Source organism: Patagioenas fasciata, chromosome Z (assembly GCF_037038585.1).
Source record: "Patagioenas fasciata isolate bPatFas1 chromosome Z, bPatFas1.hap1, whole genome shotgun sequence".
In the NCBI taxonomy this organism is placed as follows: domain Eukaryota; kingdom Metazoa; phylum Chordata; class Aves; order Columbiformes; family Columbidae; genus Patagioenas; species Patagioenas fasciata.
Window position 1 is genome coordinate 69,290,802 of NC_092560.1, and position 72,089 is coordinate 69,362,890.

A 72,089-nucleotide genomic window follows, 5' to 3' on the forward strand; every position below is an offset into this window, starting at 1 on the left:
GCCTACTTCTCTTATAAATATAGAATTAAAATAGAAAGTAAATAATCTGCTTTTTTAGTACTTTTTGCATGCATGTGTATTTTAGCATGCACTAAGGACCCCAATTCAGGCTGAGTATACAACTCTCACTGAACTTAATGGGAATGTGTCTGTTTATGTTTTAATAGGGATGGAATTAAGTCCTTCATTTGAACTTTATGGCTTTTGTATTCCTTTTTATTAATATATTTCATCATTCTTGATTTGATACTGCTGTGTTCTTACAACATTCTAAGAACACTCCAGTGTCCTGAATAACATCTTTAAATGTTAGTATCAAAACATTGTGCCTCTGAGTCAGTAATGTATATGAACTTCAGCTCTCCTTCAGGTTGTGTTTTCATGTTAATTTCTTGGGACTTTCTTCTGTTAGTATCAAGGAGGTAATTTTCAACATTTTTATCACTCTGGAAGTTCCTTGTTTCATTCCTACACTGTTCACTTCACTCTTTCTTGCACATAGCCATTTAGGTTTTGAACCCTTGGTGGTTGGAGTTTTCTTTACTGTGTATAAATCTGCCATTAAAATTCCTTTTATTCACAAACCTGATTGTGCAGAGCCTGTTCCTGAGATGTTATTGGAATCATACAAATAGTAAGAAAGTGAGTGTTTGCATATTTCCCAGAATGGACTTCCCTGAGTACACCATCTGTTCCTGAATTTTTCTGTGACAGCAATACAGTTCATGTTTCTTTGCAAGTGAAATGCCCACTCCATGGGTTCTGGGACTTTCAAAAGAAGTACCAAAGACATGCCACAGATAAGACCCAGGATACTACTTCTCCTGAGTGAAATCCCCAGTCTATGGAGACAAACAGCAGACTCCAGCAGCAGGCCAGTAGGTCTATGTACAGCAAGGTCCATAATCCATTTCTGCCTCCTTAGCTGGCTGCAGCCTGGCTGTAGCTTCAGCTCACAGCATCCACATGTAGTTTATGAAGAGACAAGCTCTAGGTGCCTGTTGGTGGTCAGGCTGAGACACGCTTGACCAGACACTCCTTCTTGCCCCTACTGCAAGGACCAGAGCTTGGTCCTCCTAGGCTCAGGCAGACTCCAAAGCTTGGATTAAGTTTGCACTTGTCTGTTTGTTTGGCATTAGCAAAGCAGATGACAAAACATTCCTGGACCTGCAGACAGACTCAGTGCCATACTCACTAATTTCTCTGCCATCAGAACTTCTGACCTCATGGTAGGCAGGAGTAGGATGTCTTTGTCACTTGGACCGAAAGTTTTTTTTTTTCATTTATATTTGGCCAGCAGCGAAAATGCTGCTAGATCTGAAGAGATAAGAAATCAGAGCTAAAATTAGCTGTGCTTATGATGAACAAAGAATTTTTACTTCTGAATATCTATATAACCTATGTGTAGGTTAGAATATTAATTTTGGAAAGGCTGTGATTTGCAAGGCTGCAAGCCAAACTGGAGTACAGAACATGGTTACATTTTTTTGTTTTGGTTTGGTTTGGTTTTTGTCCAATCCTTATATACTAGCTTGGGTTTAATATTATTTTCTCAGTTTTTCAGGTCACTACAAGGATAAGCAGAAAATAAATAATTAAAGGTTGGCTTTGGAAGCTGAGACAAATACTAACAACAGTCACTGGCAGAGCACAGCTGGGTGAATAAGACACTGCCTGATGGAGATTTGTCATGTGATGAATACTCAAAAAAGCATTGCTTTTGTCACTGGCTAAGAAAGAACCATTCTTCAGAGAAGTGTCACTCAATAATTATAATAATAATAATAATAATAATAATAATAATAATAATAATAATAATAATAGTAACAATAGTAATAGATTTGCATTCCTGAACAATTCACTGACATTTTACATAAAATATAAAGATGATAAAGATGTGGGTTTATGCTGCACTTGAGGGGCCTGGTTCTGGGATATGCATCATATTTCCAGGCTCTTCCCCTGCTTGATGCTGTCTCAAAAGCTTTCAGGGGAAACGATGGTCTAATTCTGTCCCACACAGCCAGCATCTTCATGGACTTTTTGACCAAAAACAAGCACAAAAGTTTTGAGTCACTCCCAATCCCATTTCTTGAGCCCGGCCTGCAGAAACAAGGAGATGGCATGAAATGGTCAACTGGTCACTTGAGGGTGAGAGGTCTCAGTTCAAAGAGTTTTCAGCAGGCTTCAGATAGTCCTGATAGCCTTTGACTTTGCTGGGACTGCTAGCATGAGTAAAAGGCTGCAGGATCCTTCACTAATCATGTTGATATCTACAGGTTTCAGAGTGTACCAGTTAGGTAATTTGCTCTAGCTAATCTCTTACAGTGTAAGCTTTGTATGCAGTCAATGCCATAATATTTGAAGTACATGTCAGCTGATGCTATAAATTGCATCAGTTGATATGCACACTATCTTTTTGTCTTGCCTTGGAGTGATTAATTTGCTTGATAGACAATCAAATTTATTGTTAAACGTGTCTTTAACTGATAGTTTGATGGGACTCTTTCATGCTTTTACAAAGTAAATAAAAAGTACTGAACTACAAAAATAGTATAAAAACAACACAGAAAAACTTGTAACTACAAGTTAGTTGTAAACTACTAGCCAGAAAGCCAAAAAACATCACACAAAGTGAGCACTCACGAGGGGTATCACTTCCCTCTAGAAGTACCGCAAATCAGAGCACACCACGTCATGTTCGAAAGAAGAACTAAAGATACTGAAACACTCAACTCAAGGAGCCAGTGGAGCCAAATTAAGCAGCATTAAGCCATTTGTACCTAGAACATGGAACATACACCTGAGCACATATTTCAAGTGAGACTTTCTGTCCCTCAGGTATACTTAGGATACCTAAGAACAGGCCTTTTTGTGAGTGAAGTTCACATGAAGATGTTGTCTTGTTCTCTCCTCACTACAACACAAGGCTTCAGTGGTTCATACGGTCCTCTCCTGACTCTGCAATAAACTGTGCCACTAATAAAACTGAATGAAGGAGGCATTCTCTAATCGGAGAACAGTTTCAAGGAACCCAGTAATTCCTGACTTGTACTGCTGTACCTTCAAAAAATAAGGTATTACAGAGCAAACTCATATTAAAAGCAATGTGAAATAAAAACAGTCTCTACCTCAAGCAAAGTTCTCTACCCCTTTTACTGTCTCTCACAAACAAATGCTAACAGCATTAGGGACTTGCTGTTGAGTAGCCATTGACATAAATTTTGCTATAAAACATTATTAGGAGTATTCATCTTAGCCATCACAGGGAAATTCCTTTTCTGCTCATTTTGTCAAGCCATGTACTTACTAAAAGTATCTTCCCCCTCTTGGAAAGACAGGAGCATGACTTTCAAGAGCTACAATACTTCTCAGATCCCTGTTACTTGGCTAGGGCACAAAAAAATGAAGTGACATGAAGAATTTTGTACCTGTAAAGTCTCACGTTAAGACTTCAAACACACAAGAAAGAATTCCACTATTTTAGGGCACTCTACAGCAGGATTAGGTTGTAAGGAATCCTTTGTCAGAGATTACAATTATATCACAGATTGCATACTCATGCGACACCTGTGTGTGGATGAATAGGCACAGGGCCCATGCCAAGGCAGCTACGATGAATACAAACTTCATGCAAGTCATTAACATTTGTGCAAAAAATGTGGTTAACTGATGTTTACAAATGGATGTTTCTACACCTGCTAGAATACAAATATTTTAACATGTACATTTGAAACCTCTCCAGTGTCACAGCTCTAAGAAACCACTACCCCGGTCATCATATAGAAATAATCCAATTTTTTCATCTCCTTGCAATAATGCAATGAACCTGCACAAACACAATCACCCCTGAACAACTAAGGAGGGAGAGGCAGTAGAAGAATTATATGGATGAATTAGTGTAAGCATATACAAGAAAGAGTAACATTACATTACTCTAGGAATGACTAGAAGGATTTAATTTTAGAAAACCTTGTCATGAAGATCCACTAGACCCAGTAGTTGACAGAAAAAAACCCCTGCAACACTGAATCATTCAACTTTGTGTCACCATAAAATTGTATATCCTTTATTATAATACCTATGCTTGTCTCATGAATTTTGTAAAGTCAGCTGTAGTTATAGAAGGCTTGGAAAAAACAGTTTACAGAGTAGGAACAGAAAAGCAGCAACACTTAAAAAAAAAGAAAACATAATAGATCATACCAGTTCCTGAAGAGATATGGTGACAGAACTACCCATTTTTATCTGACCTGCACAGTCATGTCTGAAGCACAACAGCTGCAATCTGCTCATTTCTGCAAGCAATGAAGATGTCTTGTGTTGCCTTCCAAGAAGCATTCAAGAGTCTCTTCCCAGCTGTTGCAGTAGAGGTGTTAAAATTATATCTCACACACAGGACAAAGGAGAATATAAAAGGCTGCAGTAGGTTCAAGGCACAATGCTCGAAGTCCAGCAACAAAGAGGTGCAGTCACCCCACACACAGCACCTTGGTCCCATTGTCCTGAAGGCAGCCCAAAATTTATAAACCTGAGGAGTTCAGGTTGATGAACAGCTGCATACAAACAGGTTTACTCACAAAGTGACAACATGGTATCTACCAAGCCAAGGGCTCCCAGTCTGACTGCAGCCTGGAGCTCATCCAGCCTGCAGACTCCACAGGGGAGTGGATACATTGCTGGTGTGGTAGTAATCGGCTCCTACCCAGCTTGCTTCTTTCTTTGTCACTGTCCTGGGCTGCTGTATGTGTTCCATATGGCTGTATAGTAGAGGTATGTACCTGCTTCCTTCTTGGGGAGACAGCAGAACACGCTGGGCTCTGCCAGCTGCTGTGGTTACACAGTTGCTTGTCCTCCTTTAGAAGAGGCAGACTGAGTGGTCTGCTCACAGACCCCTTAGTCTGGAAAGGTTACATGCTAGTCTTACTGCATGGACTGTGAGATCTCCAAAGCAAAGCACTCCTGAGAGAAGTCGCAGACAAAGGCAAAGCCACAACTCCATAGAGTGGAGGCTTCCAATGTAAGGACAACAGGGCTCAGCATGGGCTTCAGTGAGGTTCCTGCTTATACAAGTAAATGTTTCATGCCTGTCGATTTTCCTGTGCGCAAGACCCCACCTACAAGTGTATCGGGTGCACCCCCAGTAAGTTTGCAGATGACACCAAGTTGGGTGGGAGTGTTGATCTGCTGAAGGGTAGGAAGGCCATACATAGGGATGTGGACTGTCTGGATCATTGTGCTGAGGCCAATTGTACAAGACTCAGCAAGGCCAAGTGCTGGGTCCTTCACTTCGGTCACAACAACCTACAGGCTCAGAGAAGAGTGGCTGGAAAGCTGCCTGGAAGAGAGGGATCTGGGGGTTTTGATTGACAGCCATCTGAACATGAGCCAGCAGTGTGCCCAGGTTGCCAAAACAGTCAACAGCATCCTGGCTTGTATCAGGAATACTGTGGCTGGCAGGACCAGGGCAGTGATTGTCCCCCTGTACTTGGCACTGAGGTTGTGCCTATGAAAAGCTACAACTCCTCCCCCACTCTATTCTGACAATAGAATGAGCACATGAAATCACAGGTCAGAGGGCAGTCCTACCAACTTCAGGAAAACACCTTCTAGAAAATGTAATGAACTCCAAATATGTAAAAACCAGCCTTCTTTTGTTCTCCATTGCAATCTAGAGTGCAAGACCATTTGCAACAACATACAGGCATTTGAAACTTGTTTGCTGACCCAGACAATTTTTACCCACAAGTCAGGTAGGTAAAATATTCTTTATTTGCAGTCAGAAATCACTGTGTGCAATGTTTCCAGGCTCACATCAATAAAGCAAGTTCAAATCCATTATAAAATCTGACCTTTAAAATGACATAATGGGTTTCTCCGTGCATTGTATGAGAGTGATTATTTTTCCATAGTGGGTAATTTCAGATAATAACAAATACCACAATTTCAGCTAAGGAAAGAAACGAACTCCAGGAAAAAAATCATGCTGCATTAGACTTTGGACAGAACCAGTTAATTTTCATTTAAAAAGAGACGTGCTTTTGCAGACTATCCTGCCTCAGTTTCCCTCCAAACTTCCAAATCCATCCCATTACTTCTCTGTCCCGTATAATTTTTTCCTGTTCTCCCTTTTAGCAATTTCTTTTAGTTTTAGACCTTTCCCCCCACCTGCTGACAGGGATACACCTTGATTTTCCATGCAAAAAAAAAACATTTTCCTCAACAATAACAGTTTTTCAAACTACTGCTTTCTCTCCCCATCCTCTCACTTCCAAGACTGTGGACTATGTTGTTTGCTTTCTCTACTTAGTTTTCTTGTAATTAAATGGTGACCTCTTAAATCAGGTCTCTGGCTTATGCTTCCTCACTATTCCATTAGATTGTTCTTTTTAAAACTGATGATACCTGAGTCCTCCATACTGCTGGAAGAGTAAACAGCAACAGTGACTACTCACTCACAGGGCAATCAGGATTGCTAGGTCACCTAAGCACAACCTGCAGTATGTTTCTACATACAAGGAAGGTCAATTGGAAACAAGGAATGATCAAATATTAATAGTTAATAAGACCACCATTATACAGATATGTTTGCTTCAGCAGAAGATCAACAAAACCTCCCAAAAGAAATGTGATACCCTATTCTACATAGAAGCAATGGACAAAAGGATCAGAGGTACAATCCAACATCAAATGGAGTGACTTCATTGAAACTCTAAGAAAATTCCTTGTCTTTCTCCCTGCAAGATTACATTCTTAGCCCACGTAAGTAGAAATTCTGCCTTACTCTGCAGCAATTTCATCCACAACATGCCTGCAGAGCTGTATGCAGCAAAGGCACTCAGTTCTGTATCCACAGAGTGGTCAGGAACTTTTTCTGACCTCTTCTTTATAGAAACTTATCTCCTTTTCCCCACCCATCTCTGAATGTTGTGAATAACCTACAGTCACACACACTTTTCTTCCTGTCTAGCTGGTGCTCTCCTTCCTTCCGATCTATTAATTTAAGGAATCCCCTAAAAGGTGGGCTTAGGATTTTTTTCAGCTATAATCTCTCAAGCCTATATTTAATTACATAACTGTTTTTTACAATGTCTCAACCTATCTTGTAGGCTGTATCAGAAACGGAAAAATGTAATGCTGTTTGGGTTTTGTTGGCACTGTGTAGGTATGTGGTGTTCCATAGATTACTTAATTACCACTAAAGCCTAGTTCAGCTATGAGACTGGTTGTTATTAATAGCTATTCAACTCTCTGATTATGGAAAATTTCCTTTCTTTGTGCCTGGAGAGTGTATAAACAGTCTGTATACAAGGTTGTAAGAGTCACCACAAAGGCTCCCACCTGGTGGAGGTTTTCTAACACAGGATGGTGATATTAATAATATATAGTGAAATTACTTACTGGAAGAGTTGTGACACTCATCATGCACGAGGCTTATGCTAATGCTGTGTAGTTGCTTAGGCTTCTTAATATGAGTGACAAAATGAGTAATTTTAGGACACGGAATGTCTCCTTGCAAGGGAAATGGAAGTTGTTAAGTCTGGAGAAGACATATGTGCTTAGTTTTGGGAGAGGATAAAGGAAGGAGTGAGCCAAGTACTACAGGTTTGCTTACCCTGAATGGTCCTGGATTCTGTGATTCTACCACATTTATTTTTAGCTGTTGGAAGTTGTTGTTTAATGCTGGCTTCACGTTTGCAGTGTAGTAAGTCATGTTTTGCCATAATGTGATGAGCGACACAGTGAGACTATTTGTGCTGTGCTGATGAATGCTATTAAAATAGCATCAAGATGATAAACTATTCAGCAAGAGTTTCTCAGCTTGCAGAAGCTCTAAATAAATAGGCAGAGGGAAAACAAACAAGCAAACAGACAAACCAGCCAGAGCAAGTAGGAAGATGAGAAGATGAAAATTAAAGCCACAACTAATGCCAAAAAATCCCAGAAACGACAATTTATAGATTCCCAGTAATACTGCTATCTGAGCACCCTCTAGTGGTACACGATTGAGAATAAACAGCTTCAGAGATGAAAATGTGATCCCACAGGGCAAAAATAAGCAGAAGACATAGAGTCTTGTTGACTTTATTCAGACAATTAATTGCCGTATGTGTGTTTCCATTTGGAAGACAGGGAAGTAAGTCAACATTCAAACACAATTTTGTTATCTCCTGGCATTGTGTTCCCAGCATTTCCTTGATTTTCATGTCATCCAACTAGTTAAAGGCTTCTGTTCATTTAAAAGTATTCTATTCATTTGTTTTAAACTAAATTTCTTTGGAATGAGAGATGAGAGTCAAGCAAAATAATAATAAATAATAAACCAGTATAACAATAGAGAGGCAAGATATGGAGGGAAGAGAAGTCAATCCAACTGATTTCCAATCCCTGTGGCACCAAGATATAATTTAACTCAACTGCAGATACATACTGAACTTGTTTGGTTTGAAGACAAGGCTATTCACTAGTTTGCACTTGTATTTAACTGGGTAGAGGAGTAGAGACTGGCCTAATAATGCAGTGATCACACATCACAGCTTTATATCTCAACATTTTTCAGGAAAATTTTAGACTTAATTTTATATATACACAGAATATGCTTCATGTTTGCTCTTTTTTGACAGTTTTTTGACTTACATCCTGTTATTTTTGGGTTCAACGTACAAAATATATATGCTGCTGTGACCATGGTGCTACAATTATGAATTATTTTTGCTGTAAAAAATAAATCTTTCATCCCAGACAACATGAGATCTATTTCCTATGGAAATCTCTTATGCTTACAAGATTTCTAGATCCACCAAACACTACTCCCAGAGACTGCCATAGTGAAGGCACTTGTTATCAGGAGGAGTCGAACTGGTGGTGCCAGACAGAACTTCAGCTCTTATGTTCTCCTACCTGAGGAACTGTGGGCAACCTCCTCCACGGCAGCACTAGTTTATGCAGAGAGAATAGCTTCAAGGAAGAAAGATGTCTGTAACTATGGGGAGACTTAACACATTCGAGCATCAAATCAACCCTACAGCAGGGCCTAGGCTCCTTGAAGAACAGCAAGAGCATAGGTAAGGCTCCCTGAAGCTGAGGTATCTGTCTTTGGTACCTGTCTTGCTAAGTGAATGGATTTGGCCAGTGATAACAAAAAATGGTGGCTTCAGAAGGGGAAAGGCAGTTCTGCCAGATCACATCACCGAGTGCTCCTGGCCTGTGTGAGGACATATGAATGGAGGCACATCTCTATTAAATCACGGAGCTGAAGACATCCCTACCCTCAACAGGCCCTGTCCTCAGTGCCAGGACTCTTGTCTCCACCCCCTCTTTTTTTTTTTTTCTTCCCATGAGGGGCATGGTAAACACTTCTATCTCACCTTACCCACACCAGGGAAAAATTGTTGATGAGTATATTGCTGTTGATTCTTATGGAAAATAAATGTGTTCTCAAGGTTATGACTAGAGAAAATAAAATGGAAAAGATATTATGTCCTGGATGAAAGGCATGGAAGACAATTAATTTCTTAAGTAATCAAAAAATTCAGGGTGAAATATCACTCCAAAACTGTCTTCAACTTGGAAGATGGGGATCTAAATTCTGCAATATTTCAGACACTTCATGAAATATTGTGACTTGACTGCTGCTCAGTGTGCTGAATACAGCCATGACACACTAAAAATGCATATTTCATCTTAACCAGTCACCTACAGAGCAAAAAATCAAAGTGTGGGCCCCGGCAAATATGTCCAGTTTCCAATTATCTCTTACTGTTTCATCTTCTCCTCCTATACGTGAGAGAAATTTCTACCTTGATCATAAGATATGCAGCCAGAGGGGTAATTTAAAATCTTTGGTGGAGCATGTATTTGAGTTAATTACAGCTAAAATGGATTTGGAAGAGAAACTACTCATATTTTAAAGGCAGCCATGAAAAAATGTAATGAGAGTTATATTCTGATATGCACTTATGCTAGTTTGCATTGGTGTAACCCTGCTCCCTTTGGAAGAGTTTTTCTCTCTTTATACTCCTCCAAATGAGATGAGAATCAGGCACACAGTCTACCTGCCCACCCTTGCCATGGTGATGATGATAACGATAATGAAAAAATTAATGGACCTGGAGTCAGTATTAAAAATTGCTTGTACCTAATACTAATTTTCCTCGTGGCTGTGAAGCCCTCTTTTTGACAAGAAAGAAAACAGAACAGTTACCAGCTGTTCACATAATGACGAACACTAATAAGGGAAGACATGCATGCTAATGATCTGGGGGAAGGGAATCAGAGGGGGCATTCATCACTGTGCAGCTCTAAGTGCAAATACTTCCTCCAAGTATTTTGGAAATCTGATGGCACGTCATGCTGGCAAATAGGATTGAGAATGAAATCAGTCTCAGTTAAAGAAAACAGCACTTCCAGAATCTGCTTCCAGCCCTGGCCAGGAGAAGATCAGCCTACCTTTCACCATGCTGTTAACAGTATTAGGACAGGTATTTTCATCACATGCGACATCTTCTAAAAAATTATTATTGCAGTCACAAATGAACAGTCAAACTGAGATGACCTCATGGGTCCAACAGAAAATAACAAGTGAAGAAAGAAAGAGATGTGTGGATTAGAGCTGAAGGGAGAACAACTATGTCCTTTGTACTCTCTGGCCTGTAAATCACTCAAACAAATTGAAGCTTAAAGGCTTGACTGCATGCAGAGTTGTATGGTCTTCTTTCAAAGTGTGATTTAAAACCTGTTGTAACTGACTTAGTGCAAAAGCCAGCAAAAATCAGTCTTCTCTTAGTTTAAACCCAGCCTATTTACTTTAGGTTTAGGTCAGATGAGCACAGGCTTACGCTGAAATATGCCATTCAGTCCAAAGTAAGGTCTGCTAATCCACCTCAATTACATGCAGACAGGACCTGCTCCCAGATCTTGTGGAGGTGATGGACTTCAGGCTACTGTAGGTGCAAAACCCCTGCTTGCAATTCACTTCCTCCCAGTTTTCTGTAAACAGTCTGAAGGGGTGTTAGGTCCTTGGAGGACCTCAGCAACATGAGACCCGGCAGCTTTATTAGAAGATAAATTTGTTCAATTTATTTACCTTGAGCAATCTTGGGAGACTAATCATCAAAAGTGAGCAATGTTCAAGGGCAGGTCTAAAAAAGAGACCTGCTTTAAAAGAAAATCTTGCTCCAGAGCTTTTGGCTTGCTAAAGATTGCTTGATCATGTCCACAGGTTCCAATCCACAGATCCATGGATTATAGTTCTACATAAGATCATCAAAATGAAGAAGAGTGTTTGGTGTAAAACAGAATAGATGGTGTAAAATTGCATAGCTGGGCTTATGCTGATTTACATCAGCTAAAAATGCCTTTGGGTTTTCTAATGTGTAAGTAGGTCTTTACAAAAAGGGCTAGTATTTCATGGAGAGATGCTCACTTACTAGGTTTTCATTTGTCAGTAGCAGGTGTGGCACTTAAATCAGTACTGCAAGTTGTTATGTCAATGTCCATGTCAGCCTTGGATTGAAGAAAGGCTGCTGGGGACACGTTCTCTCCTCATTAATATGAAGACAGAGCTTGATTTTTTTTTTCCTTAATGCAAAGAGGAGACTGAAGAGAAATGTTTACCATCCTACCTCTGTTTCTACAGAAAAAAGTAGGCTGCACAGCAGTCCGCACTTCACAGCAGGAAAAACAGAGACCAAGAACATGGAGAGACGTGAAATCAGAGAAGAAATGGAAAACATGATAAAGGGAAACAAACCAGAAAAATAATTTAGAAAAACTCAGTTTCCTAGTAAGTTCTAGTTAGTCTCACAGAATGCACTGAAATGAAATGCAAAACAGGGAGTCTGACTCCATCAAGATGCAAAGGTTGCACGGTATGGAAGCCAGTGAAATCATACGAATTCATTTAACTCTGAAAAAGTCTTCAGAAAAGTAAAAGCTTCTGTTGCTTTTGTAAATGGCTGTAATGGCTGAGAGAACAACAGGATCAAGTACAGAATTAACCCCTGTCCCCCCCAACACAAGTGTTTTAAAAGTTACAGTTGAGGGCAAGCTTCAAGAAGTGAAGTGGTCCAATACCTACCTGATCCACAAGCTGATCCCTTCATGAGTAATCAAACAACATGGCTAGGTTGCTCCTGTACATGTTCCCTGCAGCAAGCACCAGCAGGGAGAATAGAGCTGGAAGAAGCTCCAGGTGTACCCTGGCTGCCTTCTTGAAAGCAGGACCTGGTGCAAGATGAAGACACATTGGGGACAGCTGTCCAACATGTTGTTACAAACCTGCACTCTGTTTTCATTACATGGAATTCATGACATGGATTTCACTACACTGGACTGCGGAAGGGGAAAGTTTCCCAAACCCAGTCATCTTTTGCTGCATGTTAGGCTTATTTATACTTGTTTTTTTCCCTCAAAGATTTGGCAAATAACTGGTTACCATCCTTTTAAACACTTTGCCTCCAAAGTCTTTGTCCATGTCTACTCACTTTTTTTTTTTTTTTAATAAACAAACAAACCAAATTCTTCAGCTCGACTCCCCAACCATATTTTTTTGAATCCTAATGATGAAAAGAAGGGACGGTCCAAGACAGAACATGGGACTTCTGATGCAGGCCAGAAGATGTGAAGAGGTGTTGTAAGTGGGGAAAGGGAAAGTGAAGAGAAAAAATCGGCTCTGTTTTTCTTGCTAGCTAAGCACATTTCCCTCCTGTGCAATAAGAGCTGTAGAGGGACTTTGGAAATAAAGAGGGCATGAAAATATAATTGTACACTAAATCATGAAGCAAGAAAACTGCATTGAAACAACGCCGTTAGCATCATGCAATTAAGCATTCAACAGCTGGAAATTCTGGTAGATGTTCAGACAACTGTAGTTTTTGCATTTCTGCAACACTTGAGGGCTTGACTACAACATTAACAATATACTCTTCACGTTGATTTCATGTGTGATATAGCAGCGTGCTCAGTCATGTTACAGTTACTACATCACATTCTGAGGATCTAGGGCTAGAGATCTACCTCTTTTTTTATTAATACTAGTGTAAACTCCAAGTAATTGCATGGACCTCAAAGAGGCGCTGCTATAAAACTGGACAAAGCAACCAACCAACCAAAAAACAAAACCAAAAACAAACACCAACCAACCAACCAACCAACCAACCAAAAACAACCCCCACCACCACCACCAAAAAAAAGCCCCAGATGCAAGCATCAATTAAATGATATCTTGTTCTTACATAACCAACAGAAACTTAAAGTGGTGAGTAGCTGGCAAAAAGTACTACTGTGAAAGTCTAAAGTGAATACTGCTATCTTCACTTTGCAGAAGATTATTTTTTACTCTAAATGAGCCTTGTAGATTCCAAAATATGCTTTGTAAAATCATCATTAATTGTCAGGTGATTGAGTCACTCCAACTGAAGCCAGTAAAAAATTGTGCCACTGCAGCTGTCAAGATATGGATATTCAGGCTCTGAACTATTTTTAACGGCATGTAAAGGAATACAAAACACGTAATTATTCAAATGAGAAATGTGCAATCTGAAATGTGTGGTGTTTTGAGAATAGGCAAGCATCCTGACACCTGTAACATTGCTGCAATTTGGCTGGCACTAGGATTACACCAACTATGAGTGCAGCTGCCACGCAAAATGCTGAATACAAGCAGGAGGTAAATGCTTCATTTAGGTAAGAAAACATTCCAGGGCTTCTAAATGAATGAAAATGGGAATAACTTACTTGGCTAATTGCTGTGTTGCCACACACCTGGTTTGGCAGGAGGATGGTGCTGTGAAAGTGGAACACGCATGCAGTTTGGGCTTATGTTGTTCTTCCAAAGTCTGACATAAACATTTTAAGTTCTCCTTCAGCTTGCAGAGTTAGGGCATGTGTATAGGTGTGTAGACTTATGTACCAACACCCACACTATTATCTATCTACTAACACTGACCTATGAACATCTGGGCCAGGTCATTTGGTGATGGAGATTAGCATGCCCTCAATGAAGACATGGTGATATCCCAGAAGAGACTCCTGCCCTTACACTCCAGAATTTGCAGGCTGCTCTTTTGAGCTCTCAAACCCAGGCACAATGTCTATATCCATGTCTGCATTATGAAACTTCTTCCTTTCAAAGCAAAACAAATAAGAACTAAGGTGAGCAAAATGGCACGACTCATTAGTTAAAATCTCCCAAGAAAACATATTTTTTACCTGAATCAGTTGTGGCAGCTATTAATAATCCTGCCAGCTGTTACAGGAGGCCCTTTCAAGTGTACTGAGACCTCAGCTTAAAGGTCTCCTGACAATGCCTCCACTACAGCATCTTAAAAATGGGCCTTACACTCAGTTAAGCCTTCTTAATCTTTATTTGTAATGACTAAGGGATTTATCTGGGCTTCAATGGTTCATTAGTTTTAACGGTGAATACTGGGAATTTGAGTATTACCATGTCGAAGTGTCAGTGGTGTCTAGGGGAAAGGAAATAGTTTCCTGAATGCACGTCACAGGACAGTAGGGAACAGGTGAGGCTCACATCACATTTGTAGACAGTTGTTTAAACATTTCTGCAATGTCCCACCATCTCTTGAATAACTCCAAATATATAGCCTTGGAAGAAACAGCTAACCTTGGGTTTTGCAGGTCTGAGGAAGAATGAGCACTGGCTAACCAAAATCAGGATGATTACATGCTTACAACCACATTCAGTTTGCACTCAGCTACGGCAGTGGCAAAATTCAACATAAATGGGCATATGAGCAAGCAAGAGTTCAACCATTAGCCCACTCTGCAGAGTGCCACAGGTACAGAGATGTGGGAAAGTAGATACAGCTGAAACTCATTGTCATCTTTCCCATGTATTTCTCCATCAAGACAAAAGATACACAAAATATCTCAATCCATAATAAACTTCAAATATTGCAAATCCTCCAGAAGAGCTATCTTTCTTTAAATACCTTCAAAATTTGACACTGAAGACATATAGTGGATAAAGCTGTGTTAAAGAACTTGTGATTTTCCTCTTGGTGTGTACTACGAGCAATTTCCAAGTTGAGTCTTTATTGTGTAGAGACACATGTCTAAAACAAGGTATTTATGTGATAAAATGAAAAATCACAGAATCACAGAATGTTAGGGATGGGAACAGACCTCCTAAGATCATCTAGTCCAATTCCCCCACTGGAGCAGGAACACTTAGATGAGGTTACATAGGAAAATGGATCTAGTGCCTCAAAAAAATCACAGTTTTCAAGAACATCCCAACTATACTCTCCTTCTGGCAAAGTGCTTTAAATAAGCTCTCAAAAAGCTGGATGGGGGCCTTGTCCACCAAATTATCTTGTGCTCAACCAGGACAAACACAAGAAGCCCATCTCTAGTGCTTCCTGGTTGTCATTTCTACATCACACTGACCTCCTTGGCAGAAAACTTAACAACTGCTCATGGACAAATAACCTACTCAGCCAGAAGCTTTGCTCTACTACAGCAATCACAATCAAAAAAAACCCAGCCTCTTGGTTGACATGGGCCAGAAATTTTTTCCAAAAAATTTCCAAACAAAAAGCATACCTCAGAAACACTTCAGTGGTGTCTTCCCTGTCACTGCCTTTGTGGAGGATCAGTGCACCTATATCACATTGAGAAATCGTCTACAAATAGCCCTATCTGGACCTGACTCTGAGCAAAAGTTCACGAACACCATAACTTTGCACAATGCCATGCAGCGGAGAATTGCTCTTTATAGAGTGCGTGACAATGTTTCAAAAAGCTGAAATGGTTCAGTACCGTGCCACTTAGTTGTGCATTGTATCACTTTGTTGTTGTTTTAAACCTATTTTTTCTTTGTTACGCTGCATAGAGGAATATCGCACTTGCCAAGCTGGAGGAGCATATTGGCCTACAGTATGTGCCACCATGGTGGCACCAACTGATTCAGGAAAGGTCTGATGGAGTTTTGTTGTAAGGCTGCCATTTATACTAAATAGTAGCCACTTGTGTACTTTCAACAAATCCTGTTTAATATTTACCATTCAAACTCATCACATGCTTGCTGTTCTTGCAGCTTAACCTCTTCTGGGTCATGAATCCTGACCTCAAGGATAGTTGGTGAAAGACAGGCTGGACAGTAGATTGTTTCTTGCTGTTAAATCTTAAACAGCTCACTCTCCTTGGGCTTTTTGTTGGTTTTCTGGATTAGTTTAAGACTTCTTGCTGCCTGCCTATATGTATCTATGCCCTCCACCCCTGCAGTATTCAACTGCCAGTCAGTTCTTCACCGCATCTTCTGTCGTAATCACAGAACTGCAGAGCAGTTGAGGTTGGAAGGGAACTCTGGAGGTCCTTTGCACAAGCAGGGCCACCTGGAGCCAGTTGCCCAGGACCATGTCCAGACAGTTTCTGAGTATCTCTAAAGAGGGAGTGAAAACAAGTAGCATTATTCCCATTGTGCAGATAAAAAATCAAACAGAAGTATTAGGGGTTTGCCAAGGAAGTTAAGCAATTGCAACCTGATTTTGGTTCACACTAAGCCTTACTCAACTATTCCTGCCCAGTGGTGGTACAGGCTGAATAAAGAGCATAAAAGTCTGAAAAAACAAATCCAGTGAGCAGTGTGATGGTGGTAACTCAAGTAAATGTCACAATTTTATTTAATTAGCACTTCCATGTTTTTTGATGGGTAAAAATTAGCTAAATGAAAAAACAAACAAACAACAACAACAACAAAAAACAAAACACAACAAAAAACTGATGATCTAAAAGAAAAGTTGCCAGGGGAAACAAAAAAAAAAAGTGAAGGACTAAAGAGGGAAAAGGATGAACAGATGTTATTGCAAGACCCAACGTACTACAAAATCTATCCTGACCAGCCATGTGGACTCTTCAGTCTCACAAAGCCCAACAGCTGAGGTGTGGCCCAAGTACACTGTCTGCAATAGCAACCAGGCTTGACCTGAGACTGCTATGACAAGGCCAGTCTGTCATCATAATCCTTGGTTAGAGAAGGGAGAGAAGATGAAGGGGGAGCAGAGGGAGGCTGAGGAGCTGCGGCTGTGAGGCATTTACAGCAGAAGGGCAGCGATGGCATATTAAGAGCCAGCTCTTCACGGACAAGGTGCTCTCCTGGCTCAGGTGAATGCTGTGCTGACTCCTCCTGACATCGCTTTCTCAGGATCACTCCTGAGATTCTACTCCTTCATTCTCAGGATAATTTCTAATCTTAAATGTTAAACAAAGTCGTGTAAAGATATTTTTAAACGACTATCTATGGATATGCTTTCTTTTGTGGCTGTTTGGCCTCTGGCCACGTTGTCCTGCTGTGATGGATTCCCTACGCCTTCTGCTCCAAGGTACCACAGCGGATGCCACCTCCGGCGAACACCCCAACTCTCTGCCTTCCCCTGAGCCCACGGGAAGGCCGGGCTGCTGGGGGAGGGGACAAGGGAGGAGGGTCGGGAGGAGGAGGAGGAGTTTTAAGCTCAAACACAAGCCGTGGATACCGGCCCGCGCTCCTCCCTCGGCCACACCCGTGCGGTGCCGCCGCTGGCCAGGCGGGACGAGGCAAGATGGCGGCGGCCCGTTCCGCGGGTCAAAGCCGCCCGTGGAGGGCAGGCTTGGCGCCGGGGCTGGTTGGCTCCCGGGCTCCCAAGCGGGGGCTGAAGCGGGCGGATGGCTGGGTGCGGGGTGGAGGGAGTAAGCGGCGGGAGGCGCTGACGGGCCCGGCCTCCCCGGCACGGAGCTGCGTGTGCGCGCAGGAAGGGCCCTTCCGGCGGGACGGCCGGGCCAAAACCTCGTTTCTCCCGCTGCCTTAACCAAGAAGCTTGAGGAGCAGCAGGAGAGGCGGCGTGTGTCTGCAGCGCTGAAGTCGCACCGATACACTTGGGCAGAGACGGATGAGAGGCTGTGCCAAGATCAGCACTGGCTGGGCCATCAAAACTGCTGCACAGGTATGTTCATCAACTATTGCCAGATTAAAATAAGATGCAGATGAAAAACATTTGTAAGCCAGCAACTGGATGAGAAAAAATTAGCACTCTCTGTAGTCACAAAGGTAAGCAGCACTTATAAAAGGTCCATATAGAAAAACGTGTCGGCATGCACATTTAAAAACATCTTGTTCATAACAGGATGCTATTTTTGATGTCTTCCTGCTGTTATGTATTTGTCAGGTACACTTCATACAACCAGTTGCAGCAGCAAAGGGCCTGCTCTCCCTAGATCAGAAACTCCGTTTTCATCTATGGTATGTTTTGCAAAAATATTTCACAAGTATAGAATAGTTCAGAGGTGTTTAGGCCAGTGTCTTTCACGTGATGAATGTGCACTCCGGTTTTACTTGCCAGGTGGGTTGTTCAGCACTGAAAATGTGAACATACCTACTCTTCTTAGTTTATTTCAAATTTCAGAAACTCATTTGTTAAGTTGGTGCTTTGCAAAACTCATTGTTAGAACTACAGAAAACAGTCTGTTTATATGAGCTGATAAATGTAACGTTAGTCTAACAGCTTAAAGATTATATATATTTACTAGCACTATTTATGTATACACAATAAACTGCTAAAGTGAGACCCTGGATGTATAGAAATGCAACTTCAACTAAGTGATGAATATTAACTATTATAAGTTGGGAAAGACAACAGGATGGTTGGAGGACTGAGAAGGTAGGACAGTTAAACTTTATGCTGTATCTTACTGGTTATAGCCTCCAAAATTATAATAGTGCAACAGCAACTCATGTTCCCCTCCTTCTATGAGGGAAAGCAGTACTGCATTTGCACATAAGGCTTGCACACTGTTGGTGGCTTTCACCTAACTCATACTTAAAACTCTGTAAGAGGTCATTAAGGTAGGATGTGAAAAAGCCCTGTTTAACTCAATACAAGTCTTCCTACTCAATAAAGGCTCACAACCTGCTTGATACGGGTTAGTCAGACATTATTTTCAGTTGTTTTGTTACAATGCTATATATTAATGGCACCCCTTTCCATGTTCCTAGGCAGCATCCAGAGAGAATGGAATTTGTCACATCAACACTGAACTGCAGCTAAGCTTCAGTGCTTTATATGGGACGGTTCGGTGGAAGAGGAAACTGCAGTACTGAAAGCAGTCGGTGCTTGAATGCATGAGACCATGGCCTCTCACAGAAAGCAAAGAATGTCTTCAGAAACTTTAAGAATTACAAACTCAGTTAAATCCTTTCAAGGTTCTTCTTCACAAGACAACAATAAACCAGTGATTCACTTTGCTTAGAGCTGTTACTTGCATAATTGGGGAAAAGGAAAGCTAATGTTCTGACTAAGGTGTGTACAAGACCTATTGCTCTCCCTTCAGATTGAGATTTGTAGTTTGACATACTATTAAAACCACAGAGATCAACTTAAAAAAAAAAAGGCAAAAACTTCAAGCATACAGATTTTTTTTTTTTTCCCCTCCTAATAGCAGAAGTGCCTTTTTAGATATGTGGTGAGTTAAAACTTAAGATGTAGCTCTTTCATAAAGAACATTTTTTTTTCACAGCTGGAAATGGGTAGCCTCTGGTAATGTGAAGTTGTCAATATAAAGGAATGCAACAGCAAAGTAAGCCAGTAATTCATAACTATGACTAAACAAACTGTTTAAAAGGCAAAATGTAATATTGCTGCAGGCAGATTGCTTGTAACTGCATCTTCAACTTTATACTACTGAAGTATGGTGTGCTTCAGGATGTTAAACTTCAGTGCTTTAATGTTTCAACACAGATTGAGTATTTTGCTTCGTATTGTGTGTCTGAAGCTATATTAAGGTAAATAGCTAGCAACTTGTCCTAATTTCACAGGCAGCTGTCAAGCACTGTCAAGTATGATCCAATAGGATGGTGAGACTACAAACTTTCCCTTGCTTGTGCAAGTATGAGAATTTTAACTTGAATAAAACAGGATTAAGCTTTTCTTACTTTAGAAGAGCACTCCTATCCAGTATCCACACAAGATAGTATCAAGAAGAACACTGCTTAAATTGACAATGATTTATTGTGTTCAGGAACATTTCAATAAATACCATGCTTTTAGCTTCAGTTTGGCAGTCTTTCCCTGCTAAAATAGGTTGGTTGAGGTTTTTTTCTTGCATGAACTCCACTGCCAGCAATGGATGTAGCTGAACAAGAAGTTAACAAATAATGCACACAAACAGCAGTTTTCTAAACATACCTCCTCTTTTAAAGGCATGATACAGATTTACTAAACAAATCTCAGGCAAGTTCTTCACAGAAGAAAATTTTGGTATAAGCAGTCTGAACATTGTTTTCTTCACCAATGCCGGTGATTTATTTCATGGAGTACAGTATTTATTTTTTAACAGTACTGATGAATAATTTAAAAAGTTTTTTTCCCCTCTTAAGTTGAGGTATGTGACTAATACTGAACTGTATGAATTGTAGAGTGGTGTACCTCTTGCAAAGCATTTCATGGCAATCATGGATAAATATACAGGAAAGGAACAGGCAATATGATACGCTGTTCATAGCAGTCTGGAGGATTTGAGTTTTCTTGTTTGTTTTACCTTGCTTTTAAACCACTGTTCAGGTCATAACGTATCATTTTAAACTTAAACAGATATTTGATTTCCATGAAGAATTGTGTTAAAAACACAGTTAAAGAAACTTCCTGCTCATGATGAGAATCACTTTCAAGTAGTTAAATTTGAATATCCCCATAAATTCCATTCACTTATTAAAAATGTGTTTTTATAAAAGCATCAGGACTACAGAAAACCAATTAACACAGAGTTAGTCTTGTATAATTTTTTCCACAACTGTATTTTACATATCACCAAACTTCTGCTTTAGCAAAAGAAAAGAATAAAAATAAATTCTCTTTCAACTATTTACACGCAGGAATTACCCTGCCGTGGGACAAAATACTTTATTCTACAGTCCCTTTAACCCAAGACGTAATCTTAGGCATCTCCTTTTGTGATTTAGGTTCTTGGAAGTTTTCAGCAAACCTTTCTCTTGCTTTATCCCAGTTCTTTTTATTCTTGCTCTGAATGATCTGAACATCTTCTATTGATGATGGTCTACTGGTACCCAAACCCGCATGCATCTTATGTAACTGAAGCTGGATCTGTCAAACACATTAATATGGTTGTAACTGCAAGTTAGTTATTCTAAACACTTTAAATCATACTTTATCATAGTAATTCCCCCCCCCGCTTTGCAAGTGCTTCTCTTTAAGGCTCTACTGTATGTAGATGCCACATGGACATCTAAAGTACTGTTAAAATGATGCGTCAAATCACCAGCTCTGGAACTATGATCTAGAGTGCTGAATAATGTCACCTGCCACTAACATTACTGAGAAATACTTCTCACCAAGTGAATAGCTCATGAGCCCTGTGCTAGGCAGTCTGACAACAAAAGGCAGAGTGGCTCTGAGCAACACTACTGCCAAAAGACAACACATCTCTGGTGACAAAAATTGGGCTAACATGGCTGCCAGAGGCCCAGAACTTGTTGGCTAGTGACTTCAGGCAGATTTTCCTCTGTCATGGTCCATCATCTAGCTTGATTTTTGTGCTTACGTCGGCCTCAGAGAAAGTGAAGGATTCCACCATAAGCCCATCTTGAATGCACATAATTGAAAATTACTTTAGTCTTCCTCCAGGCTTTGTAGTAAAATGTGAGATTATTAATTCCATGCCCCAAAGCTGCCTGTCCTCCCTTGCTTAATTTCCTAACAAATACAGACATTATGGAGATTTTCCATTCAAAGGACAAAATAACTGAAAAAATTCAAAATACTTCATTAATCAAGTAAAAAAATATTTTAGATTAGTTCTACTGAGATTATCCTTCCTAACCTGGTTTTTGAAATGTTTCAAATGAATAGCAGGTTAGAATTTGACATTTTTTACTGCAAATACATTTCTATTCCTTTTTTTTTTTTTCCAAGTAAAAATGAGGGAGACCTACCGGATTCTTCATACCACTGCCATCCTTGCCTAGGCCTTCTCCTTTCTTCCATCCCATCTTCTCCAACATTTTATGTCCTTTGTTGCTGTTGCTGATTTCACTTTGAAGAAAGTTTCAGATAACTGATAAGTAAGAGTTAATACCAAGTGTACACTCTCTACTCAAACAGCAAAAGACACAAAGGTGCATGCATATGCTGCTCTAGAAACCAGAACTACTATGCTGTTCCTACTCCATTAAGAACTACCCAGAAGACCCCAGTACAACCTTTTGCCTGTTCTTCCATTAGTATCTTCAGTTACCAAAGCCTTGCCTTGTCAATACCAGCTTTCTTAAAACTCCTTTTGAACTACTTGCTTACTTTTGGAGTTAAAAGATACAGCATGGGTGGGAATTGACTGCACTATGTAAAAGACAGTATCACTACATTACCCAAACACTAATATTGCATTGTTTCACACTTCCTTTTACTAACTTACAAGCACCTACAAGTTCATGTTTCTTAAACAAACAAACAACAAAACAACCAAAAAGCAACTACAGAAGCAAAGAATTAAAGAAAAATATTAAAGTGTAATTTAAGAGTATGTAAATGGACGTCCTGTGATATGCTGGATACTGACCATGAAAGAAACTACAGGTGAAAGATTTGCATGTGTACATTACTGTGAGTGGATAGGAAAAATAGAAATTGCGACACCTGAAAAACAGACACTATTGAAGGAGTCAGTAGTGCAGGTGGTGAGTTCCTTGATTTTTTGAGTTGGTAAGAATGTGATCTAAGCATCCTTACTGCCAAGTTGGATTTTGTATGGAAGGTGAGAAGTTAATAGAGCATATGAACTGGCAAGTGAGAACAGATAACCATTTTCTACCTCTCCTAACACATTATATACAGGTAATTCATAACCTAACAAACTGTATGCTAGTAATTAATTCTCAATTTATCATCCTTTAAGATTCAGTAGGGAAGGACACAGAGGATTTTCCCCCATCCCCAAAACAAACTTACGTATGAACAGAAGCTGGACTATCATCTCTCTCGAAGATTCCTGCACTTCCAACAGTCTCTCTGCGTTTTCCTGCTCTGTCTTTGTACTTGGGATTCTTCAGTGCTTTGTTGTCTTCATACTCTATGTTCTTTATAAGCAGTTTTTATTACATCAAGACAGAGAAAGTGGGCTTTAAATTCTTTATTTTTGATCACTGCTTCTGCTTATTTCATTAATTCTAAATTTTATAGTTTTTTGTTACAGTTCTCATTTAGTAGTTTCTTACCTTACAGTCGTACCTTGTAAGATATTATTATTGCCATCATCACATAATAATGTAATATTGCCTAATTCATTAATTTCACAGAGGCTGTAAGTAAATTAACAGATTCTCTTGCATCTTTCCTTGGTATGAAGAATCAATCTCACCACATTAAGCAGAAACCATATGGACATGCCACTGACTTTTTGTTTAAACATTTAGCCTCTTCTTCAGCAACTATTTATTCAGAATAGATTACAGAACTAAACCTGTATATACATCCCATATCAATATTATTTTGGTAGTTGAAGAATTTTAGAGAAATGCTGGCATTTTGCTGTCCACGCAAATACTTATTAGAAGTGCTAGATGTAATCCCACAGTTCAAATACATTCTAAACTGGAAGTGACTTAAATATTTACATACTATATTGCTTGTACATTCATGCTGGCATTCATCTATTGTAAAGCGGAATTAAAATAAAAACTTAAATTTCCCTCCTCCTTCCATCATTTTTTCAATTTTCATTATTTTTTCTTTCCAAATAAAAGATAGCACTGCAATTTACTACAAACTTAATTTGCAGAAATAAAAATAGAACTGTCTTAAGAGATCTTAACCTCAAAAGGATGAGGAATCTTGTACACCTTGGAATGGATCTTATTTTCCTAAAATTTTTACACAACCTGTTACCACCATCTGTCTCTGTAGACAGATTTGTAAATAATTATTACTTAGCGTACAAAGTAAAAGAGTTAAACTACCAGGCTCAAGTTTGAGTGCACATGAGAACTTTTCTTATTCACTGTAGTCTATGGCTTAAAACAGGAATCACTAAGTAGATGAAGACTTGAAACCATCAACTTTTACCATAAACTCACCTGTAAACCATATTTTACCCGTATCTGTTTCAATGCTTTTCTTCTGACTAACTCCCTCTCTTCTTTGCTAAGCGCTGGGCAAACTAAAAGGAAGAATATAGGATTGAATTTCTAATTAATAATGTAACATTGTTTCGAAACATAAGAGAAACGTGAGAAATTTTGTTCTAACATTATCCATAGACACAAGCACCAAGAAGAAAATACATCATCACCTATTGTAGAACGAATCCCAGTTGACAAGAAAATTGCAAGAAAACAGAATTAATTATTATGTTCATAAAGTAAAGAGTTATAATAAAAAAACATATCTTGTGATAACATGACTAACCAGAAGATTCCTTTTTCCTGTCCAGGCGAAGATGTGCTCTGACTTGGCCTGGTTCACAGCCATCACAAGTATCACTGCCAGGATGTATATGAAAAGAAAGCACAGTTTCACCAATCTTCACTTCATCTCCATGCTCCAAGATGTAGGGATCGCATTTTGTTTTAGGCTACAGCAAAAGAAAGTTTTGGCAGCCACATTACTTAATTACTAATGAAGAGTACAAAGTCTGTTTCATGACTACTGCTCATAATTTAGTAATTCAGTTTGGTCTCACAATGCAGACTATTTAACTACAGTGAGTATTTCACTCCAGCAACTGCAACCATAGTGGATTTTTTCCTAATATAAACCAAACATGAAGTATTTTAAGTGGCCCTAAATATAGAAAGGAACCAAGGAAGACATTAATTATCAAAGAAGCCTTCCAATGACCTTGTTGGTGATTTGCCATAATGTATGTAAAATTGCCATATGGCTACAGATTTCTGCAATGTAGACAGCATTATTAACAACAGGTACTCACCTGGAGAATCTGATTTCCATTAACAACTGTTCCATTCTGACTGCCTTGATCCACAAGAACATAACTTTGCAAATCGTGGTCAAAATACACTTCTGCATGGAACTGATAAATAAAAGCCTAAGTGAAATGTTCTTAATAAGCAAATACTTCACAATTTACATGCTATTTGAACGTAAGATTTCAGAATATATTTTGAGGCCTTTTTAAATGAGTGGCTCTGGTACTCTAAGTTAATAGTTTTCCACACCTTCTGATTTCATCCATGTAAAATGAGAATTAGTGGGCCACAACAGCGTGAGCTGAAGTATACTATTAATAATATAACTATTTTGACTGTTAACTAATTCAGTACTGAAAAAGTATATACTTTCAATATGGCAAGTATGCTTTACTTAAAGGATAGCAAGATTCAATAATATAGCATTTTTAACTCTTCTCATAAATAGAAGTGTTTTGTTTTCCATGCAAGTTATGTTACAGCACCCTGTTTTTTTTCTCTTTCAATTAAAAAAAAGATTCTCATTCTACAGCCTCAGCTTACTTGGTCTTTCCTATCTAAAATAGCTCCCTAAATGCCATGCTCCTGTAAATTTCACATAATTGACTTTCACCTGCATCTTAATGCCCAAGACACAACTAGCAGTCATTTGCTGTCCTTTTTTTATCCTTTCTGATATTGAGACTAGCAATCTAATTTTTTTGTTTTGTTGTTGCAATTATATATAGGTATTCCTCCCAATGCCACAGAGAAAAACACAGCTCCTGGCCAAACTCAAAGATATACACTACCATCAAAAAATGGCCACTGAGCAAACCAAGACATCAACTTCTCTGGCTTACCAAGACTCCCAGTAACAACAGAAGTCTAAAAAAGTGACAGTTTCAAATTTGACAAAGATCCCTTTAGATATAGTAGAAAAAAAAAAACAGAGTCAATCTGGGAAGAACCTCTTCATTTAAAACAAGTCTCTTCTCATCTTTGAGCAATAGCAGTTGCTACATTCAGTAATGTTGTTCTGAGCTCAACTGCAAGGATTACTTTATGACAAAGTTCTAACTAGCTGGCATCAATATTTTATATACCATTAATACTTAGACTAATAAGTTTTCCTCAAGTTCAGTAACTACGAAATTCAAGATTCATATTATGGTGTTGGGTTTTTTTTTTTTTCCTGTGCATGACGCTGTGGATTAGTAAAATTCCAATTAAAAAAAGTTTAGCTTTTCTAGACTTTGAAATCACACTGTTGGTTGTGTTAAATTCCCATTCAGTAAAATACGTTTTCTTAATTTCAAAGGTGGCTAAACTCAAATTCCATTCTAAAAGTTACTTTAAAAAATTAACATATCATTTTGCAGAATTTAAAGCCATGAAATCTAAAGCTTCATTCATATGCTGATCTACCTTCCAACAGACAGAAATAAGAGTTACCTTACTGACTCCAACTTCAGGAATCTGAAGTGTGTGTCCAGCATCCTTTTCTCTGGAAGGGAAGTTGATACAGAAATCATGACTCGTAGAAATAGGTCTAATAAGTGGCTTACAAAAGGTGTGCTTCAGTTGCACCTTATCATGTTTCTTTTCTGAGCTATCAGGGAGTTTTACAGATGTAACATACTGTGCTGCAATATATACAGTGAAAAGACTTGCTTTAAGGTCCTTTCTTCCATTTACTAACTATACACAGTAGGTAATGAATATATGATAAAGCTGTACCATTACATTTTATCTATAAACCTGATTCTTCTATCTGAACTTTTATACTTATACAAAGCCTTTACATGATAGTCTGCACTCTGCATCCTTCAGGCTCTTCAGTGCATTTTGGCATCAGTCTTCAATGCTTAAGTTGAATTCTTGGTAGTGTTAGGCAGGTAATACAAGCAATGAAAGAATCTGTATAGATTTTTTTTTTGGTCAAAACCACTGCAGTAAGAGGAATGGATTTGTGCATTATTTTCTTATACTAGGGGATGAAGAAGCAATGCAACTAGCAAAGGACCTATATGCAAATTGCAAGCAGAATTGTCATCTGTTAATCTTCACACAAATGCATCTAGAAAACTCCAGCTATAAGAGCAAGTCAAACCACATCTATCAGCATTAGATAAAAGCAGCTGAAAAGGGTTGAGGTTTTCAGTAACTAAGCGAGAAAGCATTAATTCATCATTACAATTCATCATCCACAATGAACAAACCAGTTTTTTTTTTCTTTTTTAATATTAGAAATGGAAGAATGCATACAGATTAGCACAAACCTCAACCTATTATTTAAAAACAAAGAACCAACTCTACTGGAATTCAAATGTGTGAGGAAGTCCAGCATATATTTCCTTGTGATACTGAATTTCTGAAATGTGTTCTTCCATTTAAAAAATAAGTTAATTTAGTGATCCAGGAAAAAGTTTACTTACCTTCTAGAAAAAAACCTCCAGTTTTCAGAGAGTGACTAGCCACTATGCTGCCACTAGGACTCAGACACAAGATCCAGCTATCACCAACAAATTTGCATGAGTGCTGAGCTACATTAATTGCAGATGCTATTATCACAGCAAGCATGACATTATGTGACATGACCTAAATTTCTTATTGTGCGCTAACCTAACTCAAGAGTACCTCACACCTGCTGCATGCTAGGAGTGGGGACGAGCAACCCACACCTTTTGAAGTGAGGTACAGTTTCAGAAATAATCAATTCCATTCACTTTTACCTTCCAATTGTAGCAGGTCTCACTGCTGTGATAATATAAAGTGATCCAGTCTGTAGAACTGGTGATCTTATTACAATTACTCTGATACAAGGAGGCCAGATCTTTTCTTCATCTATAATTATTAAAAAACAAAACAAACCCATTAGTACCAACAAATTACAGTTTTACCCATAAAGTCCACAACTTTCAAAGAAATGATACATGGTCAGCCATTATCTGGCTGACTCCTATGCAGCTTTCAGAAAAAATAAAGTATAAGCACATCTGAGAGAAAACTTTGATGAGACTGCTGTTTCAAAGGTGGACTGCACACTAAAGTATTAAAAATATTTTCCTAATTCTTGGTATTTACATGTGCACAACTGTTTAGTTACAGCAATGAGCTATAAATACACTCACAGAATTTAGTAGCATATTATGACTTCATGGACCATTATTCCTAACAGTTTAGAACACAATTTTACTTTGAGAAAAGGCAGCACCTTTTGGTTCACCACGCCACAAACCTACCACTGAGGTTTCTACACAGGCACAGGAGGCTATACCCCTAAACAGCTTTCAGAAAAACACCACTACTTATTCCTGGCTACTGTGCAAGTATTGAGAAAGAAACAAACACTGGTAAACGTATTACACTTTTTAATTCAAAGTATTTCAAGTCACAGGCACTTTTTTTTTAAATTATCCAAACTGCTTTCTTGTAGTTTGGTCTTAATGGGATCCTGGAAAAATACACTAATATCATACAAAAAAGCCACAATAATTCACCTTCATCTTCTGAGTCTTCTGAATCAGCAGTTTCTTCACTTGTTACTTCATCCTCACTGCTGTAGGCTTCGCACTCAGTATCTGTAATTTCACCTTCTTCTGGCTCACTCTCTGTGTCTGCTGTTCTACTGTCATCTGTATATGCTCCAGTATCTGGTGTACTTTTGCGTGAATGTGAATTTATACTGTCTGTAGAAACTGATTCTTTAGTTGTTAAACTGTTTCGGGCTTTTGTGTCCATTTTAGTCTTCTTTCTTACATTTGGAGACTCTTCTTCTTCAGCAGAACTTACTTGCTCAGTAGTGGAAAAGCAATTCAGACTGTTAGATGATTTCTGCTCTTCTGTGTCCAAATCCTGGAGGGGAGTTATAAAATGTTACATTCTTTACAGATTGAGTTATTCTAAAGTCTGCCATCAGTCTGTAAGTACATTATGTACTAGGAAGAATTATTTTTGCAACTATTAAGAAATGGTTAAATTTCCAGAAAGTTTAATGCATGCAATCAACAGAATATTTCGGTAGAAATATTTTCACATTCTACTAGACATGACTGAAATAATCTTCTATTTGAGAAAGTGACCGCATTCCTCTTCTAAACTTCACATTCCTTCCTCTTTCCACATACAAAATTAAGATCCTTGTCCACACTTTAAAACTTGTGCAACAGTTTCTTGAATATTTTCCAGTTTTGCTTTTGTGACACTTCTGCCCCTCTCTTACTCAATTCTTGCAACTTTTTCAAAAGTTCTTTAATTGATCTTCATCATATCTTCCTCCTGATTTTGTCTTCTCATTTTTTCCACCCATGCTCACCTAATGACCTGCTCTTCCTCCTTTCAAGACTGCCAGTTTAACAAAGCCTTTCATCAAAATACTGTAGAGAACTTAATTTATACTATGTGCAACCTTTCTACTAGTAATCCATTTTCTACTGTAACAAATTTCTCAATTGAATACCAGACAGATTAAATCATTGCAGGTTCTTTCATTGCCACTTGATTTTATTAACACAAAAACCACCATCAACATTTTTTTTAACTGAGAAATCTAAAGTTTCAGAATAATTTTGCCAGAGTACCTTGAAAATGTAATACCCAATCTAATATGACCACCAAGAGTGGGAGAGAGAAACAGCTTTAAGACATTAAAAAAAAAAAAAAAATCTCAGATTAGAAGTTATTTGCCTTCTTGGATTCAGAATGAATGCATTCAGTTGCCCTGAATTGTACCAAACATAGCAACACAGCAGCTAAAATAAAAAACATCCTTGGCTTTTCTCAATAAGGTTTTGTACAAAGCAGTTTACATTTCAAGATACATGAATTAACATGATTGTTAACATCATGGAAATTAACACTCTTTCATTTTTCAGAATTGTAAAAACTCAGTGGCACAGCTGTAAGACAAACATAAGTATTCCTCTCAGCCCAGCAGGGAAGATGTTGGATGGACTTCACAGTATAATTCTGAAATACTTTCAATAAGACAGCAAATTCTTAGAAACAATCAGCAAATTTTAAAATACCTCATACTATAGCAGCTAAAACTGAAGGACTATCAGTTTGTTTAGGGTTTCTCTATAGTGCACTAGCCCCGCCTCCCTGAATCCTCTAAGTATTGGAACCAAGAAAGAACAGGATCATAAAGTCACTGTCTAAAGAGAGACACAGCAATCCTGCTGAAAGTAAGACTACACAGTTCATACATGTTAGACAAACGAATTCCATTAGAAATCTTTTTGGCAAATCTGATTATCGCTTTTAAGATTATTTTTCAGTGTATTTATCTTTGTCTATATTTATGTTTGGTATGGATATTAGATTGATACCCAACATACCAAGCTGCTCTGGAATCCTATATGTATTTCTTACGATAATATTGTGAGCTACCAAAACTTTAGTAATCTAATCTGAAAACAGAGAAACTAAACAGTCTGCTCAAATCACAACTCAGGCAAAGCAACAGATGACTGATGCACGATGCCCAAGTACAATGCTCCAACCACTCAGCTCTTTCTCCACAATGAATCCAGTGACACTTGTTTTTGGTATCACTTCAGATATTCTATATTAGAAAATAAAAATATGCAGTTTCAAAGCCTAGCGACCAAAGAGCAAATACTGTTCTGGGTTGGAAACAGGAATTTAAAAAAACCCACTCTTACAGACAGGCCAAGAATTCTGTACAAACATTCTGCCAATATGACCATTACGCCTGTTTTCAGCAGTTTCTGTATTTTCCCACTATCACTACAATCAGCTACTAAGAAAACAAATAAATGAGATAGTTCTGTTAAGTACTAATAAGAACGTAATCTGTGCCTTTAGAAATCCTCATACAAAATTGAGGATTTAAAAATTGTATTTCTAAAGAATATGTATTTTGAGCCATTTATGATTTCAGATTTGTATTAAAATGCTCATCTTAACAATATCTAAAAATTAACCCTATGAATGCTGAATGTATTCTTAAAGCATTTGAGGGGGTCTTTACTTGTGCTGAAGAAATCCTTCTCCATTATATATGGCTAGTGTACTTAGACAAAACATATGCAGCATGCATCAAAATGTAACTATTCAAAAAGCACCCAACACCTTGCCTCCATACAACAGAATACTCAGTAAATATCATCCTGATTGACCTAACAAGTACTAGAAATGCACTTCGTTTCTTAAGGTCAGGATATTTAACTCTTCATTCCAATCTCATGATTACAACCATATCTGTTATACCATTGTACAAGGCACATATAATCCTTTGTATGTCACTTTGCCTAATACATCTAAATAGTGAGTATACCTACCTCAGTAGTCATATGTTGGATATGGATTGCCTCTATCTGATTCAGCCATGAAAAACCTCGTATCTACTGGGTATGATAATACAATCACTGGCTTTTCTCTCACTAGGCATGAGTAAAGTTGAGAAGCAGGATAAATCTGATCCATAATAAACTATTGCTTAACTACAGGGCTGAGTGGGTTTGTATTTCCGCATCCCTGACAAAGACAGCCACAGTTGCAAGTGAAATAAGGATTTTTATAATATGTAATTCTTAAAAGATCACTCCTCATGGGATGCAAGTCATGTTCATGTGAATTGATGGCTTTGCTTTATGAAGAATAGACCACAAACTGCTGGTAACAACCTTCTGAAGTGCAGGTTGGCTTACTTACAAAATATACATGAATGACCATAGTCACTGAAGATGTTTTAATGAAAAACTCAATATTTCAAGCATTTAACTATACTTTCTGCTTTACTGTGACAGAGCAAGACATTTTGTCTTTCAAGACTTCACATTTTTCTGCATAATGCCTGATCAACATGCGTGTTCAGCAATTCTTCAGCATGCCTACAAATTAGAACTTGAAAAATTATTGCGAGCATAATTAGCTTAATTCTAAGAAATGTACTGTTTAAACTGTATTGTTTTCTAAATTAATGTATTTTATACAAAACGTGTAAATATAAAAAATACAACTTTTCAGAAATGCAGTCTTCTTGCTTCTTAGTTTGCTAGAAGTTCAGTAGGCGACTTAACGGAACCCTGGGTACTCAATGCCCTCATCTAAAGGGCTTAATATTAGACCTTTAGCACTGACTCTTTCAATTTGAAATATTAATCTGAAATTCAGTATTTTGCTAAAGAAACATTTTCAAACAGCTTAAAATAGCTTTTTCACTCAGATGACTAAGCTTTCACTTGCTAGCACCATTTCACAAGTACTTCAGTTACTGTCTTCCACCCTACACAATACTTGAATTCCCAATGCAAAAAAAAAAAAAAAAAAATCTAACTAAAAGGCAGAGAAAGAATAAAGCTCTTCCTATGTCATAAAGAACCCATTTTATACACTGCTGGACAGCTCTGAAATACAGGAAACACAAATATAAATTAGCCTTACCTAAAGAACACATAGTTTCTTTAGCCAGAACACCCTACGTTAATGCAGCGATGCTAAATATGTCTCTTGCTAAATATTCTAGAATGCCATCAAAGTTTTCTTCAGATGTTTTACTTACACATTGTTTCAAATAAATTTCAAAGTTACTTTGTGAATGAACTGATTTTGATCAAATAACTTTAAAAAAATCCCTTAGGAAAATAGGTACCTAAATATCAACTACTAGATATTATTTTTCCTCTAATAAAAATATCAAGGTTAAAGGTAAACATCCACAGACTGGTGTGTTTGGTGTCTGAACTCTACCTTCACCAGAAGCTGCCAATCCAAAAGAAGAAATCTTCAGATTAGCCATGGTTTCTGTCAACTGACGTACCTAAAGATGGGACGAATATCAGCAAAAAGTAAACTACATGTGATTTAAAAAAAAAAAAAAAAAAAAAAAAAATCACTTCTTGAAGAGTTCTGTGGGAAATACTACTACAAAAGCCTCATATTTCCTATCAAAATAGCTAGAGTGCTTCGTGGTGGAAAAGAATATGGCAGAAGTTAATTTTGAGCACCACACTGAGATAAAATTTATTAGATGGTAGTTTAAGAATAACTGTAAAAATAATTTCTGAGAAAAAAAAAAGCCTATGACAGACCCTGCATCTAAATGTTGCTATGTATTTCTAACAGCCCAAATCCGGCAAGCAGAACTACATGATCACTCCTGCACACAGTCTATTCTCCGACCTGTATGGAAGCACTGGATCTAGATATTGTGCCACAGATCACATTGTCATTGATGTTACCTTGTGATTTTTTTTTAAACAGTTATAAATTTACATACTTTAAGGTTTTTCTTGTACAGGAGACAATCACGATATTTCTTGCCCCACTGTTTGTTGTTATTTGGGTTTGCTTTTTTTTTTTTGCCTACCACAACCATTAGAACTGAACTACATGCCTGGAAGTTTCAAAGTATTCCACCCACCCTCTTTATGTAAGCAGCACGGAGGCTTATTATGGCAAATAAAATCCCTGATTGCCTATCAAAAATCTAGCATGTAGGCAGCATACTTAGTCTCACAAGTCAAAACAAAACTATTTGCAATACAGAAGTTTTGTGACTGAGAAGAAAGAATCTCTTTAAAGAAAGTTCTTGTATAAATTAGGAATATTCCTCAGGAAATATTAAGCGTGAGTTCCCCTGCATTCTTCGCACCCTCCTCTATCCCTTCCCCCCCCGTAGTTAGAAGTAAATTCATTTTAGTTTTTTGTTTGTTTGTTTGCTCATTAAGGTAATTAAAAATACAATAATATTTTAACAGATAAATTTTATTCTTCAGATTCTCAGATTTATATTCCCATTTTGAAAATGCTGCAATATTTGTAGAGAATACATTGTAGTGTTAAGCATCCCGACTTACTACTTAGAAAGAGATACTATATGTAAGATAGGTGAGCACATCAAGTTCTTCACAATAGCTACAAACTAAACTGCAACTAAAAAAAACTGTCCTGTGACCAGAAACAGAGAGTTAACAGATTGGTCTAGTTATGGTCTTTTTGAGATTAAAGAGACAAACTTTGGTTTAAATAGATAAAGCCATTCAAAACTCATGTGCAATTTTTATAAAAACTATACAATTACCAGTATCATCTATGTAGAAGTATCTGCTGTGATAATCTACACATGCAGCTGCTAAATTCTCTTAGTTCTTGTATTTGACAACTTCTAAGTAATGCTAACTGTCAATACTTGTTTGCATTTACTCCTTTAACTTAAAAAGAAAACAAGTTTAACAAGTGTTTTGTGTACTTGAGATTCTGTAACTACTGCTGTCTACCCCTCTTCACATGCATATTCTTATGAACCAAGAATAATAATCTTCAGGGGGTGTATGACATATTCCCCGAATTAAACCCTGCTTTATTGGTTTATTTTCCACTATTAGTGGTCTGCAGACCAGGCAATAAAACCATTATCCTACTTGTACTGGCTGTAGAAAAATAAAGTTGGGTAAAACCTACTTGGGTCAAGAAATTAGGTAATGTTTGGAGGCCTTTTTCAGGTTAGTAGCGCAATTTAATAACCAACATGGAAAAGCAATAATGAAGTACTAATCTTCAAAATAATTATTGCAACTTTAATAATTTCATCAGTATTCAGGGAAGGTGTTACTTTAACTTCAGATTTTTTTTGTCGAGAGTGGAAGAGGGAATAGGGAAGGTTGGGCCTAAGAATGTAGAAAAGCATATCAACAGACAACACCTAAAGTAAAGTTCTGCTTAAACCCAGACATGTTTGGGTTTGCTTTAGGATGTAAATAATACAATAACTAGCATAACTAATTAGTGCTTTTATCAACACCAGACCAAACTGGATTACAATATTGCTCAGAAATATGAGGCATCTATGAACTGGATGGTGCAACTTACAAACTATTTTTTTCAGTTTTATAACAAAAAAATATAATATTTTATTCTAATAATTTTATTGTAATGTAACCTTTTATTTACACTAATGAATGAATCTCTTATATGAGCAAGAACCACACAACAAGAACAAAGTATTTTAACTCAGCTACATAAAATATGACAGTGAGGTGCTTTGTTTTTTCTAAACCTAAAAATGCATTTACATAAAAGTGTACTGACAAAAAGGCATTCCTTTATTTTTGAAGTTTAAATTGTAGAGTACTTACTTTACTTTGTATTCTCTCTTTTCTGGTTTTAAAAAATGGAAAAAGCCTTGACTCTTACTGTAGCACTAACTTTCACTTACTGTTCACAGATGCAAAGATCTGTGCACTACAAAATCTGTTTGAAATGTTTTTCCTATTATCTTGTTGGTCAAACAAGCTAATTCACAAATGCACTCAGTTCACTAATAAAACACATGATAAAAAGTGGATATTTACCTCCTACCTTGTTACTGTACAAGCTTCACACAAAAGATTTGTTAACAAGACCATCTATATAAAAAAAATCATCAATATAAAACAAGCTAAAGGCAAGTAGCTATCTGTAGTATAATCAAATGACAGAAGTGGATTGTATGGGATTCCAAAAAAGTAGCCAAAATTCTTTGTTAGGTCAGAGCTATTTATGCCACTGCACATCACTTAATTTAGGTCAATATGTAAGAATTCATCACAGAATTAAGTTTGAGATTTATTAATTTCACTATATGATAAGGGTTCATTCCTGCAAACTTGTCATGATGCTTGCCTGACACATGATGAATAAAGATCCATATCAACAATTCCTTTTGAGATTAGCAGAATGTTAATTCAGTGGTTGCACACAGCATGCCCAGAACTTGGACAGGAGTAAAACTCTTATCTTCAGCTGCATTAGCTCCCCTCTCTTAAGCCTAAAGGGATCATTACACTTAGTGTTGCTAAGTATCCTCTTCAAGCTTTCAAAGTGAAATGATGTACATTAAGTTTACTGAAAAAGTAGAAACTCCCACACTAGTCACAATCTATTTATAAAATCTGTAATCCATGAAGTACCACTATGTATTTAACCTGGCTTCACTGGTTCTTAATGTAAACAGTTTCCATTTTCAAGTCTTTCAGAAGACTTTACTCCTGATGCATAGTATCAATGCAGAGTTTAAACATTTTGTAAGTGTTATGTCAGAGTATTTGTATACTAACGTAACAATTTCAGATTTCAACCAATCAGCTTGACTGAGGCCTACATAATGAAATTACAAAATGGTTAAAGCAATAGCTTTAAATAATGCAAGCTAAGGAGCACTGCAAACTGAATAAATAAAAACATTCACTTAAATCTTAAGTAATATACTAAATTCACAGATAGGACTATACAAACTAGATTCAACATCAATAACAGTGTTCATTGAGAAAATGCTTCTTGAGGTTCAATAGCTGTTAACAATAAAACTTTTGGTGTTTAGGAGTGAGCAATGTTTTTAAAGGTGGCCACTAAGTACTACTTAGTATGCTTTATTAGCAGTCAGAAAAACAACAGAAAAGAAGTTACATTTTCTGTAACTTAAGATACAGCTTAGTTACAATGGGCATTTGTTACAATGTACAGCTTATCCACACACTATGTGCAACAATAATCTATTGACCAAATAAAATATCAACAGCAGAGGATAATATGCAAAGAATTAGAACTTCACAGACATTTCATCCATCCTAAATGATGGTAGAGTAAAACGTCAACAGAAAAACTTCGGAATACAGAGCCAAAGAGAAAGGGTTGTGTGTGTGTGTATTTTCAAAACCTTCAGCCATTTTTTGATTCATCAGGTGAATAAAAAACCTCAAACAAAACCAAAACAAAAAACCCCAACAAAACAAAAACACTCGAACAACTGAAAACAAAAAACCAGCCAAAACCTTAAAACCAAGACACTGAAGTAGCACTCAATTTCTGACATAAATCCAGTCCAGAGTGTACTCCAAATTCATTCTAATGTGAAAAAGTGATGGAATCCAAGTTTAAAGTTTCATCCTTCAACACTCACTGGGAAAACTATTTGAACACTAGCTACATGTTACCAACCTGCTGTATATGGTTTAAAGATGTTTGAATCCTTCAGAAAATATGTATCCATTCCATAAATTGCAACATGAAAAAAAGGTTTTGCATTTCTATCCATCAGTTCTAAAGTTACCTTATACTCATTTGCAGCAATTCGCTCCGGTTCTTTTCTCTTCTTTTTCCCTTTTTTATCCTTGGTGTGCTGAGTACCAGAGGCCTGATAAGACTGCAGATCCACTCGTGAATGAAACTGATATCGGCCACTTTCCACATCACAATAGTAATAAATTCCAGTTGCTGGATCATAATACAGTTGATTTTCCTTTATAAGAAACAAAAAACAATGTTACACAATGTATTTATTTAAGTATTGATAAAGAAACAGTTAATAAAGAACCACATGCTAAGTTAAAAAAAAAAAACAAACAACTTAAATGTACTAAAGAACCATTGTGGCTTGACCCTGGCTGGCTACCAGGTGCCCATCCAGCTGGTCTCTCAAACCCTGTACTCAACAGGAATGGGAATAAGATGAAAAGCTCATACGTCAAGAGAAAAACAGGTAGATCACCATCACGTGCCAGATTCAATTTGGTGAAAATAAAACGTAATTTATTGTCAGTTAAAAGAGTGCTGGAAGACAAGAAACTAAGACAAAACACCTCTTCCCAACCCTTTTTTCCCCAAGTTCTACTTCACTCCTTCATTCCCAATTCCTCTGCCTCCCTTCCCATGGCCTAAGCAGTGCAGAGAGATGAGAAGTGGAGAGTTGCAGTCAGTTCATAACAGTTTGTCTCTGCTGCTTCTTCCCTTTCACACTTTTCACCTGGCTTCTGCCAAGGCAACCCACTCTGGCATGGCCTCCCCACAAGCCACAGCTCCTTAAAGAGCTCTCTTAATGAAAAACATATAGCATTATGAAATTTTGATCCACCATCTGACATATTTTCTTGAAGAAATATTTTCTTTCCCATAACAAACGAGTTGGTAACAGTACTGAAGTAAAAGCACAAGATTTTGTGTATTTTTTCTCAACACACTCTTCACAGATTTAGTTCAGCAATCTGTCTTTTTCTAAACAGGTCCTCTTTTACCTCAAGCTTTTTAAAGAGTTACAGAGCAAATTTATAGTATAAAATTTGTAGAATGCCAAGGAAGTTAAAGATCTAGGAGACATCAAAAAGAACTGGATGAAATCTGAATTAGCACCTTGCATGATATATTTGACAGTAATAATTCAACAACTAATTAACAAGTTTCCATTACTATTAGTCTTCAGTAATATGTTTTTCAAATCAAAGCCAGCTTGGATCTTGCTTCTTTGCTACCATCACCTTCTACTGCTAAAACTTTTGCAATAGAGAAAAAATGCCAAGTGTTCTGAAAATGATCCTTACCGAATTATAGTAGAATCCAGTGCTATGGTCATAATACAACCCTGTATTTTCATCGTAAATAAATCCAGTTTGCGAAACAGCAGCTTCTGCCGCAGCTCTCAAGCTCTCTGCCAAAGAACCCTCTGGTACTGAAGTATCTTCTGCTTCCTGATATCACAAAGCAAGAAATTAAGTAGTCTTCTAAAAAGAACCTCCTTGAATCTTTAACATTTTACAAAGTCCTATTTTAAATAAAGCAAATTAGTGCTCTACAGACTTCGATCATTTCAAGAACTATTAAACAAGAAGACAAAAATTTATTTGTAGTTTACTGATTTCAGTGGGACCAGGACTTTAACCTGTGCCTTTCATTTTCCCCTCACCTTCATTCAAGTGGTCTGCATCAAGAATACACACAGTGAATATCCTTCAGTACATTCCTAATACAGATTTCTGCTCTCCATTCCATTTCAGTTGCTATATGCTAAGGCACAAAATCAGTTAAGTGAGATGGAGCAACCTAAAAGAAGGCTGAATAGGAGGCAAAAAAATACCCACACCAAAACAAACCAATAAAACTCCCCAATAACTTTCTCCTCCTCACATGTTGCCTCCTTATATCAAGAGAAGAAGAAATAAAGTACACTTTAAGGAAGTCAGCATGGCCATATTGAATATATTCTGCTGATAACAGAATGCCACACCTCCAGGCAATGTAGAACATATGGTTTAGAATGTCGTGTTTGTTTTGTCCTATTATTTAAAACAAATCTAGGAGTATGCTATGCTTAGAACATACTACACATTCACTAGTTTCAAAGCACAAGGATGTTTGTCTGTTAGCAGCAGCACCACACCATCATAAAAAAATCATTTCATACGATGACATCAAGACCAAAAGCACATCTTTTAAAGGAGATAAAATATTACTAGAGTGCTGACTCCAGAATTGGTAAAACCCCAAACAGTTCTACAACCTGTGAATTCTGGATGAAATTTTCCTCTTCTCCACCTTCAGGAATGTCAGTGGTGTCGACCCTTAAAGGAATACTAGCACCTGTCTCTGAGTCCTCTGTGGAATTACGCTCAGTGCCTTCAGTTTCATGATTGTGCTGCACTGGCAGTTCAGATCCACAATCCTGACTATCAGTGTGATTGTAATAATTTTCATAGTAGTAATAATCTGCAGGGGAAAAAATAAAAGTTGAAGTTGCATAAATTAGCAAAGCAATAGTTTACACAATGCAGTTTCAGGATCTTAAATGTTAAGCTCAAAATTTATTTATATGTAAGCTAATGAAAATCAACTATTAGGTAGATCCTTTGAATCTATTCTACTCTTACTGACCAAATTATGTCTTGTTTTACTGTACTTTAAAAGTTGGTAAAACATGCATGTGTGTAAAGTGTGCGATTACTATGTAACTATGTTACTATCTAACAGGTTACAATGGCATGAATTCTGCTACAGACTAGGCTAAATTTTATCCTGTTCTGAAAGGAATGTCTTGAATAAATACGAAATGGTCTGAGAGATAATGTTAGGTTACTGGGTTTAATGCAGCTAAGGATATACACTTGAAATGTATTTTATATTTTAAAAAATTCAAAATAAGACACTGTTCTAGAAGCCTGTTTAAGCAATCACCAGCCTCTCTACCTGCTTGTGACCACACAGCATAGTCCTCTGTCTGTACTTCTACGCTAGATGTATCTTTCTCCTTCCTCTTACGGAGTTTCTTAGTGAGCTCTTCCACCTGAAAGAAAAACAGCATGTTACAGAATACAATGCTGCCTTGTAGGAGTCTATGCCAGAAAAGAACATCAGCCTATTTTACACTCTATAATTCAAACAAAACTAGAATGCATCATAGGTGCTTCAACTGATCTTTGACAGGAGACAATTTCCTAATTGAACTGTTGGTATAATGAAAAATGCAATTTCTGGTCATGAAAGGTATAAGAATAAAGGGGAGCATATTGGAGGAAAAAAACCACTGAAACAAGGTTATTTTTAAGGTGCCAGACCTCAAGATTTGGATTTGAAGCAGTAAGCACTGTCCTGTGGTGACAAACTGTGACATTTAAAAAACTCCTCTAGTTTGCCATAAGCATCCACTGGGCAGTTCTTCCACACTTTCTTTACCTCACCTCGTTTAAGCTTTTTTCCTTCTGCTAAATGTAGTTTTTACTTCTGACTGCAAAACCAACTTTCTGGCAGTGAAGACGTTACACTTCTCCCCTCCACCACCACCACCTGTCGAGCCAAACGCTGAACGTTTACTAGGGACAACGAACTCGAGCCAGCAGCGCTTTCTCTACTCGCCGGGGTCTCGCAGCCCGGGAGAGCCGGGCGGGCTCCGGGGGACCCGGGCCCCGCCTGCCCGTGCGCTCAGCCCGGTGGATGCGGGGCTGGAGCGCTCGGCAGGATACGGGGGTCTGAGGGGTGCCCGGTCGGTGGGTGACAGCGGCGGGGATAGCTTCAAGGGCTGGGGAGGGGGACAGACCGTGCCGGTGGAGCCGGTTCCCCGGAGGGGCCCTACCTGTCTCCTCAGCGCCTCGCTGTCCTCCCGCGCCTCGCGGTAGAGCCGCTCGGTGCGACGCACCCGGCGCTGCGCCCGCTCCAGCTGCTCGCGGTAGGCACCCAGGTCCGCCTCCAGCGCTGCCACCCGCTCCCGCAGAGCCCGCTGCTCGCCGCCGGGCGGGGAGGCCATGCCCGCCCGCTCCTCAGCGTCCGCCCGTCGGCCGCGGCCCAGCGCCCGGGACAAAGCGGCGGCGGCGGCCCCGCCCGCCGGCCCCGGCCATGGCGCCCGCCCGGGCGCGAAGGGCAGCGATACCGGGGTCGCGCGTCCGTTCCCCCGCAGCGCACGAGAAACCGCTCTCAGCGGGAAAACGGCGTGACCTGGAAGAGACCTGGAGAATCCGGAAGTGTCGGGGGGGTGGTTGTGCGCATGCGCCTAACACCAGCTTGTGGTTGCCAGGCGACGGACGGGGCGGTAAGGGCCTGGTCCGGCGAACCGACCGCGGGCGGGAGGTCAGTGAGGGGCGTCGTAAATCCTTCACAGGATCACAGAACGTTAGGGACTGGAATGGACCTCGAAAGATCACCTAGTCCAATCGCCCTGCCAGAGCATGAACACCTAGATGAGGTTACACAGGAATGTGTCCAGGCGGGTTTTGAATGTCTCCAGAGAAGGAGACTCCACAACTCCATTGGTCAGTCTGTTCCAGTGTCTGTCACCCTCACTTTGAAGAAGTTTCTTCTCAAATTTATGTGGAACCTCTTGTGTTCCAGTTTGAACCCTTGTTTTACCATTGGTCACCGAGAAGACCCTGGCTCCATTCTCCTTACACTCATGCTATATATATTTGTAAACATTAGTGAGGTCACCCCTGAGGCTAGCACAGCTCGAGGCAGGGAGAGCATTGGAGATAATCTGAGGAATGACCAGAAAAGCCCAAAGAGAACTGGAGTGTTAATTTCGGGACCTGTGTGGGATGCTCTCCCTGCTGGAAGTGCTAGAAGTCTGCTAATGGCCTGAAATCTGTCAATGGTCTCAATCATCAACTTTACCTGGTCATGCCAGGGAGAGTTTGTTGCTGTTAGTGTGCTCCCGGGTTTCACATCACAGAGTGAAAAGTAATTCTGACACATACATCGTTCTACAAAAGTGCAGCATGGTTTTGCTTGGGATTTTTTTTTTTTCCTTGAGATTTCTCAGTCCCTATTGCGGCAAACCACTTCATAACCTGGATAGAAATTGCAGTGTCTGGAGGGTGTTGCCACTGTAGCCATCTGAGCAGCATTCAATGCTACTATGTTAAATCTGTGCAGAATGTTGCGGAGTTATAGTCCTGTATAAATTTCTGTTGCTGGGATTTCTAGAGGCAGCTGCAGAGGATTCTTGGGTTTTACCCCACAGCTCCATCTCATTATGCTAATTTTCAAACTGTCACCTCACAGGCCTCTTTCATGTGTTTTCATACATATTTTTCATGAATATGTTTCATATAACCTTTTTTTAGGCCTTTCTGTGACTGCTGGTTCTTGCTGTGCTCAAAGAGTCTCAGCATCAAATTAGTGATTATTTTTGCCACTGTAATCTAGGCATTTCTGAAATGTTTTTAGTTTGGCCTCATGCCATTGCTTACTAAAGCTTGGTAGCAACATGGGACTACAACAGGCTTCAGGTTACACCTCAACACAAACGAGCTTGAACATTATGTAGCTCTTGTGGAGAGCAGATAATACAACACTTTCAATCTATGTGTTAGAAGTTAGTGCTACCTGTATTTGCTTGCTTCTTGCAGCCTCTGAATTGGTAACCCATTTCCAATAAATAAGCGCCAAGACAGGTGAGCTCAAAAATCACAGTATGTTGCAGTGTTATTTTAACATGAACACTGATTTTTTTATGGCAAAGGCAATCAGGTAATGCACTCGTGTGCAGGTCATTAAGTACTGCACTGATCAGAAACTTACAGAACCAAGTACCAGAACTCCAGAGCTTGGCCTACGTGAACAGGCAAGAGGCAAACTTGCAACTATTCATAACCTAACAGAAAGGAAAAGGACAAAAAACATATGTAGCTTGTGTTCTCTATGGCATTTTGTTAAAGGGAGTAAAGGTGTAGTGTGGACTGTAGGTCATAAGAGATGTTAAAAGAAAAATATGGTTTCAGACCTCAGTTTTGCTCCTCCATAGCTTCTCCTTGGAAAGGCATGTCGTATTGGCTAAGAATTAGTGTGTTGTCTGTATCAAAATGTATTTCATTTCACGTAATGCTTTTGTTTGTATCAAGATGGTTACACTTAGTGTGTACAAGTAAACAAGGACCTGAGCTGGAGGAAGATACTTTTTGAAAGTGCAGAGATTTCATCCGCGGTCTTTAATGAAATTGTATTAAGTTCAGGGAGTTGCACTATCTTCTTATTTAAAGATTAGCCTCATCTCAAGTCTTTGATCTGTAAGGCATATATTTCAATGTAAAAATAATGGATTATAAAGTTTAATCAGTGAAAAAAGGATGAAAAATGATGCCAACACTTCAAATCTAAAGGTTTGCAGCAGATGAAAATGTAGAGGGTGGAGGAGATGTACTTCCCTGCCAGATGGGGAAAAGATGTTGGGATGCCCTTGCTGTCACCACAGGCTGTTGTTCCACCATGCCTTGCTGTCAGGAAGCAGTGGGCATGAATAGCAGCAGGCCACCTGGAGGAACGGGGAATGCAGTATGTTGAGTGTGATTTGCACCCATGTGCACGGGCATTAAGTTTCAAGAAGGAAATGGCAGCTGTCACCATAGCCAGCCAACTTCCAGACAGACCTCTTGGTTGATGAATGGTTCAGCCACATGTCTGAAGTCTCAGTTTTGCTCTTCTTTGATGTCATGATAAAGCAAATCAGTTGGTGCCTCTGAGTGTACCCCTTTGCTGCCCATGTTCTTTGTGAGCCCTTGACAGGGACTGATAAGCTGCTGTTGCAGCCACCCCTGTCCCTTCTGCTTGCTCCTCTGGGATCGGGTAGTTACACCTGCAAATATAAGTGGCATCCCAGCCCAGCTAAACGAAAAACAGACACTTGGTTCTTGCACCAGGGGAGGATTTAAGTCACAGGCGCATTTGCAACCAAAGGGCAGGAGATAGTGGAAGGGTGATGAAATGTCTTGTAGGAGACGAATACAGCAAGGCTGCTGAAACACAGACTGTTTGGCTAAGGGCAAGATCTCTAGGATAGCTCTCCTCCCGATATAGCTATCATGAGACTACACCTGCATGAAAGAAAATGCCACTGTGCATACTGCATGGGCGAAATACCAGAGCCCAAAGATTGCAGGGTGGGCCTGGAGGTGTAGGAAGGGTGAGGACACAGAGCTGTCATTGCTTGTTCTTTCCCCAGGCTGATGCCATATAGAAACAACCAAGACTTGGAGGAAGATGTACCAGCCCAGCATGCATGGCCACAGGGTTGGTGTCCCTGCTCCATCCCCCTACCTCTGTCGACAATATGATCTTCATCCGTGGCTGTTGCCAGGTTCCTTCTTTACCTGAGGGGCAGTGCAAAGAGATGAAGGGGGTGGAGAACTGCTTGAAGCCATCTTTGCCATCACAGTCTTCATGGCCTGTTCAAACCACAGTCCTTCTACAGCAGCAAATCATTAAGGCTTTTCCATCTTCTTCTACACTGAGTTCTGAAAATGGACCTGCTTGGCCCTTTCTTGCTGTCTGCCACTGCACATCTCTGAAAATCTGCCTTTGCCAGTGACCCATGGATCTCCCTCTGCTCCTCATGACTGGGCTGCTGTGCTCCAGCTTCTGTCCCTCCATGTTCTGTTCACTCACACAGATATAGCCTGCTTGCCTGCAGTAGCTGTCACTTTATGTGTAACACCAAGTTAGCTGCCCTGAGTGTGCCCTATGCTGCTTTGAGATGAAGAAAATGAGAGAATCTCTGAAGAGAAATGGGTCTTTATGGTTTTGTTTGGTGTTTCAGTAAAGGTTCATATGCCTGATCAAAAGTGCTTTTTTTGACAGAGGCAATTGCTTTGCCCACCTCTGAGATGTTAAAGGCTTCTGTGAGTGTGGTTTCACATGTGTGGCAATGCAAATCTTGTCTGTTGTAAAAATGAACTTAAGCATAGCAATTCCCAATTCCATGTGATTTGTAGGCTTGATACTCATTACCTTGTATTCTTGCACATCTCCTTCTCCATGTGGGTTGCTGGAACCAGTCCCACTGCATTGCAGGTTTGGGGGTAGATCTCTGGCTGCTCTTTTCTGGTTTTTGCTTTCTTAGGAAGTGGTGATGATGGACCTGACTAATACTTGTTTCTAGCTTTGCAACAACATAGAGATTATCCAGGAAGTTGTTCAAGTGGTGATAACATTCCATGATCTGTGCATTTTCACAGGGAAATCCTTGGAAGTCTTCCTGGAACTTAATGATTCTTCCATCAACATATCGCACTTGATCAGGCAACGAAATGTGCCAAGTTCAGTGCTTCAATAACCTATTTTACTAATAGTGACACTACTGCAGACACCGCCACCTATGCACACATGTTAAAGAGAACTCAGCTACACGGAAATGAAAGAGAAAACCAGGTGCAGCAGCTCAAGATTTTCAGCAGGGAATCCAGACACTGGCTTGTTTTCCCTTCCCATCACCCTCCTTTTCATATGGATGTACATTGCTAGAACAACAGACACCTCCAAAGCTGATCTAGGCTCTCTGATGTTGTCCTAAGCTTTCTTAAGAGTGGTGGCATTGGCTAGAGTGGCACTGCTCAGAGAACAAGTGCTTGACCTTAGCATATTTACTGGGATCACATTGTATACCTCTTGGCATGATGCTGCTTTGGGGGAGGCAAATTGCCTGGGGATGGATTAAATGCCCCTCTGATATAATGGGAGGTTGAAAGTACAGGACAGCAGTATGTCTGTGTCGTCCCAGAGGAGTCCATACAGTCCCTTAAAGTTTAGGCAGATCACTGCCTCAGCCTTGGTTTGGTCTTGGGCTGGCCAGACATCCCAGCAACATCCTCTCAGAGGCACAAGGAAAAATGCAGCCCCAAGATGCTGTATATCCAAACAGGAGGAAGCCAGTCAGTGACATCTCTTCTGATAGGTCCTGAGGACTTTGGGGCACAGGCTTTTTGTTAAGCAGGACCAGGAAGTGTCTGCATAAGGCTGCGAGGTACCACCAAGAGGTCAATAATTTTAGTTTGTGTTTTGTGCTATGCCGACCATTTAAACCAGTGTTGGCAGACTGTTTTGAGCCAGCAAAGCAATTTTAAATAGAATTCATTAATTACATCTTGGTGCTTTGCTTGGTACTGCTTGCTGCAATCTTGCTGCAACTTTTGAACCATCTCTAACATACCATAAAGCATATATCTTGGCTGTAAAGTTTCTGCCTGTGAGATTGCTTTTGTCTCTGCATGATGTGTCTCCTCTCCCAGTATCCTGAGGCTTCTGGGTTCACACAGAGACCTAGTGCATGTAGTGCATGTGCTGTTGCACTACAGCAAGGACAGACTCCTCATTCACAACTAGAGATTCTGCTCCCCTGTTGAGTCACGCAAAAGTAAGACACCACAGTACACAGCACTGCAGAGCTTAAGTCCTGTGAACATATTTCCAATATTGCTAGTGCTTCTGACCTTATGACATTCGAGTCATAAGTCATACACAGTGCTCCTTTTCCAGTTGCATTTCTCTGTAAAGCAGAAAGGTAAAAACAAAGTAACTTTTGCCACTAGATGGCATTTAAGGATTGTGGTAATTTTTTTTCTATTATTATTATTTTTTTAAACATCCTGAAACAGTCCTGAAAACTGCCTAACTAGTTAAACAGTGGATTTCTAACCTAATATTCTTTCTCTCGCTATGTAATTTGGGTTTGGGCACGCAGCAAGTTATCTATATAGAAGCACACAAGCAGGCCTACAAAGTTGGCTTGAATGATCTGTAGGAGTTTGCCTTAATCTCAGTCTCCTCAATCTCACCAAAGTTTTCTTAAAGAGCTGGGCAAAAGCAATACATGCAAAAAAATAGCAAATCTTAGCTTTGTTGAATCAACTGGTGCTGGAGAGAACCACCAAAAATATCTTGTTGCTGTCTCTTGAGAAGATCTGATCTAAGGGTAACCAGAACAGTAATAGAGGAAGGCTTGCCTGTTTTCTCTGTAGTAATTGCTGCCCTAGAGAGAGTGACTCACCTGTGTCTAAGAGACAATCAGTGTCTTTGTACTCTTCTCCTTAGGAATCACTCCTGCTGGGAAATATCTGTATCTCTAGTGCTGTTAAGTGGAGAGATGCCTTAACACAGATGCCTTAGTCGCTCCAAAGCTGGAATTCACTTCTCTGAACTTGTTACTGATGTTAGCTGCAGAGGAATAAATATGGATGCCTCTTTCTGTTGTAAAAGCGATAGAGTTGCCTGCATTTTCTCATTACCCCCTTAGCACCTCATCTCTAACAGCACATGTAAATACAGAGTTGTTGCTGTGAGTCACCATCCACATGCCAGCAGGGGCAGGTCGCAGAGGCAGCACCAACCTAAACTCCTTGGCTTAGGTGCTAACTCTGGTTCCATGCTTTGTAAAGGCTATTCAGTCTTTTAAAAAATTTTTATTTATTCTTTTTTTCTAGCGGCATAAAGCTGCCAAACATCTGGCATCTTCACTTAGTGATTAAAAATTTGCCTTTGCTCACTTGCAAAGGCAAAAATAGATGAATTCAGGCAAGAGTCAGAGTAGTGAATGTAGGCTGTTCTCTGAAGGCAGCAGAGCTCAATACCAGGAGTTTAGACTGGAGGTCCCAGAAAGAAGAACATCTGCCACTAACAATGCCAAAGAGATTGCAGCTAACAGTCTCTGGGATGGTACAGCCTCCTTTCAAGAGGATGCCTCTCGCATGATCATCATGGTGGATTTGTTAGATTGTGTCATGCATGCCCCTTGTCAGTTCAGCAGTGGGACACATTGTTCTTCCCTTTCTTGGGGTATGCTGTTACGGTGTCCAATGCCTGTAGTGTGCCTGCACCCAAGGAACATGCCTCCCCACTCTGCTCTTCCCAGGTAGCCGTGTGCAGTCTTACTTCCATCTGCCCCACCTGCACTTCTGCACCAGCTTGCCTGATGCTCATACTGCTCCTTATCCCGGCCTCCGTCAAACCTGAAACTAGCAAGTGCTGGGCAACTACATAGACCAGTGTGGTTTGCCTGTGAGTTGTGTACAGGGCCTTTCACTGCCTGTAGCATGGCCCAGAAATCAAGATTACTCCGGTTGTTACAGGAAGAGGAACAGTCACACAGGCCAATGTAGAAGCAGATGGCTCAGAAGCAAGAAAACTGCCTGTGACTTAGTCAACCTGTGATAGAAGGGTTGAAAAGTGTGCCTGCCTCTCCATGACTGATCACATTGTGAGAACCTGAGGGCATTACACTTACTTGATCCCTAATACTTAAATATTAGCTGTGCAAGTTGCAGTCTTCCCACTTCCCCCCATCATGGTCATGCTACAGGTTGCATATTTTTGGAGTTCTGGTTTTAATGAAGAATCAAAATGAAGACAATGATTGGATAGTGTGCAGGTGTGATTTCTAACATAATGTAGACAAATTTGTGACAATTAAAAGGTTGTCTTCAAAGGAATTTTTCTTGCAAATGATGTCCTTTTTATCTGGGTAATTTTGGAAAAAAATAGAGATGGTTTTGTGGAGGAAAGTAGGAAGCAACCTCATCACCAGGTTAATTAAACTGGCAGCTTTATTCAGCTGACTCATATTTCATGAGAAATTCTATAGGTGTATTGTCAGTTGGTTAAAAAATAACTGGAGTAGTGATCACAAAGCTGCGGTAGTCATTTATAGCCTTGGAGAGATGTGTGTAACTATTCATATTGCAATGCATTATGTTGAGACTTTAATTAAGATCAAATCAGGTGTGACCTGTTTTAATAAGTATGCTATATGAATTACCTGATCTTCCACTGGAAGCCTTATGAATTAAAATTATCTCAGTAGCTTTATTACCTGAAAAAGAGTCAAATTTAATTTAATCTAGTTAAAACAAAATCCAATTATTTTTCATTTTTTAATATTAATTACTAGAGAATTAAATGAGATCCAAATGAAACTCAATGTCCAGACTATCAGCACTTTTGATACGAAGCCGTATTTTTAATTCTTATATTTGGGCTGAGACATAGGTAATACATCCAACTGTTATGTAGGATGTACTTTTTTTCTGCCAAAATTACTGTATTTTCTGTTCTGGGGTAAAGTAACATTTAGGATAGCGGGTTTTAGCTCTTTTTTATTCTCAACAGCCTCTTGAGTCTGATTCATTCCTCATATCCAGAACAGCCTCCATCTCTTTGGAACAGAACAAAAGTTGTGTCAAATAAGCAATGTTCAACATGATATCCTGTTCCCAATTACGCCCCTCTGATTCTCCTGTGGTTTCTCCTCTGGGGGCTGGTGTACCCTGGAGGAGAATGTTCAGGCTGTAGTTTTTTTCAGAGTTTTCCCTCTAAAACAGGGTCTTCCAGTACAAACTTTAAAAAGGTATTTGCGTATGTACTGTAGGAACTTGTCTCTGCATCTAACTGTAAAGCAAGTCACACACACATTTGAATCTAAGAGATTTTAGTGCTTTTATCATATAGTTATTCTGCTTAGAGGGACATACCTTATTCCCCTGCCTTCTTTCCCTTCTCCCTACCCCCCCAAATCCTCATTAGTAATATGTATATCATTTTCCCAAAATATTCCATCAAGCTCTAAAATGGATCAGGAAGAACATTTGTAGCAAGGAGGACACAAAAGCATCACTAGGAAGGCTGTGCTCTTAAGGGACACACCATATTTTGAGTCCATAGCTGAGGTTCAGCTCACCTCCAAAAACACTACAGAAAAGTTAGAGAAAGGAAGCCTAACAGCTGTTTTGGAGGGTTCACTCTGCATTGTGGACAGACTTGTGGTGTCTGTAGTTTCTCACTACCCTGCTTAGTTGGCTTCCCAAACATCAATAAACAATGAAAATAAACATTTCTTTAATATGAGAAGAGTCCTGCAAATGTTCTCTTCTTGCTGTCTCTTAGAAAAGTTCAGCACCTAAGCAGGAATGCACCTGTATTTTGAAAGCAGAAAGGTTGCCAGTGAAAAGTCGTCCAAGACGGTGGTTTCAAAGCAATTCTCAGCTCAAAACATTTTTCTCTGCCTCAGAGGCTATTACAATGGTTTCTTTCTGCATGGAGATCCTTCTTGCAAGCCAGTTGCTTCCAAACCTTTAGCTTAACCAGGACCTTCACTTTAAATCCTTCACTGTCTTTTTCTCAGGCACTTTTACTGGATTTCTTGTAGAATCACAGAATAGCCCAGGTTGGGATATCAACAGGTCATCTAGTCCAACCTTTTGTGGGAAAGAGAGCCTAGATAAGGTTGTCTAGCAACCCATCCAATCGTATCTTGAAAACCTCCAGCAACAGGTGCTCTACCACACCTGTGGGGACATTGTTCCAGAGATTTATTGTTCTCAGTCTGTACTTACTAAGTGGTTCTTACCCTGGGTATAGTGGAGTCACTCACACCAGAACTTTGTAATCTTGTTGAATCTTCTTTCGTCATTGTGTCCTTCTGGTGACATACAGCAGAAACATAGTACGATGGGGGTTTACTTCCAATGTAAAAAAGGAGATGAATGCAAACCTTGTATAACTCAATGGAGATCTCACTAGACTCCAACCTCCCAGAGAGGGAGCCATGGCAACTCAGGGTGAGCATGAAAGGAAACGTAGTAGAAAGCTGTTCCCCAGGTGGTAACAGCCACTTTTTTCTCTTTTCCAGCACAGACACCTTCTTTTATTAGACTTATCTTGATAATGAATAGCCTATACTGCTTGTTTTCTATTGTTCTCTTAAATCTCCACTGCAATTCATGTACACATAAACACAGGCAGGTCACCACAAAATTTCTGTTAAGGTCCCCATCAGCTGAAGAACATTATAACTGCCTCTTTTTATTAAACACACCAAAAGTCACTTTTTGGACTCCTTGTCCAAATTCCAGAGTGTCAATATGCATTCCCAGATTTTTGAAGGAGTGTGAGACTGGCTACAATGAGACAAAGAACCAAACTTCTCACTATTACTGGTGTGTTTGATACCTGATCCAGTTACTGAATTAGTGATGACAAAACAGCTTTGAAAGAGTACCAAAACTGAATGAAGACCTAAATTATGCATGATGCTGCTATCTTTTTGTTCCCTCTTTCTTTAATCTCCTGTTCCTTGCTGCTAGTGTTGACTATCCAAGTCTTTCAGCAGCCTTCTTTTTCACTGCAGATGGAGCACGAACACTTCTAGAAGTTGCTATTCATGCCCTTAATGATGCTTATAACCCAGCTAGTTACATCAGGAATGCCATAGCATGAAATTGTAATGCCAATGTTGTCATGTCTCTATTCAAATGACTTCTTGGTCATTAACTAGTCCCAGGGTCATAATTCTGGGGCAAACATCTATATTTCCCTCTGCCTAATGAGAGGGCTTAGGGAAAAATTCTGTTACTGCATTGCCGATATGAACTAATCACCTTTTCCCTAAGAAACATATTAATAGCTTTTCAGATAAAAGGAGAAAAATCTACTCCGTGCTAGCTTGTTTTTTCAAGATATTTTAATAACAAATAATTTATCTTTTACCAGAGTAGCCATTAGGGACAAAGTTATAAAATGTTGCTTTATTTCTTGGACAATCTTGAATATGAAACTGGGTAAGAATTAGGAACTTATTTCAACAGCTGTAGTTTATTAAGAAATAAATATATTCTCAGGCCATTAAAACTCTCAGAGGGGCCAGACAGCTGCCAGTGGCAAAGGTTTGTGACTTTGATCCATGCACCCTTGTTGAATGGCTCTACAGAGAAATGTGGAAAATTTCACGACACAAAAATTCTTCCTTATAATCAAGCCCCTCAGACCACTCTGTGCTATGAGGTGGTGAAGTTTTCTCCTGATCAGTTTGATCCTTTCTGTCTCTTCGATCTTTCTGACTCTCCATACGGTTGTGTGAAGGAGTTGGAGATGGCCACATCCTGCCACACCTGACTACAGGCGGTGACAACTAATGGAAAATACCTTCTCTGAACTGCTCAGGGTTGGTACCTGGACCCAGGGCTAGCTCTTTCAAAAGTCATTGTCCGCACCTGGGAATCTGGCCCTCAGGCCTGGATTTGGTGAAGGAAAACTGGGTCCAAGATTGCTTGATGGGAAGAGGAGAGGGCCAGAAGGGACACGGTAGCTTCTGAAGTTGGGTCCTTGGTGAAGTTCATGCTACATGGAGGCAAGAAATGTTCTTTGGGGGAGAGGAAGAAGGCCTGTTACACTTTCCAGTGACTCTCTACCAGGGCTACTGTAGCAAGTAAAGCAGAAGTAGCAGGAATGCATTTTAGCATAGCAACTGAGGGGAGCCTGGGACAACTGGCCACCTTCCCTGTGGCTCTGTGGTTGGTCACAGCAAATGCAACGAACTGCACAAATTTGCTCACTGACATCCTCCTCGACTGCTTCAGCAGTAGTGCCCAGGAAGGTGTCTGCACAGAAAGGTAGTCCCTCTTGCAGCAGTAACAGGACAGCTGAGAGAGTAGACTGAGGCCTCAGCTGCAGCAATGGCCACATCCTGCATGGCCCCACCCCTCAGCTGCAGCACAATCCTGTAACTGCCTCTTGCACATGCTGAAATTAAATAGAGAAGGGAAGAGCAGCTCCATGGTGGTTCCCTGCCCCTTGGGCTCTCACTCCTGTTGTGACCAGAGCCAAGAGGCACCAGGTCCTCTGCCAGCTGCTTACCCCCCAGGACAAGGGTGGCCAGCAAGATTTTGCTCTCCTGTGCAGGAGCAGCAGAGCCACAGGCGCAGGGGATGTGATGTGCAAGGGTACTGTCCTGTGAAGTTGTGCTTGGGACTGTCCCTGGGTATGCTTGAATTTATTAGTGTTGATGCAACTGTGCTTTATCACTCTTCAGCCTACCACAGCTTCTCCTCAGCTTTTGGAATTATACAAGCAAGCCTCCTTCCCTGCCCGTGCACAGCCATGTGCAAATATTGAACGTATGTGAGGGGACTCTTCAAACCTCTCATGACTTTCCCTGACACCTGCTGTCTTGAGACATTGTGGTAAAATTGAGATTAATGAGAATTTTTCTGGGATTTCTAACAAATGTGACTTATTAGGGAGGAGTATTTGAGGACTCACATGGGCTTCTGAGATACTCTGTCTCTCAGAGGAAAGTACCTTACTCGTTAAAGCTGCAGTTGGAATGATGTGCAGAGTCTAGAAACTATGAAGGACAGCAGCTAAGAACTGAGTACAGGAAGGCGGTGTGTCTGGATGCAAGAAGTATCTAGTCTCCCAGCTTCACCTGTGGCTTTTAAGTGAAGAACTGTAGTTCTCCCTAAATTTTAACTTCAGATCATTACAGACATAACCAGTGGCTAACTAGCTTTAAATAATTAGCATAGTCTTGTACACATATACTCCAGATCTTCACCCAGGTTAAAAACAAACAAACAAACAAACAAACAACACTTTAGCTAAAATCCACATTCTTTAGTGACAGATGTAAGGTAGAGCTAGCTCTTGCTGCTACTTGTAATGTACCCGGACCTGGAGCATGCACAGAAATGTAACTTAACTTGAGTGGGTATCATTCTAAAACAGCTGAGCCATTCCTAAGTCTGGTAACAGACACCACCAGGGCTAGCACTGGGCTTTGTAAATAAACCTGCTTGCTAGCAACAGCTATATAAATTGCTAATGCAAGACACATTGCATAGCACAGATAAAGCTTCAGAGGCTGATCTTACAGAGCATCCATTACACATAAGCAACAGTGGCCATCCCCTTTTAGTTCCTTCCCTAATCAGATTACAAAACCTATGCTAAAGTGTTGAAGACATGTGACAGACTGTGTGTCTGCCTTCTTTGCCTATTAGTTTAAGCACATCATTAAAAGTTCTGCATACATCTCTTCAGAACAGCAGATTAAGTATAAAGTTACATATATGGATCTTAATTCTTAAAGTTATCCCTACACAGAATTGATGTGCAAAAATGGTAATATTCACAAATGACTGACATTCAGAGTTGTCCTGTAAATAAAATAGAAACCTTAGTGTGTAAGCACACAATATTTCTTAAGATAACTCTGAGATACCTGACTACAGTGGTTGAAAATGTGATCATTCCAGGCTGTTCAGAAAGACCCTTTGATCCTGTTAGGTACTTGTAAACTGCAGTCCAAACATGTGCTGCTGAAAGCATGGTTTTCCAAGGTGTTGTGAGCTTGCTTTGTCTCTCTGACTGAACCTCAGCCCCTCACCTATAAGCCCAAGTGGGACTGCAGCATCTCTAATGGGGTCACAACAGGGAGAGTCATTTGGTACTCAGGCTTTTATTTTTTCTCATAGCCAGAAGAACAGCCACTGATTGAAAGAGGAAGAAAGAAGGCTGGAGCAGATGTTGGAGGGGAAAGGAGATGGCTATTCATATGACCAGTGGCCTTTGATGTGCAAAGATCAGGTTACAAGAAATCAGAAGGACCAGCTTCACTGAAATGCCCCACAAATGCAGGAGACTGGCAAAAACCCAAAATGGCAGTATGTGGAAGAACACATCAGTGCTGAGCAAAGGTGTCAGTAGCTGAAAGAAGACATGCTCTATGTGCATAGGGTGTTGCCAGTCATTGCACACCCTGTGCAAGCCCACACAAGCCAGTAAAAACAGTTCTGCATGTTCTAAGTTTCACTGAAAACATTTGTCTTCATTGTGTAAGATTCCTGCACCATAATGTTTATTTTTTTTAATGAAATTAAAATGCAAGGCAGCTTGAACTCCAGCTTTCATATAAGAAAATGCAAATGCTAATGTTCAGTGTTGCATGCAGTGCCTATGACTCATGTCTTCAACCATCATGGTAATAAGACATGGTGATATCCCACGAGTTGTGTATTCTTTCCTATGGCTGAGAAGATGACTTCAGTAACTTTGTGAATAACATGCTCCATATACATCCTGGAAAATCCTACTCAAGCAGATGTCTACAAAGCCCTTTGCCCTAGTGATATCACTGTGAAATACTTTGAAATAATTTTTTTTTTGTTTCAGAGAGCACTGGAGGGTTCTTTAGATGATGTTTCCTCTTGGAATCCAGTAAGACAGCATCTGCATTTTTCTGAGAAGGTTTTCAGGTGAAGTGAACTATAAAATTGCTCCCAAGTAAACATTCATCTTTACCTAGAAATGGCCTCATTACTCAGCAGGTCATACATTCATTACTGGTTCTCATCTTGGGAGCTTGCAGAGTCACCTGGCGTCTCATCTAAGTGTTTTAGCACTGGCAAAAATGGGTATTAATGATTTGCCCTAATAGGCCCACATTGTAAGATTTGATTTGAATGCCACAGAGTAACTGGGTTGACCTTCCCGAAAATGTCAGCGCAGCATGCCACTATTGAGAGAGTTAGGCGCTGCTATTTTGGTTAGTCATTTTATGATTCTGTGCCTAAATCCACCCATTCAACCCTTTTATGGCTTAAAGCCAACACCAGCTGCTCAGGCTTGGAGCTGCCTTCCCTTAGGAAGACCAAAGGAAGTGTTGATTTTTGCTGTGTCTATTTGAACCAAAGAACAGCAGGGGAGATTTTCTTCCAATCACAAGGGAATTGGAGGATGTGAGTGACAGGCCACCACTGTAACTTGTAATGACTCTAGTCTAGGGAAAAGTTCTGCATTCCTGATGTGAGCAAGTTAAATTAAAATTTTATACAAATACGGTTCCAAATGTAGGTGTCTTCCTTTCTTAAAATAATCCTTAAACAACAGTCACATGCCTGAAACCTTGTGTTGTTGTAAAACTTTTCTATCAAGCCGTGACAAGTACTGATGGGCTATGCAGTACTTGAGTGAAAATCTGATGCCAGCTTTGACATTAGCAAGGTGCTGTCCATTGGGGTAGCTGTTGCTGGAGTTGTCACTGTTACTCAGAAGTGTGGTTGCACACTAGATTAGAGAGCACAATTATAAATGAAGTGAAGAGGTTACTGTTTGTGGCAACTGTTTTCAGAAAAATGTGGTGGTCTTCATTTACATTATCCATATAGTCCGTGTTTGATTATAGGATCATAGGATAATTCAAGTTGAAAAGACCTCCAGAGGTCCCTAGTGCAACCTCTTGCTCAGAGCAAGGTCAGCTACAAGGTCAAAGCAGGTTATGCAGGATTTGTCAAGTTGCTTCCATGTGCATCAGTCTCTGCAAGAGTTTTGTGCACTCATCATTAGTTTTGCTCCTTGCCCTCACTTCCTTTCCTCCTGCTCATACTGGGGATCACATACAGATGTTACACTTAGCAAGAGAGTCTCCTAAGTGTACACTATATTGTTTGATATACACGTTGGCAAAATATTGGAAAACATACTCATAATGCCTCTGTGCTCATTCGTACCTAATTAAGTAAGTTCAGTTCATCCTTATTTTTGATTCTTGCCTCATCATCTTTCATCAGTCTTAGATAGGATCTCATACAGTAGCTTTCAATTTCTATATTAAAAAGTGTTTAGGGAGATGTATTATATTTCTTGGCATATAACTGTCACTTCAATATGAATGTCTTGGAGGAATTTTTATTTTTTTTTTTTTTTTGTACAGCATAACTATGTTTCTGAGCTGCACACTAGCAGCAGGTTTGGAGCAATTGGCTTGACAGCTCTTTCACAATTTTTTTTTATGTCCTCAAATGCAGACTTTCAGTTTATTTTCTATGAGATCAGAGGTGTCTGTTGTCTATACCACAGTACAGCTTGGCAGTTCATTACAGAGTTGTGTGAATTTGCTACCATATTTCCACCAGACCCTGCCACATCATTAATTTTCCTTGGAAAGGACTTAAACAGATGATTTTATGCTTTTAGGCACTTCAGAGAGATAACTCTATTTGTTAAGCTACGGATGGTACATCTTAAACATAATACCAGCAGAAGCACTTCCAGATCAACACCAGTCCTTCCTGTCTGTGCAGAAATCAATCTTTGAATAAACTGGGAAGGAGCTCCACACTGAAGTAGCCTGGACACCCTCCCCTCAAAGAGCTCAGCTCCTGGCTGCCTGCAAATGGTGGGGGTTAATGCTGGAAGTGACCAATGCTGAGAGTTAGAAGAAAGCAATCAAACAACTTTTGCCTGTTCTTTAGCTTCTGTATACCAAGCAAACTCTCCTTTTGGGCTGAAAGTATGACTCAGACCTATGTGAGGAAATATTTCAAGATCCTCATGAGTCTTAATCATTATCCTCCACCAGATGTCAGGGAGCTTTCAAAGTTTTTCAGAGGCAAAACTCCAGTTCCTATCCATTCGCTCAGGGCTAATTAAAATGTGATCTGGACAAGACCAAAATATACCAAGAAAGGCTCAGCACAGGAAGAAAAATTCATAGCAAGACAACTTTTGTGAAACATTTACCACTCTGCAGACCACGAATGTTCAGAGCTGATGTTGCACACCTTTTGCACAGTAGGTTTAGTAAGCCTACTCTTTGTATCTGTGCTTATGAAGAATGTCTTTAAATGATGAAATTAGCTTGAACATCTATCTACAGACCACACAAGGCCACTTTGGATAACTAAGGCTGAACTGCGCTGGTGGCTTGCACATAACTTCGTTGTGTCCTGCTACAGGCTGGTATGGAGTGTGGTAAATTTGCTGTTAAGCAAATAAAGATTGCCTTTGCCACTACTCCCTAAAGGCAGGAAATGTCAAAACAGTAACCAGGAAAGAAAGTTGCTGAAACAGTTGACCTACAGGAATTGCATTCAACAACAAGGTGTTTGAGGGATAATGTTTTCTTTAATTGGAGTGAGGAAGAGGTTTTTTGTATTTCTTTGTTGGTGAGAAATCAAAAAATATATTTTTATGGATAAGTAAGAGACTTACTAGTCATAATAGAAATTCTTACATAAAATCCAGCTTCTACTAGTGTTTAAATAACTATTCAAAGTGAACACAATCTGCATTATTCCATACAGTGTGTAAAAAAGAAATATAAATCACACAGGATTCAAGCTGAAAGCTCATTCTGGTGACTAATATAATTGTTTCCAGAAGAAGCCTGTACATAAGACATATGATAACAGAAACATAACTAATCATTTTCAAAACTTAATTGTAGAGACTCTTTTTCCCCCTCTTATCTGTTTCACCAATGCCATCACAAAGCTATCACCCAGCCAGCAGAGGAGGTAGCACTGCAGTAAATATGTGCAAGGAATTGGGATGCAGATACTATGATAAAATGTAATTAAGTTATGTAAAAATACATATTTCTTTGGAGACATTAATATTGAAGTGACAGCTACATCCCAAGAAACACGGTACATCTTTCTAAATGCTTTTCTAATGTGGAAATTGAAGGTTACTGTGTGAAATCCTATCTAAACCTCAAGAAAACAGGCTTGATTTTCAGACTAGCTGACAGGAGTATGTAGCAGTTTTCCAGTTTGTTCTGTAGAATTGTAAGATTCTGGCATAAAAGAGCAAAAATTAAAGATATCTTCAGTAGTTCTTGGGAGAAGCTGATCTGAGGGCCAAGAAAGAGAAATAAAGGAAGATTTCTGCATTCCTGGTCCGAGCTTTGGAATTTTTTCTTTGGAGTTTGATTGATCAAATTTCATACTTTCTACCTGATCCTTCATCATAAGGTACAAGTTGCTAAACGCAAAGGCTTCACAAGGCAACAGACGACTAAAATATGCCCTCAACTGTAGAACTTACATGATACATTCAATTATGTGAAGTTATAGCCTTAGGTAATTAGTTGACAGAAGTACAATTTTTTAAGGCTTTTCTTTGGCACCTTTTCATGGAACTGACGATGCTTGTTTCTTTTTTCTTCAGCCACCTAATAATAAAAGGCTTCAGAAAATGTTCACCAAGAGAAAAATGACTATTTGGAATTTGCGTTTTCCTTTTGAATGATCTTTTCAAGGGAGACTCACAAATATCTTACCAAAACTCTTCCCTTGATTTCTTTTGGGAAAGGGTTCACTGCTTCGTGTGCTGCCTGTACGTGTTTGTTTGTGTTTGGCTCTTTAGGGAACTACAACTGAACAGAGCAATTTCAAAGGTACCTTGGTGACTAATAATGCCTGAATGTCAACAAATACTGGTCTGATTTATGTTGTGGTTGTTTTTTGTGTTTTTTTTTTTTTTTTTGTCTTAACACCTGAGGAAAGAAGCAGATAAAAACCCCCAAATACTATGAGCTATGAACTCAGTCTGTTGTGAATATTTGGATGCATTCAAGAAAGGACATTGGAGAAGTTGGCTCATATTATATTTACAGGATGTTGTTTTGTTTCAGTTCTCATCAGTCCTTGATGCTTCAGAGAATGCAGAGACATCAGCTGGGATCTGATGGCTTTGTTATATGTACAGCTAAGTGATTAATTTGAATTTTGGGTGGACTTTCTTGTTCTTAGCTTCCAATGACACCGCTGCTGCACTGCAAGTGTAAAGCATTTCCATCTTCCACATGCAGCCACTCATTCCCATCCCATTGTGCACACCCTTGTTTGCATTCATCCAGTCTTTTGTGGCAATTGCTAGAAAAAGAGATATTTTTTTCTATCCTGTTCCATTTTCCTGTCCTGCTGTGCAGTGCCACCCCACAAAAACCTGTGTCGGCGCAGTTGAGTGGTAGGAAGTAGCCAGATGAGATCTGCAGTACTGCCGTAGGTTTATGTCAGGGGTGATGAACTCAGTGAAGCCCTCCTTCAGAAGAAAAAAGGTATTTTGGAATGGTTTGCTCTAACAGCTGCTGCTGTGATGCAGCCGAGTAGGAGCTCAGGTATGTGGTTGGAGGAAGACCCAGAATATACTTATGTTCCCCAGGAGAGGATTTGGATTTATGTCTGTAGCCATGTGAGTTAAGGCAAGGGCAGGTGCGGTGACTTTCGTCGTGGGGAAATGTGTCAGCTGCGGGGGAACTGGAGCTGGGAGCCTGCCTTGCTTGCTGAGGGCAGGCAGGCACTTCCCAGGGATCCAGGCAAGCTGGGAAGAAGTTGGAAGTGCAGTGATTCTCAGCTCTCAGGAGCTGCATTGAAGTATCATCCCTAATTTCTTAAGCCTTGCCTGTGCATAAGGTGCCTGAGTGCAGAAAGTAGGAGGTCCCTGAAGTTGCCTTACTTGGGGAGTCATGATTCTGGAACAGAAAAGGCTCATCTCCACCACCAAGTGCTTCTCACTAACCACCAAGGTTGGTTTGCAGCACAGGAAAATGACACATTGGTCAGAAAGAGGATAAAATGGCCAAGTTCCCATCACTAATGGGAAAGCCGTGGTTAACATCTTCTATTGCGGGGCTGTGGCTTATCCATGTCCTGTTTCTTTTCTGTGTCTGCTCTAGAACTATTATAATGGTGATTTCTGCTGCTCAATTAGTGACTCAATGGCTTTAAAATAGGGCTTTTAACTAAAAAGTGATGCTATACTATAATCTAATTGAAAATGTTTTAATTCACAGCTGAATTGTGTTGGCTTTTTAACTCCACCTCCGACCATAATAATTAGTATAATAAATGGGCACTGAAATATCATGCCTAGCCAATTTGGAAGTAAAGTATTTTGAACTGAAAAAAATTAGAGCTAATTGAACATGAAATATCTTTCAGCTATTTGAAGTAGCAGTTCAGATGCACTGAATATCAACCCCCTTCCCTCTTCTGAGCACAGGAAGTTTTCCTTTCTTTTAAAGACAAAAATGTCATGGATTTGCCTGTCAACACATTTGCTAAGAAACTCACTGAGGAGTGGTTAGAAAGAAACAGAAGTTTTAAATATTCTTCATTGTTTACCCTGCTCATTGTACAGGGTTGAAGCTTATTCACTCTGGCTCAGTACAAAACAACAGTTATTGCAAAGTCTTGCGAGCAGTCAAACAAATATGGAAGATTTAGGTACTAACCTGAGGTGTTATTGCTCGTTAAAACAAAAACATATTCACAGACGGTTAAATAAAACTACTTTGACATAGCTCTAATCATAATGAAATAGGAGTAACCGCTTTCAGGAACTCAGACTGTTGGCGCAGCAGTCAGCTGTCTCTGCTTTTGTATTCCAGGCTTTGTCTTTGCCAGGTGCTGGACAAGACCCATTAAGTGTCTCAATAAGATAAATTAGCCTGACATGATCACCTCCTTTGAAAATTAAGTAACATTTAGGGGTTTGAGTAGAGACTTCTACCAGCTTTGTATTTTGACGATTGCTATTAATGAACAGCTTTCTTATGAAAGATAAAAACCACTTTTCATCCCTGCTGCCTATTCTGCCAATGCAGTAAAAGGCATCCAAAACATCAAGGGTTGGATTCAATCAGCATTTGTACTTGTTCCTCAGTTGTGAGATTTAGTAAGGAGCAGTCTTTTGCTGGATGCTCCCCAGCGTGGCAGTATGGGTGATACTGGGTGTTTTTGGAAGAAACATTAGAGAGGTAGCTGATGCATGCTTTTCACTGTGAAGCCTGACACAAGACAAACATGAAGGGACAATGAGAGGAAAGAACAGCAAAGACAGAAACCCAAGCTCTGTTTCTTGTGATGAGTCTTACTCTCAGCTTCATTGCAAGCGAAATATTAAGTGTAAAACACTTAACCGTATACACTTTCTGTGGTCTAACAAGCTCATATAGAGCTTTTAAGGTCACCCATCTCAGGGGCTTCTGGGTCACACACTCCCAGCTGACTGGCAAAAGATATAGACTACAGCATGCTCAGAAGAAAAAAATAAATAGCAACATAATAAAGAAAAAAGATTTGTGAGGAGGACAGCGATTCAGATGTCCCACCCTGTGAAGGACGCAACTGTTTTCACAAGAGCTGTCAGCATCTTGTTGATCATAGTAGCCAGTTCTGGGTGGTTTTGTTTGGTCACTGAGGCCATTCTGGTCTGAGAGCTCCCAGGCTGGAGCAGGCGATCTGGGTGTCCAGATCTTGGGGTCCAGTGACTTGTCCAGAGTGTACCAGGCACCCCCTCATACCACCTTTTACATACATGCCTCAGCACTTGACATCATCTGCTACAGCCTTCTCAGAAGGGCTGGTATGAAGGGGAAAGCAGAGATGGGACAGCATGGAGGTAGCATGTCTCACTGACCTCAGCTGGATGAGGTCTTTCAGACATGTTTGCTTTCTATTTTACTACTGGGCATGTTAGTTCAGCCTGTGATTGTAACATGGTTTTACAGCTCCTAAAAGCGGTGTTTGATGGACATCTGAGGGTACAGATCCTGCTGGATACTGATTTTTAGCAGACTAAGCTAGTCCCATTCAGGCTGGTCCATGCTGCCTGGGAGGATGTGTCCCTGGAAGAAACTGTCCTCTGAAACATACCAAGGTTTTGTACTGAAGAGATCTGGTCCAAAACAGAGGATAGCAGCAGGTCAACAATTGCCCAGTGTGTGTGGCAGGTGGTTCACCAGCCCCATTTGGTCCCTGGAACTCTTTTATTAAATGGCATAAATATTTCCAGTGAACCTGAATAGTCAATACCCAGGTCAACAGATGTATTCCATTCACATATCCTCCTGCTTTACGTACTTAGCTGAATTTCCTGAAAAGGGAAAAATGGCTTCTCTGTGTTTTGCCCACCAAGCAATAGCTGTATTTCAGCATTCAGTTTTGGCCCATGAATTTTCCCATCTTGCCATCACCTTATTTGATGGATGTGAGCTTAGGTTTTGGCTTGTATTAATTCTACGTTACGTATGTGAAACATCTTAGCTATTAAAAAAAAAGTCCGGTACCACTAAACTCCAGTTCCTACATACATCTTCAAGTACTAGCTCCTTCCACTTTAGTCAAGTATCAACAAAAATAAAGACTGAAAAAACCTAATGCCATTACAGCTAAAAGATGATCTCACTTTGTATCCCTGAGCTCATTCTCTTTAAGTCAGTGTGGAGGGGAGAAGGCTGGGAGATTTTGGACCCTTGCCAGGATGCCTATTAAAGACCAATTTATTTTTCATTATTTAACAGACAATATTGAAAACACAAATACCAGTGGGATAAAAGTGCTTTATGTAAGTAGCAGTGGGAAAACTCTGTGGTAAACCAGAGGTGGGACTAATCACTTAACAGAGACGGGTGAGTAATAGCAGCTGAGTCAGAGCAAGGTCTCACTGTGTGCTGAGTACGTCTGTGAGGAACTTAGTATTTCTGCTCCCTTAAGAGCGGTCACTATAGGCAAGCAGGACCTATGTGAGCGATGAGCCCTTCGTGTGCTGGAACCTATGAGTACACTAAGGACTAATAAAGGCAATCTGGAGAAGACAGTGAAGGGATTGCTTGAATTTCTAAGGAAAACTGACCAAGTGGCTTTTTAGCTATCTGTGTAATTAGAATTGTAACTAAACAATGTATTACTTGGGTTAAAAATACTCCATGGCAGTCCTGTAAAAAAAAAAAAAAAAAAAATCATTACTATGTATTTTTGTAAAAAGCCCAGATAACCTGTTCAAGAATGCTGTTAATCCAGAAAGAACATTAGCTAGAACAAGAGACCTATTTCCAATGCTCAGTTAAGATCATGCCACTCGATAGCTCTTGTTAAAGGTGTGCAACATCAGGACAGAGTTAATATACCATTGCTCAGTGGAGCTATTTGCCTTGTGTTATCTGCAGCTTTCAACTTCAATTGCTCCTTGTTTCTCCAGCTTCCCTGGGAAGGCCACATAAATAGAGGACGTTGATTCTGAGTCTTTTTCCTAGATATTAATACCACAGAAAACAAAACAGATGGATGGCTAATGACCAGACTGTTCTCTGAGGCTTGCAAAGGGAAGCTATCTCCTTTAAACTATTCATTTTATAGCCTTCTGTCTCCCGAGTTGTCCCTGGAAAGCAAAGGTTACCTATTGTTTGATCTTGAAGCACTATCAGATCACCAATTTGCTGTTTCCTGTTCTTCCCAACAAACTGGGAAGGCATCAGACTGCTCCAGTGACATGCCACTGCCAGAAAGGGGAGATGATGTTTCCACCCTCTCCCAGCCTTGGCCACCTGCACCTGCCCCTGGCTTGCAGTGCCTCACCGAGTCCTTCCCTGGACTGAGTCATCTCCCTGGCTTGTCAGAGGACTGATGTGACAGGTCAGCCAGGTGATTGACACAGAGGAGGGCTGGGCATACTCTGGAAAAGGCAGGAGGAGGCAGAGGAGGAGAGGAGTGGTGTGACTCCAGCCTCAGTCACTAGCACTAGACAGCTCAGCAGAGCAGGCAAAACCTACTCATTTCCCGGCTTCTTTTATTTTCAGAGCAGAAGGAAAGAGCCTTATACCCTCCCTTCCTGTGTCTCCACCATCATGAGGGAGGGGTGGTGATGAGATTAACAAAACTCACCCACTGGCGTGTTTTTCTGGGCTCATGGCACCTCACCTGGAGTGGTTTGGGGTCTCTTATGTTCCCCATTAGAGTCCCAGTACTCGTCTGCCTTTACGCTGCTCCTGAGGCTTTCTCCATCTTTCAGGGGAAAAACAAAATGGTAAAAATGAACCATGCTACAGATTCCAGTCAGATGCTCCGTTTTAAACACAGACTTGACAAATAATGCTTTATCAGTATCAATGTACATCAGTGACCACATTGTTCAGTCTTGCATTTGGGAGTGCTTTCCAATTAAAAGCAAATAATTGAAAGAGATTTTCAAATTGGTTTCATTGAAGAAGAAGAAATGAATGGAAGCTACTTGAGATCTGACAATAGCTGAAGTGATTTGTAAGCCTGAAGCATGCAAGATAACATTTAATTAACAGCAGTAAAAATAGAACAGCGCTTTGAATTTACGTAAGTTCTCTTGTTCTATGTATGCGCAATGCCCTTTCTTTAAGTTTCTCTTCTCAGAAAACTGTATTAACCTTCCATTCCTATAGGTGATATACCAGTCACAGGTTGGACAGCATTTCCTATACCTTTTTCTGGAGATTTCAATACTTACTCATAGGGTTTGCCCAGGCAATATTTTCCAAAAAACTCAATCTGGAATAATATTCCTTAAACCTATGGAAGTGACTGTGTAGGAGAAATAACAAATAAGTCCTTGTATTTATTATGGCTGTACAGAAGCTTACTTATTAATGCTGAAACATCTCTGTGACTTAATCAAGTAATATCTCCAGAGCACATGAAAAAAGTAGGATTTCTACAACTCAGATGACAATACTGGTCCTCTGGTCAACACAGTCAAATAGACAGTTTTTTGGTGCCACTCACCGGATCCATTTTGGATACCTGCTTCAGGGAGACCTGAAACCGTTCCCAAACACCACTTCTCCCTGCTGACCAGTGAGAGGGCCCTGACACCATGAATGGCTCCAATTAAGCAGTTCATTCAGTGAGACAGATCTTGAGAAGGTCTTGGCTCAGGATGCATCTCCTGGCCCCAGCATCACTGCAGTGGTCACTACAGAGGAGAAACCTCTTCCCACAACCTCTGCTCAGCAAGTGGTTTGAAGGTATCACTGTCTGCATCCAGTTCCCATCCTGCATCAGGATGCCAATGTAAAGATGCCACCAAAATGGTTATGTTTTGCACCGAAACCCTCTCCAATCCCTCTGGCAGACTGCCTCTCCCTAAGTGTTGAAGTTGTGCAAGTTGCTGCCCTTCAGGGAACCATTGCTGCCCATCTGGGTTGAGACTAGGATGCTAGGCTGATGCCAGGATGGCAGCTGTCTGGTGTGATTCATGGTGTTTGTCAGGGTGCCTACCTCATTTACTGGTCCATCAGTGCCTCTGTAATGGAGATGGTGTTTCAGAAGCAGGAAACCACTGGAGGGCCCAGAAAATGCTGAGCGGCCAGGTTGTGGCCTTTCTGTCTATGGTTTACTCCAGCTGCCACTGGCCAAGGCCCTGATCAACTTGGTGCAGCTATGAAGCAAGCACCCAGATGATCTGCCGAGGTCCTCTCCAAACAGAACAATTATGTGAGACTGGGCACTGCAGTGAGCACACAGCTGTTGTCTGCGTGCCCAGATACCCCTGCAAGGCTGCCAGCAAGGGGCTGGAATTTGCACCTGACCCCTTCTCACTGGAAGTAAAGGCTTCCCTTTCTCTCAAATGAAGAACCAGGATTTCTCCGCACCTGTGATTCCTTCTTTACCTGCACCACCATGATGAACCTTCCCACTAGCTTCCTCGACTGGAGCTTGAAAACCACTATGCAACCTGCACATGCGCTGCTCCATGGCAAATGCATGGTAATTTAGCTGTGGTGGGTTTTTTTGTTGTTGTTGTGGGTTTTTTTTGTTTTTGTTTTTGGTTTTTTGTTTGGTTTGGTTTATTGGTTGTTGTTTTTGTTTGTTTTGTAGTTACTTTGACTTTAGTTTTACTCCAGTTTTGAGTTTTGCAAGCTTACTGTATACTATGCTACACCTCTGTGAATTAGAAAACATCAAAGAAACTATATCCCAATATGAAAAATAACAGCAATTAATAGTAAGCTGTATAGGAATTAGTAGTTCGTCCACTAGTAATGAATAAGTAATTATGGATCACAATCAATTCTGCAAGAAAGATGACCATATGTATGATCTATCTGTGTGATCTTAATATCCAAAGTTAAGCGGTGCTCCAGTTTTTGTGACTTTTCTTTTAAACTCAGTGGGAGAACTGCTGGGTTTTCAGTGGTGGGGTCTCCTGCACTTGCGAAGTAATATAATTGTACCCCTGGGTTATGATGAACTAGCCTGACCTTTTCCAGTTGATTTTCCCTTTGTGTTTGATGCAATGCAGACTCCAACGTCCACTTGACTTTGAAGTGTCCTTTGTAAAGTATGCAAATACATACTTGCCAGAACTTTCTCCTCCTGCTTCACTTTTCCCTGCCAAGACAGTAAGAACAACTGTCAAAAAAAGCTAAGAGGTGGAAACAAATTCTGATGGATCATGTTCCTTATCTAAGGTGGCTTGCAATAGGAACAAGCAGAAACCACTTGGGCAAATCCCCCAGAATTTAGTCTAGCCTGTTGTTCACTTTAGAACGGATCATCTAAGCAGCATTTCCACTGCATGCTCAGCTACCCAGAAAACTGAACCATCCACTGACTGTAGAGATTGACAGCTAAGATGGGTTGAGAACAGGCAGGTTTCTTATTTTTGCGATCCTCATTATCTGTGTTCAAACCAACCAAATTATGATACTCAACACACAGCAATGGCTATGTTTGGTGAAGAATCTATTTCTAACATAAAAAATATTATATTCAGACAGGTAGGGCTGATACTGCTGTAGTGACAAATGAATCAGCTAAAATCCATCTCCTTTCAAAGATAGCTACATGCTTGATGTAATGAGATGATAAATGTGTGCACCAGCTGCATTAACAACGGACTTTATTATGCAAGCGTGGCTCTGTAAAACTTCCCAGATTTACTTGTCTGCCTCTTATTTTGACAATCCAGCTCTTCCTACCTCTAAGCTGGTCTTTTCTAGTCTTCATAATTCCCCCTACTTAAAGGAATTCAGTGCACATTAACAGGAGTCTTTTTTCACCAGTAATGCCAGTAACATTGCTGCTTCTCCAAGTGTTAGCTCAACGCAGGAGCTTGCAGCAGCAGAAGACACGGGATCTTTTGTATGATAAGAAACTGCCTAGACATTCCCAAAAGTGAGGCTGGAGCTTGAGTCAGAAATGCCATTTGGTTATCTCTTCATTTGGGACACTTAATTTTGGCTTCCAATTAATCGTGGTATCTGGTGAGACTGAAGGAAAATTTACTGTAACTCTAATTAAATTGAGGCAGAGTTAGAAGCATGTGACCTTATTGATATTTACAAATATATAAAGGGTGAGTGTCAGGAGGATGAAGCCAGGCTCTTCTCGGTGACAACCAATGGTAGGACAAGGGGTAATGGGCGCAAATTGGAACACAAGAGGTTCCACTTAAATTTGAGAAGAAACTTCTTCACAATGAGGGTGACAGACACTGGAACAGGCTGACCAGGGAGGTTGTGGAGTCTCCTTCTCTGGAGACACTCAAACCTGTCTGGACATGTTCCTGTGTAACCTCATCTGGGTGTTCCTGCTCTGGCAGGGGGATGGGACTGGATGATCTTTCGAGGTCCCTTCCAATCCCTAACATTCTGTGATTCTATGATGTGCTATCGGTCTCTGTGGCCTTGCAAAAGAGGCAGATTTCCAAACCAAAATAATATTAAGAGAAACCAGAAATCTGAGTCTGTGTTCAGACCTCTTCCAAGAGGTGCCCCGTTTAAAGCTCAGTTTCCTTCAGCACCTAAATTTGAGGCAAAATGAAGCAAAAAGCTATTTAGAGATGTCGCTTATTTTGTTATGTCTTATAATATCCTCACAGAAGCTACAACAAAGTGCTTTGAACGTGCTTGTTGTGTTGTCTGCTGGATGTAGTCCTTGAGCCCACAGAACTCATCAGAAAAGTATATTTTCCTCATAAATACAGACTTCATCTTTCAAAAACTTGTGAAACCTTTCCAGAGAGGATAGGTTTAATTGTTTCCTTCACACACCCAGCTCCATACTGAAGGGCTTTTTGAGATCTGCAAAATTCATGTCCAGCTATTTGTGATGTCAGGTGGTCCCTGGTTTGTCTTGCAGTTGGTGGCAGCAGTGAGTCTCCAGGCACCTTGTGCAATTTACCACCACCAGGAGTGATTTGGGACCAGGGGCAGCAGGGTAGGATCAGCTGATAATCTCAGCAGGTTCCCCCATCAGCCTAATTGAAGCTCTGACATCTGAACAGGATGTTAGAAGTCATCATCACCCACATTTTTTGTCTGTGTTCAACCAGCTCTACTGTGCTGGAGGCATTTGCCGATATCTGTCAGTTAATTGAAGCTGAGTTTTCCAAAGACAGAATAATTGTTCTTCATACAAATTATTATGATCTTTTTTGATTGTGATGATTCTATAATTTTAATTTTTGTTGTGTAATAAATACTCAGTCATACACTTTACTATTGCCTCAGATTGTTTTATTAACTAAGCTTTAAATAGTATTTTCTTCAAATATATTCCAGTGCCTGATTGCATCTGTATGTGTCCAAACTGTATGTGCAGAGGCCAGCAGACCCTGATGGCCAGACTGGATGACAGGGCAGCTTCTGCTGCTTGCATGCATGTAGATGAGCCTTTCCCAAGCAGCTCTCACCACCAGCAGTGCAAAGTGTTTCAGGGCAGGGAGAGGCTCAACCTGGACATCTTCCTTGGGAGAGGAGCTGAGATTACCCTTGCTTGACAATAATTTGCTCAGACTCACCAGGAGCACTGAGGAGTGTCAGGCTGTGGCAGTGTGGTCTTCTGCCATGGGGCTGCAGGAACCCGGGCAAGGCAGAGCCAGGGATGTTACAGCAGGGAAGGAGAGCTGGAGGGTTGTGCCTGTGAGCTTGAAGGCCAGATGTTTCTTTCTCTGGTGGTCTCAGCTCCTGGCAGGAGGTGGTGCCACTGAGCACCATGCTGCTTCGGGAAACCTTCTAACCTGTAGCCCCAGGGTGTGACTGTGAGTGGTGGGACATCCGTGAGCAGCATGTCCTGCATGAAACAGGCATTATGTGCTTGACCTGAAAGACATACTTGGGTCCTTCAAAATGTTGTGTGTGTCCTGATGAGGGTCATTGGGTACCAGTGTAGAGCTGAAAGGCAAATTCTGGTTATAAAACTGCTTGCTTTCCTGTTGAGGGGCAAAGTTATAAAAAAACTATTAGTCAACACTGTAATTGATGGTTTGATGGTAATTTGCAGCAGCACGGTAGCATGAATATCAATTTTATTCAAAAGAACAGATAATGAAAACTTTTCATTTTGTAGTGACTCACGTGTAATACACTGCATTTCCTTTAATAGGAAATGATGTGCGTACAAAATCCATAGTTGCTATGATTAGTTGTTGCTGATCTTTAAAGAAAAGATGTGAAGTGGGGAAAAAAAAGTGAAAACTGTGTCAATTTATCAACAAGAAAGTTACTCAGATACCAGAAGTAATGAGGCTCTGAATAAAAATTACTATAATGAATCATTTCCTTGAAGTATAATTTAGCTTGTGTTTAGAACTGAGTAAGTACAGCTCTGAGGTCCTGAGAAGTGTATGTTTTATGAAGACAAGTGAAATTTCTTCAAGCTCTTAAAAATTAATTTGGTCCCAGTTACATAATTGGTGCTGCATATATCCCAGTGTGGGATAACAGCGTTCAGAGCCTTTTGTACCCTGTGTGCACAAAATGTGGCTCCTTTAGTTAGCATAAAATACACTTGGCATATGAAGTCAGTGCAGTGTGATGACCATGGAAATGTATTTTAAATATGCAGGAGTAGGTACTCAGTGGGATGCAGGTTATATGATCAAGCACCTACCGTGTTCCACAAATCTTTCCTTACTATTCAGCATCTGGGCAACTCCTTCCTAACTGTTAATCAAAACTCCACCGCAGAGAAAGGCATGGTGTGATTTCGTAGAATCAGTGTTATCAGAGCACATATTTAGAAGATGTTTTAAAAGCTGTTAAGATCACCATTCGGAACGGCCACACTTAGCTTGGTCTGAGCATTTATATCCATTTTCAGTCATGAAAGATAAAAATCAACATTACTTTAGCAGAACAACTTTAAGGAAATATTATGTATTATTACAGTGAGATGTACATTGCTGCCAAGAAGTCTGTGGTTTTATTGTCACTCCTTTAAGAATGAAGAATCAAATTTTTGGAACAGTCACCTCACAAAGCAAAAAATTGTTGTAGTATCTCACTATCAGCAGACTTGCTAAGTTAAAATTTTTCTGCTGAGTTTTGACCTCCAAATTCAGCAATTCTAACTGTAATAAAACTTCTCTACTGCAACTTCATTTTTTTGAAAATAATCTTTAATTCCTGAACAGTTGTTTTGCTCTTAAAAATCCCAAAGAGCTTGAATAACTCTGTGTCTATTTCTGTACCAACATGTGTTTTACATCTCCTTTGCATTGCCATAAAAATCTTGACAAACGTTATTTCAACAGACTGTTTTTTTCAAATGCCCAGGGGTACTTCCATAGGCACAGTTACTCCAGCTTTTTCCCACTACTTCCAGAGTATTTCCATCTTCCCTTCTGGGTAATTTCAACAACAAAGACTTATCACTCTCCAATAAATCTCTGAAAGGGCTATTAATTTATTTCATGTATATCTGGTAAAGATGGAAATAACTTAAACCGAAGATTTATTGCATGGTCTTTAAGTAGAAGATTTTTAATCATTAAATCTTAATTAAGGTGGGAAATTCAGCCTCCCTCTGGGCAACTCACTACATTAGTTTTCCTGGGCAACCACCCCGGATTTCATGTCAGTACAGAAATGCAGGAATTGATTCATGTCCTGTATCCCACTGCCTTCCAAGTTTGAGATTCCAGTAAGAGTTGCTGATTTTTACCTTTCCTTGCAAATAACAATTTTTAACCCTAGGTTCCTTTCTAGTTTTTGTGGTGCTGAAGAATTTTTCAGTCAGTGGTTTTCTTTCTAAATCTAGCATGATGATCCTGTCCTGCGTAGTGCTACTGTGGTATCATGCCACCTTTTTACATTACTTCTCCGGAGGAATGTCAGTGATGATGCCAAATCAAAAAGATAAAGAAAAGTGGTTCATTCTCAGACATCGAAGTCTGCACTAAGCCTGTCACTCTGACAATTTTGTGGGTTTTGACATTAATTGTGAATTTTGGTGATTTTGCCTACAACGACAGATGTCAGGATGTCTAAATCCTGGACATACAATTTCTTCTTAAAGCTAACATTTCTTTAAAGTGCCTCTTCAAAGACATTTGTTCCATTTTTATTATTAGGAATTTAACTTTTTAAATTCCTAGGAGGCTTTCCAACCCTTACAAGCATTCAGGCTACAGCCTTGTAAATTTGTAAGTTTTCTTCTTCTTTCAACAGATATACAATATTCACACATTTCTTATCCTGCTTTTTTTTCCCCCTCTTTTACAAACTTTCAGTTTCCTTCCTTCCTCGCCTACCCCACCCCCAGTGCTTTTATTACCTTGGTTTCCTTTCTTTTAATTCATGAGGATATCTATTTCCTTGCTTCTCCAGAACTAAACCCTGGAGTTGCGACATTTGACATCTATGAGCTGACTTTTTGTGACTAAGATTCTGCAACTCCTGGAATAACAAAGTCTTTCATAAATTCAGGTACACAGATTGAAGTGACTATTGATTTTAAGTATGAAGTAGGGCTTAAAGCACAGACCAGAGAGAATGGCTAGCTGGCTGGGGTTCATGTTTTTCCAAGGCAGCCAACAGAGTGGAGTGATGTCATTT

At 39.9% G+C, this 72,089-nt stretch overlaps 1 protein-coding gene, 1 long non-coding RNA gene and 1 other non-coding gene across 5 annotated transcripts; 2 read left to right on the forward strand and 1 right to left on the reverse strand.

The window, feature by feature from the left end:
• Positions 1-17,481: 17,481 nt before the first annotated feature.
• LOC139826586 (uncharacterized) lies at positions 17,482-23,033 on the forward strand. 2 transcript variants are annotated; one of them, XR_011736745.1, is made up of 4 exons: positions 17,482-17,942; positions 18,165-18,238; positions 18,992-19,295; positions 19,513-20,047. It is a non-coding gene; the product is annotated as an uncharacterized lncRNA (long non-coding RNA). The 2 variants fall into 2 exon arrangements; XR_011736746.1 differs by lacking the exon at positions 19,513-20,047 and adding an exon at positions 22,903-23,033 and having other exon boundaries at positions 17,483-17,942.
• On the forward strand, positions 18,642-18,770 carry LOC136115589 (small nucleolar RNA SNORA47). The gene has a single exon (XR_010653237.1). It is a non-coding gene; the product is annotated as a small nucleolar RNA SNORA47 (small nucleolar RNA).
• AGGF1 (angiogenic factor with G-patch and FHA domains 1) lies at positions 19,985-41,131 on the reverse strand. Of its 2 annotated transcripts, none has more exons than XM_071802882.1 (14): positions 40,755-41,131; positions 39,872-39,968; positions 39,189-39,394; positions 38,233-38,379; positions 36,969-37,157; positions 32,630-32,699; positions 27,646-27,757; positions 26,366-26,417; positions 24,934-25,035; positions 24,411-24,576; positions 24,080-24,162; positions 22,956-23,083; positions 21,944-22,043; positions 19,985-21,095 (listed from the first exon to the last, which is right to left on the reverse strand). In XM_071802882.1, exons 1-14 carry the CDS (start codon positions 40,923-40,925, stop codon positions 20,895-20,897), a joined length of 1,824 nt encoding a protein of 607 aa, XP_071658983.1. In that variant the 5' UTR covers positions 40,926-41,131; the 3' UTR covers positions 19,985-20,894. The 2 variants fall into 2 exon arrangements, with proteins under 2 accessions (XP_071658983.1, XP_065717432.1); XM_065861360.2 differs by lacking the exon at positions 32,630-32,699 and adding an exon at positions 28,414-28,768 and having other exon boundaries at positions 40,755-41,129.
• Positions 41,132-72,089: the final 30,958 nt, after the last annotated feature.

Excerpts from the sequence above, each read along its gene's own strand:
- AGGF1 (XM_065861360.2), bottom strand. The coding sequence starts at position 40,925 with ATGGCCTCCCCGCCCGGCGGCGAGCAGCGGGCTCTGCGGGAGCGGGTG. Across the intron at positions 39,969-40,754 it reads GCGAGGCGCTGAGGAGACAG|GTGGAAGAGCTCACTAAGAA; the intron begins GTAGGGCCCCTC and ends TTTTTCTTTCAG. Across the intron at positions 28,769-36,968 it reads TTGCTGCAAATGAGTATAAG|GATTTGGACACAGAAGAGCA; the intron begins GTAACTTTAGAA and ends ACTCCCCTCCAG.